The 72,089-nt window shown below is 39.0% G+C and overlaps 2 pseudogenes; both read left to right on the top strand.

Moving 5' to 3' along the window:
- The first annotated feature begins 34,666 nt into the window (after window positions 1-34,666).
- Window positions 34,667-35,039, top strand: LOC105996583 (annotated as a pseudogene).
- A 12,915-nt stretch (window positions 35,040-47,954) lies between these two features.
- On the top strand, window positions 47,955-52,916 carry LOC105996567 (annotated as a pseudogene).
- Window positions 52,917-72,089: the final 19,173 nt, after the last annotated feature.

Genomic DNA, 72,089 nt, shown 5'->3' with positions numbered 1-72,089 from the left:
ACAATTTCAGGCCAGCTGGACTATATAGTAAGACCATATCTCAAAAAGAAAAAAGGAAGAGAGCTAAAGAAGACTGCTCTTTTATCTTAAAGCCTTGTGATGCTAGTTGACTTTTTAAACTATGCTCCTATGGCTTTGACATAACAATTAACTAAAGTGCAAAGCTAATGTGTACTTATCAAAAATATGTGTAGAATAAAATAGAAAGATGATTCAAAATTATATCCAATCTACCAGCAGGTTTAACAACTGTCAGTATTCAAAGATGATCTAGTTGTAAACATGCTTGAAATGATTGTGAAACATTTTAGTCTTGTATGTCCCTTTTATTACCTGACATTTTATTATAACCATAGTTTCATATATTAAAACAAATTTTGTAGCTTAACAATATTAGGAGTTGCATGATTATTTAATAATTAATTTGTTGCATTGTTCCAATCTTCCATCATAATAAACAATGCTATGAAAAATATGTTAATACATAAATTGTTATGGTTTTCATGACTATTTCCTTAGGATAGATCCACAGGAGCACACAAGGACTCTTTCAATCAATATTTTATTGATGGTCAAAATATGGTACATTAGCATAAGGATGCTTCAGATTAATCTAAAAGACCAGTTCATTAATAAAATTAAGTAACTTAGACTTTAATAGAAAACAAGGAAAACACCCTGAGGCTAATCCAAGTTTGCTTTTGTACTTAGGTTTTAAAACTATACTTAAGTATATTTATGGTGATCTGTGAATAAATGCATGAAAATGATAAAGACAGAAAAAAATTACAACTCACTGACCACCAAATTCAGCTCTACAGAGGGCTGCGACTTGAGATGGTCCTCAAGAGAACTCCAGCTTTCTCAAGAATAGTTGAAGGTTTATTCAAAGGAGATACATTGAACTGGCACACTTTTATGTAGTTAAAAATATTCCTGCCCTTATATAGCAGTCTTTAGAGAAATAGAAGATAAATTGTATTAAAGCATGGAAATAAATGCAATATCTACAGTCTTAAGGTGATTTACAAAGTTTATGAAAGACCTTACTGATTTATCACAAAAGCCTTATAAGCCAGTCATTATTATCTTTTAATCTGAAAAGCAGATAAACACTTCAGATGATATACTTCGGACAGTGTCAGTTAAACCCTCAAAGTTCCTCTTGGCTCAGAGTCTGATATTAGAGGAAGGGGAAAAAAAGAAAAAGGACCTGCTTTTGTTCTGTGAATACCTCTTCTGCTCTGTTACCACAGTTTATTTTCTCCCTTTCTGTCTTTCACACTTTTCCTCATCTTTCCCTCTCTCCCTTCTCTTGTTCTTTAATTGTATTCAGAGAAAAAGAAATCACAATGCTTCTTCATGCTCTCCGTGAAGACACAATCCAAATGGAACTCACTCACTACCTTACTCACTGGGTCACATACTTGTTTGCTGCTTCAGTTCATGCATTCACATCTTTCTGGAATGTTTAGTACATTCCTCTCCCTATCCTAAGAGTTGAAAATCCTGCAGGTTCAAGACAAACTCCCTGTTTTCATAGAGCATACATTCTAGTTAGAAGCAGAAAATAACAATTAGGCACATTAACAGAATGAGAAGATCAACCAGAATGATGGGCTAGAAAGTGACTGTGCTTTCAAAGGGTCAGGAAAGGCTTTCTGAGGCCCTTGAGCTGAGGGTGAAAGAGGAAAAAGATCAGGACAACACAGGTGAGACAAGTGTGGACACTACAAAGACAGGAGTGCCAAAACAATAATGTGCAAAGGAGCTGATGGATCCAAGTGACCAGAAAAAAAAAACATGAGAATTATAGTACAGAGTTCAGATGGAAACCAATCAAAGGCTGCCCTGGTACATATTCAAGTTTGCAACTGTATCTCAGAAACAAGGACATGTATTGCCCATCTATTCAGGGCTGCCGATGGGTACATGCCTGGAAGGAACCACTAACTTCATACTGTGTGAATGAGGCTCCCTGCAAGCTGCTATTGTTGAGCACTCTGAGAAACACTTCACATGGATCATCTCATAGCATCTCAGAACAAATCAGGGTGATTTTACCACCATCCCCATTTTAAAAAGAAAGAGAATCTTGATGAGCTTAGGTAACTTACCTAACATTCTCTAATGATTATCCAACAGACAAGCAGTAGAATTACATTTTCCATCCATGTGATCTGACTCCAGAGCCTTAATTATGCTTTATGCCCCATCCCCATACCACTGTGTCACATCCCATCAAACTCAAGTCGTCTCTGCAAAGGCAATAAAGAGCCAGGCAGCAGTAGCTCATTCATATAATCCTAGCTACTTAAGAGTCTGCAATCTGAGGATCATGGTTCAAAGCCAGCCCAGACAAAAGAGTCCATGAGACTCCTATCTCCCTCCATTAGCCAGCAAAAATCCAGAAGTGAAGTTGTGTCTCAAGTGGTACAGTACCAGCCTTGAGCAGAAAAGGCCAAGCAAGAGTGAGAGGTCACAAGTTCAAGCCCCTGTATTGGTACAATAAATAATGAATGAATAAATAAAAATAAAGGCAACAAACAACTATTTTACTTTTGGGTATAGTTCCAACCATCTAACAGTATTTTATTCCAAATATGTGATCAATATTGCTTACTGACTAAATGAAAAACATTTAAATGTCAATTTACTCATGAAGTTTAGTAAACTATGCAAATTCTGGAAGTATGATGGCAAATATAGACCAAGGATCTAAGTGGGGATCTCAGGAAATCCAACTGAAAATCCAGAATACCTTACCAAGTCCTTCTTCAGAGAACAACTCTAGACCTGAAACCCAATCATCTTAAAATGACCATAACTATCCTGACTATGTAGTCTGTCATAAATATCAAGGTCAGTGTTTTGTTTAATTAGGCCAATGATAAGGGAAGAATTTTAGGTTTCAGTGCTGCATGTTAACAGGAAGAAGAAAATGTTTCAGCAAAATCTTTGGTTCAGCCAGGTGTAGTGGTACATGCCTGTAAGGTAGAAATGGGAGGATCACAAATTTAAGACCAACCTGAGCTACATGTGGAATTTCACACCAACCTGGCCAGCATATCAAGACAGTATCATAAAGAAAAAATAAAAAAACAAAAAAAGACTTCGGGCCAAATCTAGAAAGTTCAAGTGTTCAGGTTCAGGGTAAAATTTTCCTCTTCTTATTGATAAATAAGAAGCAACAACAAAAATGGCAGCATTATTTGAACTCAGGGCTTCATGTTTACTAGGTTCATGCTCTACCATATGAGCCACACCTACAGCTCTGCTCTTTGCTGGTTACTTTGGACATGGGATCTGTCAAACTTCTCTACCAAGGCTAGCCTCAAACAGAGATCTGGCAAGTAGTTAGGATTACAGATGGTGATCAACCAGCATCTAGCTAGAAATATACTCTTATGACAACCCGATTCTATGGTGGCATCCTCATTATCTGTGTCTCAACTATTAGTGCCTTACACATGGTCCCCTACACTTGATTGTAAGCAGGACCTACGTATGACTTGCTAGGATGACCTGAGGCAGATCACTAGGTGATTACATCAGATGATAGCACTTGTCTTCCTTGCTCACTCTCCTCTTTCTCTCTCTGATCCTCTTTCTCTTCTTTTACTGCTAGCTTGGTGGAGTCAAGAAGACTTGATGGGGACTCCGTATGGCAAGGACATGTGGGACACCCTGTAGGAGCTGACTGACACCTTAGCTGACAGTTAGAGTCCCCAGTCCTACAACTGCACAGAAATGAACTTAGAAGTGAATCCTTACCCAGTCATGACTCAAATGAGACTATAGTGTCCTCTTTATCCCAGCCAGAACCTAGACTAAATTCTTGTGAAGATGGAGATGAGTCTCTACTCCTGACCCACAAAACCTCAGAGATAATACATATGGGTGATTTCAAGCTTCCAAGTTCCCAGCAACATCACTACACAAAAATAGAAAAGCTTGCTGGGCACTGGTGGCTCACACTTGTAATCCTAGCTACTAAAGGGGCAAAATCTAAGGATCACAGTTTGAAACCAGCCCAGGCAAACAATCTGAGAGACACTTATCTCCAATTAACCAGAGAAGAGCTGAAAGTGAAATGTGGCTCAAGTAGTAGAGCACCAGACTTCCTTGAGGGAAAAAAAAAAGCTAAACAAGAGTTCAGGCCCTGATACCAATGCAAAAAGAGAAAGAAAGAGATAAAAAGAGGGAGAGGGAGAGAGAGCCAGAAGGGAGGAGAGAATGCATTGTACCATGAGAGAAGAAAAAGTTGATGCACATCTTTGGGAACAGACTTTGTATGAGGAGGTATAAAACTGGATCACTCACAGAAATAGCTCATGCTGGAGATAAAGGTCAAGGTAAACCCCATACTAGACAGGGTCAAAAGTCCTGACGTTCCTGAACCAGGATCCTTTCGCTCATACTCTGGAAGTGCTGACATGACAGCTATTTTCACACATGTGAAGGGAACTCACACAGAAAGGTCCAATCTCAGAACATGCATGTGATATTTTGACAGCAAAAGTAATGTTGGTTTGCAGGACCTACAAACAGAATTTTACTAGAGCAGAATGGTCTTGAACAAACCTCCCAATCTAGCCAGCGTGTGTTTTCTTTTCAAATACTGACCAAATTTAATTTCAATCAACAAAAAAGCCAAAGGTGAATAAGGGATGGGCAGAGAATTACATAAGCCCGAGATAACAAAAATAAAAGTAGCCAACAACAAATGTGAATCTGCAGGGGAAAGAATTCAACTAGAATCCTGTTCATCTATCTCCCAGAAATGTAGCTGATTTGCCTGTGTTAGAAGCAGGCCCTTGCTAAGCACCTCATATCTGAAAAGCCATGTATGTCCCTAACACATCAAGCACATACTTATTAATGACTATCATTCTCTTTCTAACATCTGTGGCAAAAGCTGGATGTGCGAGTTAGGAATGGGGAAAAGGCAACAATACTTTAAAAACTAGTTTAAAGGATAGGCTGTCAGAAAAGATGGAAACAACGATGATCCAAAGGGGAGACATTAAAGCAGAAAGGAAATGTTAATGCAAGCTAAAACACATCTGTCTGAGAGGAAAATGAAAAAACAATGAACTAAAATAAAATCCCCAATGAATGATTCAAAAGCAATTTTGCATCTTGGAAAAGTCAGATACCTATTGCTTTAAGCAACAAGAACAATGAAAATAATTCATTAACATGAATTATTGTCCTCTTTGTTAAACTTTCCTTCTTTCAAGTATAATGAGAATAGAGTATTTCTCCATGATCGAAGTTAAGTAATGTTGCTAATTCCTATTTTACAGACAAGGTGACAGAAAGAGGCTGACTGACTTGCCGGAATCACATGGCCACAGAGAGGTGAGTTTTGAAGTCAGAACTCTTATGACCCTGTTTTTCTCCTGAGTAATACAAAGAAGGTCAAGTGCTAGGGAGTAGTGGAAAGGAATGCAGGGCAAGAACTACCTGTCCACAGACACATAAAGTAACAAGATATTACAGGTGGCCAAACATCATGGTTATTGCAGAAAAAAAATGTCCCTGAGAACAAAGATGCCCAAGACAGAGTAGGAAATGCTCTTGGAACAAATGCAATTGTGGAAAATGGTTTCTTACTACATGATTTAAAAGTGACTTTCATAGCCAACCAGGGTGTCATAGAGTGATTCAAAGAGATTTCCCCTCTTCGTTCATGTACTCCAACCCCCGCTTCATGACCCCCTTTTCAAGTATCAGTTCCTGGTATTCATTTTGTTGTGACTATGAGTTAGAAAGTGGGGGGAGAGTTCAGTCATCATGTTTAATGCATATCCTATGAAATTAAGAAAAACTGAGGGAGGGGTTGGGTTGAGAGGGATGGAGGATGATGATGAAAGTGACATGGATCAAGATACACTGTGATCGGCCTGGAAGGTGGCTTAGTGGGAGAGCGCTTGCCTTGCGTGCCTGAGGCCCTGGGTTTGATTCCTCAGCACCACATAAGCAAAAAGAAAAAAAAGCCGGAAGTGGCACTGAGGCTCAAGTGGTAGAGTGCTAGCCTTGAGCTGAAGAGCTGAGGAACAGCGTCCAGGCCCAGAGTTCAGGCCCCACAACCGGACCCAAAAAAAAAAAGATACACTGTGATCATAAATGTGTTTGTCAAATGGTAAATCCTTTGTACAATGACTTAAAGATAATAAAATGTAATAAAAAATTTTAAAGAAGACTTCAGAATCTGCTAAGAATCTTCATAAATGGTAGATCCCTGGGATCAACGTAAGACCATTTTGAACAAGCATCCCTTTGTTCAGATGCACACTAAAGCTAGAGAAGGTTCTGGACCAGAGCAGTAGAAAGAGTACTATTCCCTTCAAAGCAAAGTCTATAATAATCAGAAGATACAACTCACTGGAACTCAAGGACCGTGTGTATTAGCCTAGAAACAGGACATAGCTAGCCAGGGGGAAAAGAAGGAAGAGAGGAAGAAGAGAAGAGTAGGCAACATGGGAGAAGGAAGAGGAAGAAGAGGAGTGGGGGAGCTGGGCACTAGCTACTTAGGAGGCTGAGATCTGAGGATCATGATTCAAAATCAGCCCAAGAAAGTAAGTCTGGGAGACTTCCAAATAGCCACCAAAAAAACAGAAGTGATGCTGTGGCTCAAAGTGGTAGAAAGCTATCCTTGAGCAGAAAAGCTTAGGAACATTACTCAGGCCCTGAATTCAAACCCCAGGACCAACCCCCACCCCCAAAAAGAGAGTAGAGAAAGGAAATAAGTAAAAGGAGGAGGATAGCAATAACTTGATAACAATAACCTGTCTTCACTCCTACCCAACCCAAATGAATGAATGAATAAAGATCTAGTAAAAGAAAACACCATGTGCCTGACTGGTCTCCTGGAGGAAGGTGAAGTAATTGGAACTTGAATAGCTAAAACTGGAAGTAAGAAGTTGGAGCCTGTTCCACAGCCAGACCAAAGGGAAATCTAGATGGATTTTCAATTTGAGGAACACTTGTGAGATACCTGAAATTTGAGAACCCTATAACATAAAAAGATCCATACTATTAGATCTCTACATGTTGGATGTATTCTGGTTCAAATTGTCCTGTGTTCTGTGTGGGGTGTCTGTGCCTCAGACACAATGACACAAAACAGACTGCAGATGACCTAAATGATGACTCTTAAGTGAATCCAATGGAACTTTGCCTTCCTATCATCTCTGTGGAATAGTATTTGAGCTTCACACCTAATACTGACCACTGCCTGAGTCCTTGCAGGAGTCCTCCAACTTCTTTTTCATTTGGTTTTTAATCATCTTTACAGAAGGTGTACAAAGGAGTTGCCATTCAACAAAAAAGTTTATGAAGACAAAACATCTTGATCAATGTCACCTCTTTCTAGATTTTCACCCATCCCTTACAACCCACCTCTTCCCTCAATTTTCTTAATTTTATAGGATATACATTGAATATTTGCCTGCATCTCACTTCCACTCTTATCTTCATTGTCTAAAGGCGTCTTTGTGTCTCTTTACTTATTGCTCTCAACACCACATTAAAGCTGAGCTATTTCTTCCAAGTCTTTCCATTTTGTATTTATAAGGTACCATGCAATTTTTCTGTTGCTTTGTGTATCCTTCCTCCACGGTATAACCCCTGTTTTCAGTGTATTTGATGTTGGTATAATTTGGGGAGGGGAAGGGAAAAAACAAATTGTTTAAATAGGGATACAGGTGGACCCATTGCAACAATGAGATGTACAAGGCGCGATATCGAAAAATGAACTTTACAATTTAAGGGGGGAGGGGAGGAAGTGTAGATGAGGAGGTGGGAAGGAAGGGATAGTAGGGGAAAAACAAAGGAGGAGGCAACAATGCTTGATAAGAAATGTACTCATTACCTTACTCGTGTAACTGTAACCCCTCTGTACAGTATTTGCACAATAAAAAAAGTTATTCAAAAAAAACTGAGCTGTTTCTAAAAAGAAATAAACTTCATGCCCTCAATAGCTATGTCACTCAAATATAGACACCCAGCTGCTGGGAGGCGTGGGGGGACATCATTCATGGAGTCCTTCAGGCCAGACAAGCCACATCCAAATCATCTTAAAAACCCACTCATCAGACTATTCTGAAGACTGGACTGATGGAAAGGCCATTTTTGTTTTAAGGGTTTGGTGGGGAAGCTGGACAACCTGGGCTTTCATTCAGGGCCTTGATCTCTTGCTTGGCATTTTCTGCTCAAGGCTAAGGTTCTGTTGCCTGAGCCACACCTCCATTTCCAACTTTTTGGTGGTTATTTGAAGATAAGAGTCTCACAGACCTTCCTGCCCAGGGCTGGCTTTGAACTGAAATCCTTGGATCTCAGCTTTCTCAGTACCTAGGACTACAGACTTGAGCCCTGGCAACCAATTGGAAAGGCCCATTTAATGATGAACAAATTCAGCTCATTTCTAATGGCTGCAACAGAAGGAGAGGAGTAAAGGGGATCTTGGCAAGCATAGGTGGAGTGTTAGGACTAGAGACAAGTCACTACTAATGAAAAACAGGCTCTAAAGGGTTTTTGCATACAACAAATGCATACAGCATACAGCGTACAGCAGGAGACAAGGAGGCTGCCCTGAAAATGTCTTGCAGCCAGGAAAGGTACTGAGATGCTGACAATTAGTCAGAATTTACATGAAAGTATCCCTGTCCATAGAAATCAACTGGAATTGTCTGGAGTCTGCTTTGCCACTGTGTCTGGGATCACTCCTCTGGGCCATGTAAGTTAGGGCCACTGAGTGCACCTCACAATTACCTCATGTTATTTCCATCTCTAGAGCTCTCTCCATGCTTGCCAGATCAAAGGAATGTGCTCCAGGTGACCACCCAATACTTCTGGCTTAAGGCTTCTCAAAGCCAACATGTTAGCCAGCTTTAGAGCTGGAAAGCCATGCAATGGTTTCCATTAAGTCCTGAATCTTGCCCTGTAGGGATGGAGCTCAAAAATGCATAAATTATTCAATGTAAGGGCTTTACTGATGACTGATAAAATCAAATTAGCTGCTTTGGGCTAAGGATGAATTTGAAACAGAATTTCCTCCTTTGAAGAGACAGTGACAAATCTATTTGATAGGTCTACACATCATGTCTTTGGTAGAATGTTTAACAGAATCTTTTGCTAGCAAAGTAAGTGAGACTGGCTTAGGTTATAAACCAGTGTTTTTATTTCCCCTCCCCAAAATGTTTATTTTTATCAGATTATTAAAGCCATACCTACCCACACAAATTTTATTTTTAAAAGCAGGAAAACAAAAGCCTTGCCCATAATTCTAACAGTCCAGTAAAACTCGAAATTTGGTACAATTCTTTCCAGGCTTTTGTCTTTGTTAGATAGTTTATTTTTACAAAACTAAAGTCCTAGTATATAAATATATGTTTATCTCCTTCTTCCACACACACTCCCACACACATGCCTTAGGCATTCAAGAAACTATGCTTCCAAAGAGGTCATCACTTAGGAAAATGCACACATGCTCAGGATACAGAGTTCAGCACTCTACTGCACGTACTTGATTCAATTTTCCTGTAACACCACCCTTCTTCCCAAAGACATATCACCTTTCAACAAATCTCAGGTTTTCTCTTTGTTACTTAATTTTAAGCACACTTGTTTGTACACACTTGCTTTTTGGGAACTATTTTCTTTTGGAAAGTTGAATTCCCAAAAAATTAAGATCAAGGAAACAATAAATCACAAAATGAGTTAAACAAAATTGACTTCTGAGCCTCTCCACATCAATTCAGCTGCAGAATGTGTGCAGAAGATTCAGTTTTTTTCTTTCTTTCTTTCTTTTTTTGTCAGTCATAGGACTTGAACTCAGGGCCTGCACGCTCTCCATGAGGTTTTTGTTTTTTTGGGGGGGGGGTCCAGTCGTGGGGCCTGAACTCTGGGCCTGGGTGCTGTCCCTCAGCTCTTCAGCTCAAGGCTAGCGCTCTACCACTTGAGCCACAGTGGCACTTCCGGCTTTTTTCTTTTTGCTTACGTGGTGCTGAGGAATCGAACTCAGAGCCTCAGGCATGCAAGGCAAGCGCTCTACCACTGAGCCACCTTCCCAGCCCCTCCATGAGGTCTTTTTGCTCAGGACTAGTGCTCTACCACTTTAAGCCATAGTGCCACTTCCAGTTTTCTGGAAACCAGAAAAACTCAGGCTAGTTTTGAACTACGATCCTCAGATCTTAGCCTCTTAGATAGCTAGGATTGCAGGCATGAGACACCAGCACCCAAAAAGATTTAAAATTTTTGTTTTTGAAATAACTTTTGATTTTTAAATTTTATTATTACTATTGACTTTATGTAATAAATTCAAGTATAAGCTTCCTATGTGTATTTACATGCATTCATACACATACCTGGGTATTTACTTTCTTTAAATTTCCACTGAAGCTTAATTTGAATGAATGTATGACATTCCATGTTCTAGTTCCATTTTTTATTGTGACTTTAGGATAATAATTCCACCAAAAGATACGAATAGTTTTAGATCATTAAAATGGATTGTTTTATAGAAATTCTGATTTGGTTCATAATCACACTAGTTATATAAGTTTTTAAGGTATTTTTGGTTGAGCATTAAAAAACTTGTCACAGACTTTACTTATATATCAATACTTACAAAATGATAGCTAATTTCTTAGATTAAAATACTATACTGCATTTGTAATCAGATAATAAAATGTATTACTTTTTAGGCTTTCAAACTTGCAACTCCTCCTTTTTTTTAAATTTTGGCAGTAGTTGGGTTTGAATTTATAACCTGCCTGTGTAAGATAGGTATTCTATCACTTAAGACATGCTTCCAGATTATCTATCTATTTATTTATTGTATAGGGTCTCCTCATTTATCAATTAGTTGTCCAAGTGGGTTTCCTTTTAACATTTCCATATACACATAAAATGTACTTGATTGACTCATCCTATTGGTCCCAGTCCCTTGTCACCTCTATCTCTTCCCTAATCGATCTCAATAAACTTGATCGTGCCATTTGCACATGTGTACATGAAGCATTTTCATCACACTCACACTCTTTCACCCTCTCGGTTTACCCTCCTCCTTCCCACTAGACCCCACATCCCAGAAAATACTGATCTACTTTCCTATTATTCATTTTTAAATGTTAATTGGTAAAGGGGTTTTACCATGGTATCACCAATGTTCACCCTCTAATCAGACTGACTCCCCCCACTTTCATTTATCCCAGCCCTTCTGCCCGTTTTGTTTAACAGCTATCAGTGAGTTTTGTTGTGACGTCTCCCTTCACTGATGCAGTGTATCTCAGTATCATTTGTCCTGTAAACTCTTTTCCTCTCCCTCCCTCTGATGTCCTCAAATAGTCCCCCAAATACAAACATATTCCATATAATATCTCTATCTATGATCCTGTATGTGTTTACATGTATTTCCATGTATGTTTCTTTTAGGTGTAGCATCCACATAGGAGAGAAACATTCAACTTTTCTTTCTGATTCTAGCTTACTTTGCTTAACTTAATAATGAACTCCAATTCTATCCATTTCCCTGCAAATGACAGTATTTCTTTCTTCTTTATTAATGATATTATACCACATTTTCTTGATCCAGTCATGGATTGTAGGGCATCTGGCATATTTCCATAACTTGAGTATTGTAAATAGTTCTGCAAAAAACCATGCGAAGTGCAGGTGTCTCTATCATAGCCTCACTTGGATTCCTTCAGATATGTGCCTAAGAGTGATATTGCTGGATCATGTGATAGTTCTATTTTTAGTTTATTGAGGAATCCTCCATATTAATTTCCATAATGGTTGCACTATTTGCATTCCCACCAACAGTATGTCAGGGTGCCTTTTCCCCCTCATCCTCACCAGCGTTTGTTGCTGCTTGTGTTCTTGATGACAGTCATTCTGACCATAATGTAATAAAACCTCAATGTCATCATTTGCACTTCTTTTATGTCTAGGGATGTTGAACAGTTATTTATATATTTATTGGCCATTTGTACTTCTCCTCTTAGGAATTTGTCTGTCAACTTCATTTGGCAAATTATTAAATATGTAATTGAGTCCTTGGAAGCTTAAGTTTTGAGCTCTTGTATATTAATCCTTTATCAGATATATATCAAGCAGTTATTCTACTATTCTGTGGGCCATCTCTTCACTCTTGTGACTGTTTCCTTTGCTGTGAAGCTTTTTAGTTTGGTTCCACACCAAGTGTCAAGCCTCAATCTTAGTTGAGCTATTGGCATTCTATTCTAGAAGTTACTGCTTATGCCAATATGTTTCAGTGTTTTCCATGTTCTTTTCTGTAGTAATTTCAAAGGTGTTATATATTAAGATCCTTGATCCATTTCAAATTGTACTATTGGAAAAGTAAGAATCTAGTTTCAGTCATCTGCATGTGGCTATCCAAGAGTCCCAAAAAATTTGCTAAAGAGGCCGTCTTTTCTCCAATGTATGCTTTGGGTTCCTTTATCTAAAATCACATAGCTACAGTCATGTGGATTTGAGTCTTTTTTACTATTCCTCTACTCTTGATGTCTTCATTTGTGCCAGTACCCTGCTGTTGGTGGTAGTGTTTTGTTTTGTTTTCATAGTGGCTCAGTAGTATAATTTGAAATCCAGTATTGAGACCCCTAGCATTGAATTTTTTTTTCTATCCATGAAGAATGGCACTCAGTTTTTAGTAGGGATTACACTGAATCTATTTTGACAGTAAAATCATTTTCAAGATACTAATTCTGCCGAGGCACAAGCATGACCATTTCCTTTTTGCTTGTTTGAAATTAGTTACTGGGGGTACTCAGACCATAGCACACCTACCTATGTCTCCATATAGCTGGGTTTATAAACACTACTTCCATCACCTGGCTTTTTGGTTGAGATGGAACTTCACTTTTTGCCCAGATCCTCCAGGTCCTCAGGAGTTACTGGGATACAATAATACACTAACATGCCCAGCCACTTTCTACTTTTTTTGGGGGGGGAGTTTCCGGTTGTGGGGCCTGAACTCTGGGCCTAGGCGCTGTCCCTCAGCTCTTCAGCTCAAGGCTAGCGCTCTACCACTTGACCACTTGAGCCACAGCGCCACTTCCAGCTTTTTTTCTTTTTGTTTATGTGGTGTTGGGGAATCGAACCCAGGGCCTCATGCATGCAAGGCAAGTGCTCTACCACTGAGCTACCTTCCCAGCCCCACTTTCTACTTTTTAAGTGAAATTCATGCATGAAGGGTCTCACACTACCCTACTTCTCTTTCTCCCTGAATATGTGCTTTCTTAATTTACTAGGTAAGAATTATGGCTGGTATAACTAAGAATATGTCTTGAAGTAAAAATGCATGATTTATTTTAAATTGAATAATTAATTATCTGTTGTATGCAATTTGGTACTAGTGTATTTCTCATTGAAACAAACATGCTTCAGGAATCACAATTAATAACAGTTTTCAAAACATATACTTTTACTTGTCTTTCTTAAGCAACTTGTTTTTAACCAATTAGTAATCCACACTGTTGCTTTTTATTATTCCCCTGGATCTTCTATTCCTTTTTTACTTGTAGCATTCCAAAAACTACTTTCTCTCCACTTTGCATCAAATATCGCATCCAATATATCATATAATCTGCCTTGTATGTTACCCCCTACATCCCAGACCTTCTGTCTTTATTTTCTATGGTCATACCACAAAATTTGATATCACAAAAGTGTATAAATAGGCAGCCAAAGTATGAATCCTGCTTAATAAAATGATAAAGCAGCCACAAGCATCTTTCCTTCATAATGGCTTTTTGAAACCTAGAACTTGTCAGTATGTAAATGAGGCTTTTGACACATCATGACTGCACAACATAGTCCCAACTCAAATTGAGTTGGCACTTGTTAATTTCAAAATAAGTAAGTAATTACCATTTTTAAAAGTTATTAAGTACCTACTATGATCAAGATATTGATACAAAAACTCAAGCAACAGAAAAAATGTTGAAAGGATAAAAATGATCTGTTTCCTGATCTCTCACATTGTAAGTCAGAAAGAAGACCATAAACATACAAAAGAAGATCTCGGATTCTCTACATGTAGTTTTTGTGAAGTTAACACAGTTGTGATAAAACCCAACATGAAAGAAACACTCATTTTATCATGTGTTTATTGAAATGTCTATTTTGTACGAGGCACTGAACATTAACTGGAGATACATGTCTGAATGCAACAGAGATGATCCTTGCTTTCCAGAAGTTTCTAGAAGGTAGATGTTGTGACATAGCCACCATTTTTACATTAATTTTCTTTGTTTCTTTTGCCTACTCATTCTTACTTCTAAGACATTTTTGCATGTTTCTTTGTAAGATACCATAAATTCCTAACAAAAGTGACATCAACAATGAAAGAATGTTTCCAGTCAGTCATGTGCCAACCTTTCTTGCCTTGTACTTGATTAGCAACTTAAAGAGAGGAGTCTGTATCATTTATTAAAATATGGCACTTATCGTTCCATTTCTCTTACTACTCAGCACAGGATGTGGCACAGTTCTTAATAATTATTTGGAGATAAAATTTGTCCCACTAAAATACTTTCTGAGGGTCCTGGCCTTGATTAAAACAACACTTGCAAGGACTCAAGCAAGAGGTGATAAAATATTCCAAACAAAGTATGTGCTTGGGAAAGAATTGAGTTTTTTTTAATCTGCTTGGTAATGACTAGATAAGAAGGACACAAACAAGATAACCTGATGCTCTAGAAAAAAATTGGTCAATAATTCATTAGCATCCCTGAGAAACACACAATGGTTCTCACTTAATAAAGATAGTATACAGACTCTAGCTGAGTCTCAAAAGCAAGATTAAAAATAGGGCTATTATAGAAATAAATTGAATAATTATATCTTTCCATTAGACACTGCAAAGGAAGGAAATTGGAAAAGAAAATGTTTGGTTTTTTGTTGGAAATGATCCTTTAGTAGCTTGACTTAGCAGAGAGCAGTCTGTCCAATGCAATAATTCCAAGTGAAAAATGCAGGCAAATCTGGGCACTGGTGGCTCCCACCTGTGCTTAGGAGGTCAATTTCTAGAGGCTTACAGTTCAAAGCCAGCCTATGCAAAAAAGTCTGTGAAACTCCATCTCAAATTAACCAGCAAAAAGCTGGTCTGGAGGTGTGGCTTAAGTGATAGAGCACTAGCCATGATCAAGAAAGCTGAGTGAGGACCCAAGGCCCTGAGTTCAAACTCCATTACCAACAAAAATAAAAATAAAAAATAAAATCGAGCACTCTTCTCAATACTTGATTTATACATCATGTACTCATTAGTTTTTGTTGTTGTTTGTCAGTCCTGGGGTTTGAACATAAGGCACGGGCCCTGAGTCTCTTTGTGCTCAAGGCTAGCAGTCTACCACTTGAGCCACTTCTGCATTCATTAGTTTTTGTGCTGCTTTGGCATGGTGTTATCGCAGGAAAGATGAAAATGAGAGGAGAGAAAAGAATGTGTAGTAGGCAAAAACGAATAAATACAGAAAAGACAATTCTCACCCTCCTTGGTGAAGAAGAACCTATGAAGATGGTCTTGGTGGATGGGTGAGTCTGACAGCCATGCAGAAATGGAAAGACAGACTTTATTCCAGGAGGAGGAAACCACTAAGACATGAAATCCTAAGCACTAAGTAAGGTAGGAAGAATGTGGCTGAACCATAATGGAGAGGCCAAATTACAATAACATCAAAGTATTTGGAGATATAGAGCTAGCCCAGTTTATATTCTGGATCCCCACAGATGTTTAAAGCCATATTCTAGCTAAGGGATCTCTTGCATTTGGGGAGGGTTGGGGGGAAAGCACATGGAATTTTGCCCCCTACCCTCTACCACACATAACTAAGCCAGATCTGTATCTACATGCCTCCTGGAAAGTTAGAGTCAACAAAATGGTAAGATTTCTTTCGAAATAGGTAAAGGTGGGCTGGGATGGTGGCTCAGTGGTAGAGTGCTTGCCTTGCATGCATGAGGCCCTGGGTTTGGTTCCTCAGCACCACATAAACAGAAAATGCCAGAAGTGGTGCTGTGGCTCAAGTGGCGGAGTGCTCTCCTTGAGCTGAAGAGCGCCCAGGCCTAGAGTTCAGGCCCCACAACCGGCAAAAAAAAAAAAGAAAAGAAATAGCTAAGGGTTCTTCAAAGTAGGGAGGGAGTAAGATCAGGCACACACCTCCCATTTCAAAGAAAGTGGCTCAACATTGGCCTATTTTACATAGTAGTGTTATTATAAAGTCTTCTTTGGAAAATAAAGATTCTATAGCACCAACAAAATCAAGGAAACTTTTTTTTTTTGGGTCCGGTCGTGGGGCTTGAACTCTGGGCCTGGGCACTGTCCCTCAGCTCTTCAGCTCAAGGTTAGCGCTCTACCACTTGAGCCACAGTGCCACTTCCGGTTTTTTTCTTTTTGCTTATGTGGTGCTGAGGAATTGAACCCAGGGCCTTGAGCATGCAAGGCAAGCGCTTTACCACTTAGCCACCTTCTCAGCCCTCAAGGAAACATTATTATACCTGAATATTTTGTAAATCACAGCACAGTTGAAAGGCTCAAGGAAGAGGAAGACAAAAAGGCTCAATAAGTGAGTACAGCAAGGAAGAAATGCCAAGTCAGGCACTGTGATTAATTACAGAATAACTATTTCCATAAAACACTAAGAATGGATTTAAATCTTCATGAGGAGCAGCTCCAAATCCATAGCTAAATATAACGTGGGATTTTACAACTTTTACTATTCTCAAAGAAATGAAAGAATCACCTACATGAAAATAGGGAAGAAAAAAGACACATTTCTCTCAGATTGGGCAAGCTACATGTAGGCAACAATTATATCAATAATTAATAAATAAAGAATAATAGCTAGTTTATTTAGACAGTTCACATTTTAATTTATATTTCTTTTATCTGTGGAACTATATCTCAGAAAGTTGAGTAACTTTCCCCAAATCTCATAGTTAATTAATAATAGGACTGATTAGTTGATATAAGGAAATACAGATAAAATACTTTTACAGTTTGGGCTTTGGGATCCAATATAATGCAACTATATTGGAAAATCCCACAAGAAGAAATGCATTCATCCATCAGAATACTGCAGTCTCCAGATCTTTATGATTCCTTCTGTTACCTGTCTCTTTTCTCCTCATGGTTCATAGTGCAGTTTTTTAAGCAATGAGACAGATGAGATATGTTAAGCTTTTACGAAAATTGTGGTTAATGAAATTATAATTAGTTTGCAATTATTACCAAATATTCTCTCTCTCTCCCTCTCTCTCTTTCTTTCTTTCTCTGAAAACTGCCTTCAAAGTTTTAAATAAAAATGTATGGAAATATTTATCTTTATTTTATTTTTCTGCTGATTCTGGGGCTTGAACCTAGGGCCTGGGCACTAATCCTGAGCTTTTTTGCTCAAAACTAGCACTCTACCACTTGAACCATATTCCCACTTCTGGCTTTTTGGTGGTTAATTGAAGATAAGAGTCTCATGAACTTTCCTGCCCAAACCTTGATAAATATTTAACTTTTTAAGAGGTCTTTATACCTCAATGTAAGATCAGATACCCTAAAAATATTACAGGAAGGGATAGTGGAAACACTCAGGCTCCTTGGCACAGGTCAAATTTTCCTAAATAAAGCTCCAGAAACACAATAAATCAAAGAAAGGCTAGATAAATGTGACTGCGGTGCTTCTGCAGGGCAAAGGACATAGCTAGCAAGATAAATAGAAAGCCCACAAATTGGGAGAAGATCTTTACTAGCTATACAACAGACAAGGGCCTCATATCTACAATATACTTAGAGTTCAAAAAATTAACCCCCCGAAAAAAATAAATCCTCAAAGAAACAACTACCCCATTAGTAAGTGGGCTAAAGACTAAAAGAGAGACTTCTCTGAAGAGGAAATAAGAACAGCCAATAAACATATAAAGAAATGTTCAACATTTCTGGCCATAAAGAAATACAAATCAAAACAAGATTGAGATTCCACATCACTCCCGTTAGAATAGCCATTATCAAGAAAACTAATAATAACAGATGCTGGCAGGAATGTGGCTAAAAGGGAATGCTACGACACTGTTGGTGGTAATGTAAACTTGTTCAGCTTCTCTGGAGAGCAGTATGGAGGTTCCACAAAAAAAACTAAAATTAGAGCTTCTTTATGACCCAGAAATCCACTCCTGGGCACTTACCCAAATGATCACAAACAAGGCCATACTAAAGCTACCACCACAACTATGTTCATTGCAGCATTATTTAACATAGCCAAGACATGGAATCAACCCAGATGCCTCTCAGTGAATGGATGGATCAAGAAAATGTTGGTATATATACATAAGCAAATTCTATGCTTCCATCAGAAGGAATGACATTGCCCCATTCATAAGAAAATGGAAAGACTTGAAAAAGTCTTTCCATATTAAGTGAAGTAAGCCAGACCCAAAGCAACATAGTCTACATGGTTTTCCTTATTTGTAATAACTAGAAAATCTCTAGGATATTCTTAGCAGAGGATCACAATAGCTCAAAAGCTGTGTGCATATGGCCATATAAAATGATGATTATTGAAATGAACTCCAAGGAATGGAAACAAGAGGGTTTTTTAGTGTACTATTTGTAGTTATTTTTTCTTTATTTTTCCTTTGGCTTATTCCCTGTTATCGCTGTTTTTTTATTTTGGTAAACTTTATCTAGTATATAGTTATCAAATTTTGGGGATAGGAAGAGGAATCACATAAATGGTGAGAGAAAAGACAAAGAGTTGAAGTTAAGCAACAGTGATACTCACAAGATACTATGTTAGAAGTGAAAGTGAACTTCACAACTTGGGAGGAAGGTAGTCAGGGGAGGAAGGGTGGGAGAAAATGAGTGGGGATAAAAATGTTTGATGAGAATTGTACTCATTTCCTTACTTATGTAATTGCAACCCCTCTATATGTCACCTTTACAATAAATATATATATATAATAAAAGGTCTTTATTATTAACCAATCACTGCAGATCAGTCAGGGTCAACATCTATTTAGTTACTGCCTATCCCTAGATTCATAACTAAGAAAACTAATTATTAAAATGGACATACAAGTTCTACTCCAAAGAGGTGGCAAAGATATCTGAGAGACATTTCGTTCATGGCCTAGTCCAGAAATGGCACTTGCTATCGTAACTACTGACAAAGATATTAATGCATATATTCCTCAATTTAATTAGAAAGTCCCTAAACAGAAGCATTGTCTCCTTATGTTAATAATTTTCACTGGACTGAAGTTATTCCTTTAAAACTTTCTACCTCTAAATTATTGTAAGATTTCAGTTCATAGCAGTTCCTTAATTGAGAATTAGAAAAGTACAACTTGGGACCTACCAGGAGGCCCACAGCTCCAGTAATGGTAAGGAATAGTGGCCAACAGAGAGAAAGGCGCAATGATGAAGCAAAAAAGATAGGGGAAGGGAGGAGGAAGGGAGGAGGAAGGGAGGGCAAATGTCTGAGAAGAAGTAGGTAAGAGCTTTTCACCGGCAGTACGACCTCTTGTACAAAATGTCTCTTGGGTTTTGTGATCCTCAACCCTCTTCACCTCTAGACTCCAACCATCAATTTCCCAATATCTCTCCTCCAACCTCCTTTTTTATGCTCTGGTGAATCCTGCTCATGACTATGCTCTTCCTTCTCCTTCAGGTGGTATTTGTTAATTTTCTCACATCAGTGTCTGCAAGAAGGTTTGGGGTGAGGGTGCTGAAGATTGCTATGTCTTGGGGATGACCTTGGATCATCCATATTCGGTGTGATTGACAAAACAAACTTTTTGAAATTGTGACATCTCCACCATTACTCAGATCCATTACAAGTGAAGCATAAAGTCATCTTTTTCATTCTGCTTTGTAGGCTCAGGTGTTTTGAATCAGAATCTTGCTACATAATCCCGGATGACTTTGAATTCATGATCCTCCTGCCTCTACCGGCTGCCTATCCCAGCTGCTGGGATAACAGGCATGCGCCACCATACCTTCTTTTTGCCATCTATGAGAGTTGAGTCAGAGTAGAATACAGGCACATATTGTACGTCATCTTAAACAAAGTAAGCTTAAACGCCCCACCCCCCATGTCTCACTAGCCTGCTAAGCCAGGAGCATTGCAAATCAGTGACAGAAAAACCTCTAATAAAATGACTATGTAGCAATGACATGGCACAAGCAGCAAGGAATGGATAGCATTTGCTGGTCAGCCTTTGCAGTGCAGCTAAGGTAACTATTGCTTTCTCTCTCTACCTTACTGCTACATGCCCTAGCTTAGGGAACAGTATTCAGCAGTACCCCTTTACTGCCCACTCTTAAGTGCTCTGTATTATGAGAATGTCTGAAACATCTAATATCTAATCAGCCGCATAGGACAAGAAACATAAAGAAGCTGGCCAGAGCCTACACAGAGCCTGTGTTGTGTGCAAAAGGCCCCGTGTCATCTAGCAACATGGGGAGTTGAAACAAAAAATAAAAATAAAAAAATCTCTCTAAAAGCAGGGTTTCTCAAGCTTTACCCTATTGGAATTTGGAGCCAGATATCTCTTTGTTAAGGGAAGTCTATTGTGTGCTATAAGGTATTTACCATCATCCCTCTATTCTACCTACTAAATGGAGTAGCACCCATACAGCCAAGGGTGCAACCAGAAATATCTACAGGAATCACCAGATGTTCAAAACTGCCCCAGTTGAGAACTACTGGACTAGAGAGTGGAAATTCAACCTGGGCCACCTTGAAGATGCTCAACCTAGTGCTTTCAAAGGACTTGAAAATCAGTTTTATTCTTACCCAGGGTCAGATCATCAAATCCTTCTACACCATTTACAGGGGACCCAGTGAATTCCTGGGGACAATGCTAATATTCATGAGAAAGGCTTTTCCAGGCCCATTTGTTAAATCAATAAATATTTGTCAACAATATAGCAAGTTATAGATTTTTGGAAAGATTAACCTGGAGCTCCTCATGAGGTAAAGACTCCTGTCTCAAGTGGAAGAAAAAAATTGCTTTAATGTTTTTTAACTGTCAACCAATCAGCTCTTCAGCGTTATCTAGGAAATTTAGTCACCTTTCATTCTTGGGCTCAAATCACCCCTCTACCTATAGTCTGCTTCTTTGTCACTGTTTTAATAGGAGCTCAGCTTGATGCTTAGTGGTTATCATCATTGTCAGGTTTTGCCTCCATATCTGGATCCACAGAGTCAGAGAGAGGGGAAAAACCATCAACTGAATGCCTATCATTTGCCAGATGCTCTTCCATGCATATCACACCCATTAATAACAACTCTGATGAAAAGCTGGCATTGGACAACTTCACAGACATGGAAGCTGCAAATGCAATCAGGAAAAATACATACTAGATGAGATTACCACCTGGAAGAGCTGAGGAAAGATGTGAAATAATCAAGAAGGGTCAGCTGATAAAATACTGTGCGCACCTTCCTGTAACTTAAGAGTGGCACAATATTCTGTAATCAAAAGGAAGCTGTCCTTTGCTCTTAAAAGGTACCATCTTCTCTTTGGGTGTCATCCAAGCGTGTGACCTTTATCCATGTTGCGTGACCTTCTTATGAACTTCTTTCATGTATTTTTTCCCTCTTTGAAGCCAGAGTTCCTAGATTCATTGCTCAGGTATCTGAATACCATTGAGCAAGAGCAGTGTTTCATTTGCCAATAAATAAGGTCCTTCATTTTTGTCCTATAGACTTTTGTGACCTCTGCACTGTTCCTGTTGGCCTCTCGGCTCAGCCACCATCCTGTGTAGCATTCCTTCCTCAGACACTCTCTCTGAATTGGTTAACCAGTGTCTGACAGGGAATAATCTGGAATATATAGGTTTCATTGTTATTTCCTAGTTCAGGGACTGTATTACCCCCAACAAGCATTTCATCATACCATTTCTCTAGTAGGAGTCCAAGTTTGTGTGACCAGGAGTCAGAGGGTTCTCAAGAAGTCCTCTGAGAAGAATGATAAATAAAGTGACAGGCAGAAGATAGAAAGCTCACACCTGGCCCGAGCCCTGGTCCGGTTAATATCCTGCCTTGTCTTTCACACCATGCTTTGTACTCCCAATAGAGACATGAAATAGCATATGAGGGAAATACCTTGATTCAAATAAAACAGCATGGATAAAAAGGCCTCCTGTGCATAGACCTACTCTTCTCCGGTCCTTGGCCAAAAATCCACATTAAAACACCTGCATCTCTTCTATGCAAAAGGAAGTTGCGAAGGTCAAGGATAAACTTAAAGAGCTTTGACCTCAGAAAGCAATTGCTACTTTGAGTATTATTATATTACTCATATAGTCAACAGTTATTTTTAGCAGATGTTATTTGTGAGGCATAATTCTACATAAGCACTATGAATGGCACAAAGGTTAGTAAGACCTTGACTGTGACCTTCAGGGCTTATAGAGCTCCTGGATTCGATGCCCTATGTCTGGACTCTGGGTTGTTTAAAGCCCATAACAATAAGTGACCAAGAAAGAAGTAGCAAGTAAGCATTTAGACACTTGCATAGCAAGGAATGTAGTGTCTGTTGAATCTAATAACCAAAATTCACTTTGCATTTTACATTTTATTTGTACTTCATTTTCTACAAATTCAATGTTTTGTGTGCAACGGATTGAAAACTAAAGAAGAAAAGAACTAGTCTTTTACCACAGAAATTTTAGAACATTCATCTAATGTACACGATTAGGCAATAAGGACAAATCTCTATTAAAAAATAGTTGCATGCAAGACAGAGGAGGAATATTGTAGGATGGAGGCAAGGTTATCAGCTGCCTCGGACCTTATGAAACTCTCTTTTCCAAGCTGCATAATGTTTGGTTCTTTTGTTGGTCATGGAGCTTGAACTTAGGGCCTGGGCGCTGGCAAGAGCTCAAGGCTAGCACTCTACCAATTTGAACCACAGCACCACTTCGTTTTTCTGGTGGTTAACTGGAGATGAGAGTCTCATGGACTTTCCTGCCTGGGCTGGCTTTGAACTGCGATGCTCAGATCTCAGCCTCCTGAGTAGCTAGGATTACAGGCGTGAACCACCAGCACCCGGCTCCAAGCCATGCCTAAAATATAACCAAAAGAAAAAGTGAAAACTAATAAAGAAGTTATCACTCATACCAGCTGTAGACTTGGTGCCAATGAGCAGCTGAGGGGAAATTAGGCCTCTCAACTCCATAGTTAGGGACAGAAAACGGCAGCCCAGGACTGGTCCCAACTCGGCAGGGAGGAATGACCCAGCAAGAGCAGTCATGTGCCCGAGGGCTCTGGGTCCCAAACACAAGTGCCTTTTGGGACTGCAGCCCTGTGCTTGTCCCATCCTACCTCACTCCTCCATCCAATCAGGAGTTGGTTCCGTACTTGTGAATGGAGACAAGGGATCCAATCATAGGGGAACTTCTGGTTTGAGCTCCGAGGAACCAATCCCAGGACTGTCATGAATGCACGACCATCCCTCGACCAACTAGACTAGGAGCACTGCTCTTGGGAGGTAAGAAGTATGGAGCCCTCCCTATATGCCATACGCTCTGAGAGACATACTTCCGATCGATCGCTTTGTTGCTGGACTGACACTTTTAAGTAAACCTGTCTGTCTGCTGTAAGCACTTTCTGCCCTTTGATTCTTCAATCCATGGACACACAATCAATGGCATAAATATCTAGGTATATCATTTAAGTATAATGTAAGGACAGATTCTGGACGTCAAACTAGAGATCCCTTCTTTTTTTTCAGTTTTTGTTTTTTTGTGTGTGTGTGAAAATACCATACAGAGGGGCTACAATTACATGGGCGAGATAATGAGTACATTTCTTATCAAGCATTGTTGCCTCCTCCTTTGTTTTCCCTTCCCATCCCTTCCCATTACTCCCCACCCCCCCCCCCCCACCAAAGTTGTAAAGTTTGTTTTTCGACATAACGACTTGTACATCTATTGTTGCAATGGGTCCACCTGTATCCCTATTTAAACAATTTTTTTCCCTTCCCCTCCACAAATTATAACAAAATCAAATACAGTGAAAACAGGGGTTATACCGTGGGGGAGGGACATACAAAGCAACAAAGAAATCATCCTATAAATATGTTAGAAACAATCACATGAAAGAAAAAAAGCTTTGAATACTTATCTTGGGGTTCATTTTCCTAACATCAACTTATCTGATCTTTTCTGCTTGACTCAGACATATACTAGTTATGGCAAATAAGGGAAACCATGGGATCCCTTCTTAAGGGAAAGAGTGGAATAGTTGAAAACAAGCAAGGAAATCCTGAACACCCCCACCCCAAAAAATACCCGCATATATCTCTCAGGAACAAGACACGGCCCCAGGGTACTCCTGTAGATGCCCCTACACACTGTGAACAAGATTCTTAGGCATCAGTGATGGTGCTGTAAGGAGAGAAAAGCTCAGTAATAGTCTATAAGATGGTAGAGGTAATAACATTCTAGCATCAAAGACCTGGCAGGAAAAACAAGGTACGTATATCAAATCAAATAGTTCCCACTTACAGGACAGATGGGAGTAATTGAATCGCCCTCTTTTGAGCTCGAATCCACTCTCTCTCAGCAAGGACATTTTTGGTGCAGGAGTTATAACAAGACCAGACATTAATCACACTCATGGTCACCCAACAGCAGCTGCTGCCTTTCCTGGGAAGTAGAAAGATGACCAAATAACTATCTCCAAATCTCATGTCTTAAGAGAAGTGTTTACACATTTGAAAAGAACATTACTTTTCTGGCAAAAAGGAAGACAGCTTACCTGACTTTTTTAAAGATGTAAAAAAATCCATAAAAGGAAAAGAATTAGAAGGCAAAGGGATCTTGTTTTCTGCCCGTAAGTTTTGTTTCTCCCCATCCACAAAGAGAAAGAATATATCACAAAGAACATAAGAGAGAAGCCAGGCCTGGTGGTACAGGCCTGTAATACCAGAACTGGGAGACAAAGGATTACGAGTTCATGGCCAGCCTAGACTACATAGTGAGACTGTCTCTCAAAACAAAACAACAAAAGAAGCCCCTCCCCCCCAAAAAAACAACAAATAGTACAAATTTTAATGGAGACTACACAACATGGTTGAAGATGGGCTAAAGTACCATCTATGCCACATGGTCTCTTTCTCTGCCATATTTCTTCCCTAATAAACTTTTCTATCACTTTTATTATGTTAAAAAGTAAAATGAAAATGACAAGTAAATTCAAAAATATATAATTAAGCAAATAGGTGAAATAAATGACTAACCTGTGATGAGAAAAAATGGTAATTAGGGATCAGGAAAGAAGCTGAGAAGACTAACCGTTGGTCTGATGTTTTTGTTTTTTGGGTTTTTTTTTTTTGTCAGTTGTGGGGCTTGAAGTCTGGGCCTGGGCACTGTTCCTGAGCTCTTCAGCTCAAGACGAGTGTTCTCCCACTTGAGCAACAGTGCCACTTCCAGTTTTCAGGTGTTTAACTTGAGATAGGAGTCTCACAGATTCCTAGTTTTTTTCCAGCGCTTTCATCATAAAGGGGTGTTAGATCTTGTCAAATGCTTTTTCTGCATCTATTGAGATAATCATGTGGTTTTTATTCTGTTCTTGTTGGTGTGATGAATTATATTAATTATATATATATTTTTAAAAGAGTCTCATGGACTTTCTTGCCTGAGCTGGCTTTGGACAGCAATCCTCAGATCTGACTCCTGAGTAGCTAGGATTACAGGTGTGAGCCACCAGCTCCTGATTAACAATTTAAAAAAAAATCAGTATAAAAGTTGTCTTAAAGTGAAAACACAACTATTCCCACAAATAAAGGTCTGAAAAAATAAATGGAGGGTTAAATGTAAAGACAATTTTTTTTAATTTAAGCAAGGATGGTTAAATGTGGAGGAAAATAAAATACACACATTTTATATATTAGTGATTTGCTACTGTTCTTTTCTATATTAACCTGAGTCTACACATCAAAAGGGATCAGAGTTCCTGAAAAAAATTATAAACATTGAAATAGATTTCTGTGACTATAACAAATATGAAGAACAAAGGTTTGTGTGACTCAGAATTTCAGATGTTCCTGTCCATGGATGGCTGTACCTGCTGCTTTTAGGTCTCTGAGGGAGGGGAAGGAGACGGCATATATCACAGTAGGAATGAATGGTAAGATAAGAGAGAGACGAAGAGCATGAGAATCTACTATACCCTTCAAAAGCACAACAATGACCTAAAGACTTCCTTCTAGGTCTTACCTCTGGAAGGTTCTATCAACTCCCAATGGAACAAATTTTAACACAGGGTCTTTGAGGGAGGTAAGATCTAAACTACAAGTAAAGGTGAACCAAGGCTGGGAAAGATTAATAGGATTATTAGGCTAAATAATGAAATTTGCAGACACATATGCAGAATAGGCAGATTACTTAAGAAAGAAAAAGAGGCAAGACAGATTTTTCAAATAATTAGATACAAGGAATAATGACACCTGAAAGCCAAGAGTACTAGAAAACAACCCATGTGGGCTATTTACTCTTTTGCCCTAGCATCAGTTACATGAATGTATAACTTACACTAATTCCTCATGGATAAGCAGGGATGACACTGGCATAAAATTAGCTACTAGGTACTCTTCTAATTCCAGAAATCTCATGAAGAGGAAAAGGATAGTCAATTAAAATATAGACTTAGAAATTGCCCCACAGCATCAAAGTATGCAACCAAAACCTTTAAAAAAATATGAAACACTCCAAGAGACATCATAGAGAAGTCACTTTCATGATTCTTTCTGGTCTTTGTAAAATAGAAAAAACACCAATACGTAATGGATTGAAATAATTTAACAGACAGGCTACTCCTATGAGATATATATCTATGTGATGTCCCACAACTAAGAATATATAATAGTAAACATAAATCATTTTTAAATATTCCAAAGTATATTTAAAAATTCCAAAAGTTACAAATAGTAGTATACACCCCACTTTTAAGCACATAAAACAAAACACAAAATATATAAGAGAACATACAGTATTAACAACAAACCCTTGCCCACCAAATGGAAATTCAAAAAAAAAAAACCAAAAAGCTACATCTCTAATATGAAAGAGAACATCAAAACCACAAATACAAAACACATGGGAATCAAAATGAGAACTTTTCTACCAAAATTCTATAGGATAAAGCAAAACTTAATAAGGGAAAAACCTTCACACATTTGTTCATAAAATCAAAGTGTGGAAATGTGGAATGAGAATTTTCCCCCAAAATATAGAGAGAATACTATAAAAATAAGTAAGGAAACAGAGTTAATAAAGACAAAAACAAGTTGATATAGTAAGGGGAAAGTAATGTATACCATGTAAGAACCAATTGTAACTCAGTACAACAGATTAACCAGCAACTAACTAGTCACACCAATTACCAAGGAATGACCAAACTTAATGCTTAAAATCAAAAGTGTAACACAAGAATTGATCATAAAAATAAACTATCAAAATTAAAAAATACACAAAAAGACAATCTGAGCACATAAACACTTCATTTGAAAAAGAAATGAATGTATGCTTTTGTTCATGTTTGATTTTCATTTGGGGAATAAACACAGTATTTTGATATTGACATCTGTTTTATGTTTTGATTATTCCCAAATATGTACTTCAATCGATGTGAACTCCTCAACTTTGGGGTGACGTCTGTCATTTTGAGCCACGAAACTGTGGCTTCTCTGAAGCCTGTCAAGGGAGTGATGGGGCTCTGCCTTCCCAGAAGGACATTAGTTTGTCTTCTTTATAAGACTGAAATTAGTGTTACAACACCCTGTAAGTCATCAGAATTTTCTTGGCCTAGGTCAGAGGTTTAGCTCAACAGCCAAGATTCTCATCAGCTCGAATATCTGATCAGAGTAGCCTCTCTTGCTATTTGAGAGCAGACAGATAGCTCTCACCCAGCCCATCTGCCTGCCAAGGCTAGAATAGACTTTCTTCCCATTCAACCTTAGAAATGAAACAGGGCATCCCATAAGTGTATTAGAATCAAATTAGACAAGGATGAAAACTTAAAAAAATGAATGAATTGTGTTCTGTAAAAGTTAAACCTGAGAAAAGGCACATATAAAGGAAGAAATAAAAATAATACCACAGGAAACAAGAAGTTAGACAGTTCAAGCATCTTGAAAATCATGGAACATTCCCATCTACTCCACGATCACTCTGGGAGGACAAGATGCTAAAATTTTACCCTTTTTCTTCAGAATTCCAGGCAGTCAACTAAAAGAAGGAAAGCATACCTTCTCTCCCTTTTCAGAAACCTTCTAAGTTCCACTCCATATTCCTGTCTAAATCTCAACTTTGTTACTTGGTTGCATCTAGTTACAAGGTAGAATACTGAAAACAATTGTGTTGAGTAGTAAGATGTCAGATAAAAATCAGAATCCTTATTAATGAAGAAAAATGGGAGAATAGATATTCAGAGGCCATTGTAGATAGACCCCAGCACATGTTTACATAATATTAGTAATTGTTTCCAAAATTCTTAGAAAAAAGCCTGTCACTACTCCTTTGAGAATAAAAAGAGAGGCCCACCCAGGTCAGGACCTAGAGACAAAGGACAGGTCTAAAGGGGAGCTGACTTTTGAGCAGGAAAAATCCTACTCAAAGAAAAAAGTATGAAGAAAGTAAGGTAAGAAGGGTATTTAAAACATGCAAAGGAGACAGAGAACTGAGAAATGGTATAGTTCATTTTTAAAAAGGCAGAAGACAGGCAGTGAGGGTTCACCATTATAATCCTACTATTTAAGAGGAGATCTGATGATCACCAGGTTTGAATCTCAGCAGAAAGCCCATGAGATTCTAATGTCCAATTAACCACCAACAAGCTAGAATGGTAGAATGTTACCGTTGAACAAACATGTTCAGTGCCCAGGCCCTGAGTTCAAGCCCCAGACCAGCAGAAAGAAAAGAAAAGAAAAAAATGATGAGAAAAGTGGGAGGAAGGGAAGGAAGAAAGGCAGAAGGGAAAGAAGGAAGGAGAAAGGAAGGAATACATAGGTGAATTAAAGAATAGAAAGGAGAGGCTGGGAAGGTGGCTCAGTGGTAGAGCACTTGCCTTGCATGCATGAGGCCCTGGGTTCGATTCCTCAGCACCACATAAGCAGAAAAAGCCAAAAGTGGCACTGTGGCTCAAGTGGTAGAGTGCCAGCCTTGAGCTGAAGAGCTGAGAGACAGCGCCCAGGCCCAGAGTTCAGACTCCACGACAGACCAAAAAAAAAAAAAAGAATAGAAAGGAGGAAGGGGAGGAAAGAATACCTAAATGGTAGTCAATGGACTTCACTATCTAGGAGGGCCAATATGCAAACTACCTCCATCTGATCAAACTGAACTAATTCACAAAGGCTCTGGGGAGTCATGTGTATTAGGGAAGATTATGATTGAAGATAATCCTAGAAAAAAAGGCTAAGAGAGACCTTTAGCTAGGTCAATTTATTCAATTGGGTACAGTAGATTTGAAACGTCATTAAGCAAAAACAGTAATTTTAAGATAAATGTGATTACAAGGCTGAGAGATTGTACAAGAAGTCATGAGGATTTAAAGGACTCTGATGAACAGATGTATCACAGTCATAAAATGGAATCTTGAGCAATGTTCTCTAGGACTTCAAGGGCCTTCAATGAGAGTAAAGTTGTCATTGAGCTTCGAGTTTCCACTCTTCAGTCTCTCTAAGCACATGTGAAGACTGGAGAAATATTTGAGTTTTAATAAAATACCATCTTTATAGTATATGGGAAAAAAACTGATTAACATGAAACTGATTAACATGAGCACCACCAGTGCCAGTCTGTACTACTCATGGCTACCTTCAGTTTGGAAGGAAATACTATTGTAAGATGATCAACTGCAAGAGATAGAAGTGAAGAGTTCACATATCTGATGGAATTGTAGAATGAGTACCTAATTATTTAGTTCTGTCGACTCAGTGCTTCAGATGAAGAATGTCAGCTGATGTATTGATCTGTTGTCCTCTTTAAACATGCTGATTCTCTCATCCCTGAGATGTACAGTAACACCATTAGGTGTCACAAGCCATGTGCTACTTTTACTTACAGTGCCAAAGGAAGGGTAGTTTTCCTCCTGACCCCCAAAATTTTCAATTCTTTGTAGATATAGAAGAAGCACTAAGCAAGCCTCTACCAATAGTTGGAAATATATTCCATAGGCCTGTCTCCCGAGTCAGAGGCTAATCATAAATCTCAGTCCTCCCAAACTTTTGACCAACTAGCTATGAATCTATCCCATGACTGCACTCCTGAGAGTTGACAAATCTATTAACGTGGTTCATAGATCTCAGGAAGCTTCCTCATTTATATTTACTCATTTTTAATAAAGGTTATAAGTCAAGAATGGCCTAATAAATTATTCATGAGGCAAAACATGTCTGGTGGGCATGATGGCACTTCTCTGTCCTCTCTTGGCACCCACGCATTCCAACACTTAAGATGTTCACCCACCCAGATGCAATCATAACCCATCCATTAGGGTTCCATGATGAAATCATTCAAAAATGGTGATTGAACTCTATTTCCACGCCCCTCTACCCAGAAAATGGAAGGGTAAAACTGAAAATTCCAACCATCTAATCACACAGTTTGATCTTTCTAGCACACAAAACCCCATCCTGAAGCCCTCTAAGATGCCCCAGCCACCATTCATCTTACTTGCATCAAAAGGATGCTAGTATCACTTCTGGGATCCCAAGAGTTTGGATGTTAGATGCCAGGAACCCAAGACAAAATCCAAATATATTTTTTATTATACCACAGGCAATAATTGTTTAGACTTGCTAAGAAAAGGAATTTAAAATTTTAAACTGCTTAAGTTTCAGTAAAAATCCTTTCTAAAGTGGGGCACACTATGAGAAGGAAGATAACAGTAGTTTACGTAGTTTAGCACATGATGTGATACTACAGTCTCTTCAAAAACACTGCATTAACTGCAACTATCTGGAACCTGTAACTGAAGGTATGGCTCAAGTGTTACCGTGTCAGCCTTGAGTGAAAAAACCAAGTGAAAGTTTGAGGCCCTAAGTTCAAGCCTCAGTACCAGCATGCTCACGCGCACACACACACACACACACACACACACACACACACACACATGAAGCTATCCTCAGGATTTACTATGGAGCTAGAGTAATTAAAAGAATCTGGTAATGTTAAATAATAGGGGCAAAGCTTCTACTATGTGCTCTTGTCATGTTAAACCCTTCACTGAGCACTACCTTAGCAAATCCTCCCAGAAACCCTAACATACGATGATAAGGCTAATTATCTAGATGTAAAACCTGACATTTGAGGTGAAAAGTCCTACTGGTAGGTGGTGAGGCTGAAACTGCAACAGAAGGCCTCAAACATGGACTCTGCTGGTGACTCATGGCCTCAGTACCTGTAGGAACCCATACCTGGAAGCCACAGAGAGCCTTACAATTCATGGGAATGAGAAGAGGGTTTTTGTTGTTGTTGTTGTTGTTTTTGCATGTGTTCCAGTACTGGGGCTTGAACTTAGACCTCTACTCTCTTACTTTTTCGCCTGCTCAGGGTTGGTGCTCTACCACTTGAGCCATACCTCCACTTGCAATTTTTCTAGTTAGTTGGAGATAAGGACATTCTGCCTAGGCTGGCTTTTAATTATGATCCAGACCTCAGCCTTTCAAGTAGCTAGCATTACAGTTATGAATCACTGGTTCCCAGCTGAGAAGAGATTTTGATTCCATGTCTGAGCCCTCCTCAGGAATTCCATCTGTACCAGAATGAATTAAGATATATAGAAACCAGCAGGAAGTAACATGACCATTCTCCAGTATCTCATTGATTTGAGTCCAATGGAGAAGGAAATTGAATAACTGAAATCCAGGACTAAATTTTCAAAGCTTTTTTTGGTAAGTATTTCTTTCTCCACAGTCTTTTTCCAGTCTGTTGCCCTTAGGCTAGAATTAAAACATAACAAAGATCTCTAAACAAGCAATCTCTGTTTCTTCTCCTCAGAGACAAATTAAGATGTTACTGATGTTTTGTCTCCCCAGAGCCTCAGTCAATGAGCGCCATTTTGTCACTTACATTCTATTGGATGTGGACTAAATGATGGATGGTGACCAATCTGTAAGCCTCAATCAATCATGGAAGCTGACTATATGCTCTCTCAAGGGGAGGCACAAAGTCTCAGGTCCCATCTCTGATTTTGCACACAAAATGTGTGGGGAGATAAGAGGTAACTGCTATCTATTCCTGACCACTATGCATTCATTCATACCCTCCTTTACTCCCTCCTCTAATGTGAGAGGACATATGTTCCAAGCCCCGTTTGAGGCATAAAGGGTCACAGAGGTAAATAGATAAAAAAAAAATAAGCCTTCACTGAGTTTGGAGACCTTCTGTCACACACAGATAATGCACACTGACCAGCATAGTCAACAATAATTTCAGAAGGTGAAATATCCATGCAACAGTTAAGAAGGTTCTCTCTGAGGAGTTCAAAGTACTTCTAATAAAATCTGTAGCCCATCCAGAACAGTCCTCAGAGTAAGCTCCACCATCGTCATGCTAAGTCCATCAATACAGAAAAGACACACCATCTTCCTTTTAAAAAGTAGTTTGAGGCCAGGTACCAGTGACTCACACCTATAATCCTAGCTACTCAGGAGGATGAGATCTGAAGACCATGGTTCTAAGCAACTCCAGGCAGGAAAGTCCGTAAGACTTATCTCTAATAAGTTGTTTTGTTTTGTTTTTTGGTTGGTCGTGGGGCTTGAACTCTGGGCCTGGGCGCTGTCCCTGTGCTCTTCAGCTCAAGGCAAGTGCTCTACTGCTTTAGCCACAGTGCCACTTCCGGTTTTCAAGTGATTTATTGGAGATAAGAGTCTCACAGACTTTCCTGCTTGGGCTGGTTTTGAACTGAGATCCTCAGATCTCAGCCTCCTGAGTAACTAGGATTTCAGGCGCAAGCCACCAGTACCCGGCATAAGTTATTTTTTTTAAGGCACAAGTAGGGCTATGGATCAAGTCATAGGATCCTAGCTTTGAGCAAAAGCAACTCAGTGTTCAGGTCCTGAGTTCAAGCTTCAGGACTGGCACAAAAAAAAAAAATAAATAGCTAAACAAGTAGAAGTTTTGGAGTGAAGGTGTAACTTAGCCCTAATTTAATTTTTAATTAAATTTTAAGGTAAAAATAGTGGTCTTCAGGGTAAAGGATTCAATCTCTTTTCCATCCCCAACCCAGAAGAAAGACAACTTCCATCTGGACCAGCATTTTTTAAAAAAATGATGCAGTCGTAAGAATAGGAAGACAAAAAATAATAAACTCCAGAGCTTGATTGGAGAGCAACATTTTACCTCAGGATGTATAAATACTAAATGGCAAAGAAAGATGTTCCCAGATTTGTCCTTTGTCCTTCGTTAGCCAGACAGATAATGAGTTCCCATCGGGGAATTTTTTTTCATTCAAACTACATATAACTTCCATACTTCTGTGAAAAGAGAACCCATAAATCATGCATTATTGTTTCCTAGAAACTGGGACTGTACAAAGCAGTGCTCAACCAAATCCTTTGTTTCATAAGCTTGCAATGTTTTAATTAAATACCACTTTAAAGTCACACATATATAAAAGCCAAATGCTCCTGATGCGTTCACCTTTGCATAGTGCACAAGCTTCCCTTCCATGAGTGCTGCTGTGAGAAATGAGATGCTTACATTTTCCCCTATTTCTTTCTCTTGTATCAATTTAGGTGGAATTTGAAACACAGCTTGAAAGACAGAGTCACTATGGTAGAGTCATTGTGAGCAAGGTGTAGGCAATATAGACTGATCAGAAACAAAGAGGAGAGGGAGAAATGAAGGGGTTCAGGGAAAGAGGGATGAAGAGAGGGAGAGAATAAGAAGAGAGGAGGCAACAAATGTGGAGGGCGGAAAGGAAGGACAGATGGAGGAAGGAAATGTCTTGGCCAAGCAAACAAAAACCTAAGATAATTGATCTGGTCAGATATACATACCACATAATCTAGTTAGCTCTTCACCAACGTCCATGTTTCCTTGATCTCTGATATGTTTCTAAACTTCATTTCCCAGCCCCTTCACATGTAACTAACATGTATGTTACTGGTTAGTCCTTACAAAATGTGGGCAAAGGAGTCTTAAGTCCCATGTAAGAAAGGTCTCTGCTCTCTTACCATGTTTGTTCCTTCCTTGACTGACTACTGGCTAGATACAACACTAGCTAGGTGGAACATACCCAGTGTCAGTTTCCAAAGCCCTGGAAGATGCTAGAACCATACAATGAAGGACGCTGTGTCCCTGATGATTGCATTGGCGTAGAGTGTTCCTCTGCAACAGTGGACTGTGATATGAGCAAGATGAGAAACTAAGAACTGGGGTAGTTTTCACACAGTTAACTGGCCCTGACCTACATTCTCCATCCATACTAAGTGCCCTAGAAATTTCATGTACAAATCTCTTTTCCACTATTCAGCAACCTGTATATTGTATCTCAGAAATCCCAGTTTCACATTCAGAAAGCTTTATGGAGATCTTTCCCAAGTCCTAAATTTATAGTTTTAGTCAATTTGATATTTAGCTTCATATAATTTCTATTTATAAAAAAATAATGATAACTAAAGGTTTGCAGCCATCATGAATGACACAGTAACTATCTAGACCAGGAAGCTCATGATCAACCAACTTCTTCAGAAGAAATAGATAGTCATTGATATCCTTTATCCTGGGAAGGCAACAGTACTTAAGACAGAAATTTGGGAAAAACTTGCCAAAATGTACAAGACCACACCTGAGGTCATCTTTGTATTTGGAGTCAGGCTTTGGCATGACTTATGATTCCTTGGATTATGCAAAGAAAAATGAGCCCAAACACAGACTTGCAAGACATGGTCTGTCTGAAAAGAAAAAGACTTTGAGGAAACAACAAAAGGAGCTCAAAACCAGAATGAAGAAAGTCAGAGGGTCTGCAAAGGACAACATTGGAGCTAGCAAAAAGCCAAAGGAATAAAGATCCTGCAATGATTTGACCTGCGGTGATGGCAAATTTTTCATGAAAGGATTGATAAAGGGTAAAACCCTTAAAAAAAATAAAAAGGTTTCAAGAATGACACCATGATTTGGGTCAAAATGAGAAAACATTTTGTGAAGAGCAGTACTGGGGATTGAACTCAGCCCTTGAACTTGCCAGGTAAGTGTTCTACCAACCTGAACTACAACCCCAGTCTTTTTGCTTTTAGTTTGCTTTTTAAATAGGCTCTCTCACTTTTTCCTGGCATGACCTGGAACCATAATCTTTCTATCAATGACTCCCAAGGAAGTATTTTAGGCATTATGAGCCTACAGTCTCTGTCTCAACTGATCACCCTGCTCTAGGGGCTTCTTATGCAGCCAGTGACAACACATAAATGAATATGCACAACTCTGGCAAGCTGGGCTTCACAGAAACAAAAAGCAGGTCAGATGTAGCCAAAGGGCCACAGTCTGGACCCATGGGTTGTCAACAGTACTTAAATTTTCTTTCTTCCCCAGCACTGCACTGCATGTGGCACAAAGTAAAACACATTTTACATCCTTTCTCCTTCCCTTCGAGTTTGTTTTTTGAAGGTTTAGGTTTGAAGTCAGAACTGAGTTTAAGTCCTATTTATCAGTTGGTGACTCTAGTTAAGTCACCTTTTGGGAAAGGCTTCATTTCCAAATCAGTAAAATAAAGGTAACAATAAGTAACTCACAGGCTTTTATGGGTGAGGACAGAGAAACATACCAAATGATGCATATATTTTGTAAAATATAAATCCAAGTGCAGAAGTAAAAGACTATTATTGTAAGCTGCCTTTCCCTTCCTGGATACTAAATTTACATTCTTCCCATTAGAAATGTTTTTTTTTCCCTGACAAATCCCAAGGAGGTCCAGTAAATCCCCATTTAGCCTAGTCCAAGAAGCTAGTCTACAGGCTGCCTCCACCTGTGTTCTGATGGGCTGCCAGAAACCCGAGCTCCTTTATAGTCACTAACTGGAACCAGACAAGGCAGCTCCAGTTGCCAAACATATTACTGCTTTAGAGATAAAAGACAATAAAGATAGGTTTGTGATGGTCATTTTCAGTATGGTTTGACCAGCCAGTAACACACAGCAGTTGGCGTTGGACCCAATGCTATCTGAGATGAGCTGGATTTGAGATCCTATTCCCATTGAAAGACTATCACCCCTACAAATCCACGCTAAGGCCTGCAAAGAGAATACTGAGGAATCTTCTAGTCATGTATTAATATGGTGAGAAAAAATGTGGATGTTATGCTTGATTCTATGATTGCAAATTTCCATATCTACCACATTCTACTGAAAGTTACATTAGTAGAAAAATCCAGGATGTCAAGTGAGCCTAAGCCTTACCTTCCATAGATGATTGTAGAAACTGTATACAGTGATTACTTCCTCCTTTAAAAGAAATACATTATTTTTTGGGTTTCACTGATACTTGCATTAAAATGGGAAGGAAAACATTTTAATTACTTTTTTTTAAATGAATTAGTCATTTTTTATATCCTGACAGTGTCTGAGTAGTGCCTGGTAAGAGGTGGGCTTCAACACAAGTCCATTCACAGAGCAAAGTTCCATTCCCAGGCAGTGACCCGTATTGGAGATGGCAAATATGACACAGGTACCCTTAATTCTCCATCTTAAGCTCCTGGAAGGCATCACTAATTACCCAAGATGCCTTTTTCCTGCACAATAACATCTTGGCCAGAGCAATCTTTTAAGATCTCTGCACAGCAACCCATTCAGGATTAGGGTTCCTTTGGCTAGCAATTAGTCCCTCCTTCCAAATATTTCCTCTTGCACTCTTAATTCATTAAAGTTAATTGATTTTCATGCCCACCCAGTACCTTAAACTCAAAGCCTATTGTTATCCTTGACTAATAATCATCCAATATCTAACCAATTCCCAGTCCTCTTTAATATTTCAAATAAATTCTCAATTGCTTCTCCATAGTTTTAGCATAAGAGGTTGGGGAAACTTTGGTCTCAGCTATCTTAACAGCTTCTATGGGGGGAGGTGCCTATAGGGCTTGAATTCAGGTTATTGCACTCTGGCACTTTACCACTTGACCCAGGCCTCCAATTTTTGTACTATTTTTGCTAGTTATAGGATCCTTGAAATGGTCTTCCCAGGCTGGTTACAAACTGTGAGCCTCAGGTTTCAACCTGCTGAGCAGCTAGGATTACAGGGGCACCCAACTCAATAGCTTCTTAAGTGCTACTCTGTTCATAGCCTTACACAGCCAAAAGGGCTGCTATTGAGGTAGAAGATGTCAGTGGCTTGTCATGAGTTAAACCTTCCTTTCCTCTCCAACACCATCACAATCATTGCATTGACTTTGATATTCTTGGAAAACACTCTTTACCCTACTTAAAACACATGCACATTTCTATTGTTCACCTGTGATCTCCTTGGCTAAATTAAGATTCTTCAGTTAACAACTTCAATGTTGTCTTTTCAGATGTATCTTCCTGTATTATTCAGCCAATGGTTCTTCTCTTTCTCTGACACCCCTATTTTCAGTAAGTAAACCCTGGGCTTACCTAAGACACTTACACACACAGAAGCTGCAAGTTTTAGTAGATGAGGAAACATCCATGGAATTAGTACTTGCTCATTCTTATATTTTGCGATGTTATATTTCTCTTCTTTTGCTTTGTTTTGTTTTGGTAGTTTATGTGAATCTGTTTTGAGCTCTATTTGTAATGGGAGAATATCTTAACAGAACATCAGAGAAGAAAGTACCCATCATTTCCTTTCTTAATAAATTCACAGACATTTAGAATATTGTACCCTACATAAAGGGTAGAGTAGATATTCATGTTTGGATCAAGGGCCACTGATCACTCTCATTATCTGAGTTTGTTGGTTTGTTTTGTTTTTTGGTTGGTTGTGGGGCTTGAACTCTGGGCCTGGGCGCTGTCCCTGCGTTCTTCAGCTCAAGGCAAGTGCTCTACCACTTGAGCTACAGTGCCACTTCCGGTTTTCTAGTGGTTTATTGGAGATAAGAGTCTCACGGACTTTCTTGCCCGGGCTGGCTTTGAACCACGCTCCTCAGATCTCAACCTCCTGAGTAGCTAGGATTACAGGTGTGAGCCACCGGTGTCCGGCTGTTACTGTTTTTTGTTTTTTGGTTTTTTTGGTACCCCTTGATAGCAAGAATCCAATCATATTTACCCATTTTTTAAAATCTAGTAATGGAGGCTAACAGCTGCTTTATTAACCATACTTTAAGAATCAGTGAAAAGGCAGAGTTATCTAAGCATTGTCTATTGGGTGGCCTTAGTTGGAATCCAATTCCACTGCTTGGAATCTAATAAAGGGACACCCACAAAGATGAAACCATAGACCCAAATTCCTATTCATTCAATAATTCCATAATAATTTTTAATAAAATTAGAAACAAAGAACAATTGTGAAGATCCTTTGTCTGTCAGTCCCCCTCCTCAGAGAGCCTTCAGGAGATGTTTCCAGAGTGTTGGATGAGGTTTGGCTCATGCAAATCCATTGTTTATGCTTCCATTGGAAGAAGCTGTGTCCTCTCCCAGCCCCCATGCAGTTTTTGAAAATGGCACTCGGTGTAGGGTGTTCCTTGCAGAGGAACTTTGCTCTTGAGGGAAAGTTCCACATGTCGGGTCATAAATTTAGAAAGACCTGGTCTCAAAAGGCACTCTGATTTCAACAAAGGACAGAGGGAGAGGGTAGTTTTAAACCAGTTCTGCTAGAAGGCTCAGAAAGAAGAGAGGTCTGTGTAGAAATATTGGCCAATTTACTTTTTTAAACACCTATATATTTTCTTGTCACTCAAGTCATATACTCCTTTGCATCAATAAAGAACCTATTGTTTACCCACCCACTTGACAGATGGGTGAACTGAGTCTGAGGCTGTTGATTACAGAGTTAAAAGAGTACCTTCAGGGGAGATGCCCAATGGACTAAGTCTCCATCCCAACATGTCTTCTTTCTCTTGACTCTTAAAGAGAGGCTGACCAATGGAAACCTTCTGCCTGTCTTGGATGAAGTAGGCACCTTCAGAATGAAAATAAATGACGTTAAGACCACCAAAGTAGAGACCAGTAGTGAGCTCAGGAAGTTTGGATACTTTGCATGAATCCTGTTCCAGTTCAGAACTAACGGCTAAAATTTGATCTGACTTCCTTTGAGGTTTAGTGGAGAACACAGGGATGACTCAAGTCATCTTATTTGTTGGACTTCCTTCCTCTTTCTGGTCAGGGACTTAGTTTCCTGCTCCCATTTTATTCTCAATATTCAAGACAGGGCCTGCCATGTAGTTAACACTCAATAAATATGTGTTAAGTTACTATTATTATGTATAATCCAGTTACCAATTCATTTTGGCCTTAGACATTCTCTAACTTCCTAGAACTAGGATCACTATTCTACAAGAAGTTATGTTCTTCCTAAGCAGTAAGTGGACCATTATTTCTACCCTCAAAGGAGAACATTATGAGACTATCCTTAATCACATTCATGATATCCTGATTCTCTCTGAGGTACAGTGTATAAAGATGGGGTATCATAAGCTCCCCCCACATCAGGTCTACAGGATGAAGGTACAAACAGCTGAGCATACAATCTATGGACCAAAGCCCAGTGAAGTCACTACATTGGGGGCCCAGTACTGTCATCACTATCCTCACAAGTCCATGCTTCTGGAATCTTTTGTGCTGGACTCCACACACCTGCAGCATCTGGCTTATGGCTGAGCAGTTCGACTATAACAGACCGGATCCAATTCAGCTTGACTCAGACCCATGGGCAGGCAGTGCCTTGAACCTCTCTGGGACTCAGTGTCTTTGATTGTACCTCCCTCCCAATGCAGCAGATGGCAAACCTGATGTACACCTCTATTGTGTGGAGATCTTCTTACACTACATGCTCATAGCCAGCAGGTCTGGGAGAGACCCTGAGACCTTGCTGCTCTATTTAGCTCCCAAATGATGCCTCTAATGTTGTCAAGGTCATTGGATGGTGAATTAGATAATAGGAATAAAGATAATCAGAATAATAAGAAATAGGAATAAAGGCATTCTAAAGAACTGAAATACAAGTTCCATAAATAAGATTATTAATCATGATTACTCAATAATAGTATTTTATCTAAAACACATGAAACACGAATAGTCAAGTTTGGCTTATCCTGCTTCAGGCCTTGAATACTCTAATGCAAACCTTGTGATTTCATCTAAAACCTCCTTCAGACCTGCCCCTGAGCCCTCCTGTAATGACAGAAGTCAAGGGCACAGTGAGAAGATATTTTACTACCCATGTATTTATGTATGGGTTTTGGGGTATTTAAATACTGGCAATTAAAACCTTGTAAATTTGTATTATCAACAAAATAAATGTAGACGGGTTAGTTACTCATTGCTAATAAATTTGATCATTCATTTATAAAGTGAATGCTCACCCAAGAATCACAGAACACTCTATAAATATCACTTCCCTAAGCCACAAACCACCTCAACAAGGAAAGCACACAACACCCTTGAGGGGTTAAACAAACTCTTCCCAGGCCTGCTGGGGAGGGATGGCATTGAATTCCACCTCCTTGGTCCTACTCCCTAGTCAAATTCAGCTTCTGCTCAGGGGCAGACTCTTTGAAGAATGATAACCCTTTGGAAGCATTTCAAATCAGCCTGCCAGTAGGCCCCCAGCATCAACATAGCCCTAGGAACCTGTCTGCAGGAGGGAGGGAAACCATCCTTCTCAGCTGGGGAAGCAGAGTAGTTCTGGCTTCCTCTTCCTTTCTTCTTACCACACTTGGGCAACTCAGTTACTGCAGAAACCACTTCCAAATCCACTTGCCCAGCTATGCAACTCTGGCCTGTAACGAACAGCACACAGCAAAACTGTGAAAGGGTTGTTTTTTCAGCCTTTCCCCTCAATGTAAAGCCTTCTCCCTGGTAAATAAGCACAAGAAAGCCATGTTGCCTTGATGGAGCTGGGCTGGCTGAAGGGCAGGGTTGACGAAGGGGAACGGGTGATAAACAGATAGAAGGAACACTATAATAGATTCTTAAATTGCTTTTGCTGAGAAGCACAGATTCCTTACTTGGACCCATGAATTAACTGAATTAGAGCAGGGAAAAGCATGGGATGGCTGGCCCCTGTTGGTAACTGTCTTTGCTCGAATCAGTTCTCCATGCACTCATATTGGAATCACCTTAGGATCTAGGAAGAACAGAAATTATCTATAATATATTTACAAAATGGGATGGAGAACTTTCCCTAAGGAATGGAGCAGGAGAACCTCCTCAGGAAGTTCACTAGCCAGGCCAGGCACTAATGGCTTATTATCCTGACCAAATTACTCTTCTCCATGATGACAGCAATAAAAACTTCCCCAGAACCTCTCCCCAAACAAGAACGGAGATATTGAGCCACTCAAACACACCTGTGACCAAGGCTGTTTGCTAATTATGCCCCTTTCTACCATTGTCCCAGTTCAGGTCTTTGTCTAGTTAACCTAAAGCTCATGTCGGATCTCTGAAGATGGCTAAAGATAGACTGAAGTGCTTACTTTGCCTCTTCTCTTCTCACAGCTCTCCATGCAGTATAATACATCTCCTTTCTCTGTTCTTCACCACTACTCATCTCTTTATTTGGCATGCATGTTATGGTAAGTGGTGGAACCTGACATGTTTAAAACCTAGAGTTTGGGCTTGGGGCTTAAGTCCCTGGTTTAGGTTAACAAATCTAATGCTCTTTAGTGGTTATACTTTTTACTACAGCCCAAGGTAATACAGTAGTTTCAAGGATGTTCAGAAATGATCTACAAAAGCTCCTGGCATAGGGTGTCTTCATCTATGGAGTCTATCTCTTTGGGCATTAGCAATGCAGTGTGAAGCAAGTCAAAGATGTGAAATCAACACAAAACATCAGACCAGATCATGACACTTAGGAACCTTACACAATATGGTTCTCCTGAAACCTACAAGATCTATATATACATCAACATACATGTGCACATAAACATCTATCACCCATATCCTCAAGCCTACAAGTATAGGTGTAAACACACCTCAATCACCAACACTTTCCTCCTCAACCCATGGTCACACAAACCTGTGAGCACACTTTCCACATGTGTGCACCCACTTGCATACAAAAGAGATCTCTTTTGGGTTTCATTGTATTATTTCTATATGTATATATAATGTACTTTGATTAAATGCAACCCCTCTATTGCTCTTTCTTAGTTCCCTTCCCTTTCGGCTTGAAGAATTTTTAGTGGGTTTTATTATTTTGTTTTCATGCATGTGTATGAAAATACTAGGGTCATAGTCACCACCACCCCATCCTTTCCTTTTACTCTTCACTTCCATTAGCTTAGTCTAAAACAGTCCTCCTGCTCTACACATATACCATTCAAATTTTTTAGGACTGGTTGTACCTCAGAGAGAGAATATATTTGTCATTCTCAATTTGGCTTCTTTATAACTCGATATGATAATTTCCTGTTGCATCCATTTCTCTGCTAAAATATAATTTTACTCTTTATGGCTGATTAATGCTCCATTGTATATATTTATCTTCTTTATCTATCCATCCCTTATTGATGGACACATCATCTGATTCCATAGTTTGATTATTGTGAATAGTGTGCAACTGTGCAATTGTCTATTGTCTATTGACTTCCGTTCCTTTGGATATATGTACAGGAGTGATATAGCTGGAACATACAGTAGATATACTTTTAGTTTGGGAGGAACCTTCATACTTATTTCAATAGTAGTTAAAATAATTTACATAAATAGCACAAAAGCACCCCCTTCAATACACACACACACACATCCTCATCAACATTTGTTGTTGATTTCCTTGATGATCGCCATTCTGACCAGGGAAGAACGCAAACAAGATGTCATTTTCATTTTGCATTTCCTTTATAGCTAAGGGTGTTAAACATTCTTTTCTGTATTTATTGGCTATTTGAACTTCTTCCAAAAATTACCTGTTCAGGTCAATTCTGGTATTTTCTTAACTAGTGGCTTCATCTGTGTTTTTCTCTCGATCTAGCCTCTGTAAGAGCAGTATTCATTTTTACTGAATGGCCTTTAATTGAAATCATATAGAGATAGGAATGTAAAAAGAAATAGACATTGTATTCCTGTACTGTTGCTCCTAGTTGATCAAAAGAGAATCAGAATTTTTGTGCGGAGAACTCCAAGTAGAAAACAAATAGGATGTTACGCTTGCTGAGACATGTCTACAGAGGTAAAGAGACCTTGAAAGCTAGTGTCTTTGTTGGATACTGGTGGCTCAAGCCTGTAATCCTATTTACTCAGGAGCTGAGATCTGAAGATCGCGATTCAAAGCCAGATCAGGCAAGAAAGTTCGTGAGACTCAAATCTCCAATAAACCACTAGAAAACCAGAAGTGGCACTGTGGCTCAAGTGGTAGAGTGATAGCCTTGAGCGGAAGAGCTGAGGAACAGCGTCCAGGCTCAGAGTTCAAGCCCCATGACTGACCAAAAAAAAAAAAAAAAGCTAGCATCTTTCTATAACAGGACTTCTCTTTTGCCTTGAACCCAGATCAGATCATCTCTAATGATTCCTTCAAGACAGTCACTACTCCAGCTACCTGTTACATGAAGGTTTTTTTTTTTTCCTAATAGGACAGATGTTTCTTATAAGAAATACCACAAGCCACTTTATGGTCTGAATTTGGCTTGCTTATGACTACATCCTATCAGCCAAGGAACCAAAGACAGAAACATTTTCTCTTTGATCACATAATTACCAAATCATCTTTTAGATGTATTGGGATTAAATTATTTTCTACTATGTTTTAAGATGTGTTACTAGCAACCCCAGGTCCAATTTTTTATGTGGCCTCACATATGTAGGTAAACCACTCTACCATGAAGTTTCATCCCCAGTTACTATTTTTAACTTAGTAGAAGCCTTTGTTTGGGGGGAAAAGAAAGATTCCCTACCACTTTTTAAACAATCTTTTTATTAAAATTGTTACTCTTTATGTATTTTTCCTTTGACTGCTTGTGTAAAACTATCCAAAAATGATTCATAAACTGATATGTTGAACCAAAACTCCTTTGTAAAACTACTTAAAGATAATACAAACAAATAAAATGAATTATCCAAAAGCTGTTCATGCCCATATTTGTTAAGTAGAGGTTTAATGCGGTGTCTTCTTTGTTTAATTTAATAAATGTTGGGAGAGAAAAGTTCCTCAACATTTTCCATTCATGCCCTTTTGCCTCTGGAGTTTCAGTCACACAGTTTCTTTCATTTAGACACCATCATCTAGACACCAAAGCTGATTTCATTTTGAAAGCTTTCAACATTTAAGGCTCAAATGCCTCATTCTCTGGTCTTCATTGCTTCCCCACAGGAGGTCATCTTCTCGGTTTTACATACTTTCCCACGGGACAAAACAAATTCTAGGTGTTCTTTCACTAAGTTTTCAAAAGCAGGGCATCTTGGCAAGTCAGACTGGCATTCTCTCTTTTTTCTTAAATAGCATTATTGAAATTTAATTCACATGCCGTAAGATTTTCCCAAAAGCAAACAATTCAGTGGTTTTCAGTGTATTCATAGTTGTCCAACCATCACCATAATCTAATTCTAGAACATTTATTTCCATTACCCCACAGAGAAACCCCACACAGAGCACACATTAGCAGTGACTGTCATCCAGGGCAACAACCAATGTATTGCCAATGAATGTATTGTCTATTCTGGACAACTCATATAAACCATACAATATGTATGGCTTCTTTTACTTTGTGTATCTGTGCTCTAGTCCTTCTCATCCCTGTATGGATTTACCAAGTTCTATTTGTATTTGTGTGCACTTTTGACTATCAATACTACGGAAAACATATATGCACACGTCTCTGCATCTATACATGCTTTCAGTTCTCTTAGGTAGATACACTGGAGTGGGGTTGCTAGGTCACATAAAAAGTCTACTTTGAGGAATGGCCAAGCTAATTTTTCAAAGTGGCTGTACCAATGTTTCAATCCCACCAGCAAAGTAAGAAGATTTTAGTTCTATAATTCTTGCCAGCACTTGCCACTGTCTGCCTTTTTAATCATCAAACAAGAATCTGAAGCTTTCTTTTAAGAAGCAAGGTTAAGGAAAGTAAATAGGGATAAACCAAAACAAAAAAAAAACTAAAACAAAAAAATAAAGAAAAAAGAAAGAACTTTACACAATACATTTAAAAAAAAAAAGAAGCAAAAAGAAAAAAAACCCTTCTTGTTTTTGTATCTTGGAGTTCATTTTGATTAGCCTCATTTTATATGGTCATATATACATAACTATTGTGCTCCTCTGCTAGGACTATCCTAGACATATACAGTTTATTACAAATGAGGGAAAATCACACAGCCTATTTCTTGGGGTCTGGCTTACTTCACTTAATATGATTTTTCCTAAGTCTTTTCATTTCCTTATGAATGGGGCAATATCATTCCTTCTGATGGAAGCATAGAATTCCATTGTATATATGTATATATATATATATCACATTTTCTTGATTCATTCATCTACTGAGAGGTATCTTGGTTGGCTCCATATCTTAGCTATATGATAAATAATACTACAATGAATATAGTTGTGCTGGTAGCTTTAGTGTGGCCTTGTTTGTGATCATTTTGGTAAATTCCCAGGAGTGGGATTGCTGGATCACAGGGAAGCTCTATGTTTAGGTTTTTTGTTGTTGTTTGTTGTTGATCATGGGGCTTGAACTCTGGGCCTGGGCACTTTCCCTCAGCTCTTCAGCTCAAAGCGAGTGCTCTACCACTTGAGCCACAGTGCCACTTCTGGTTTTTTGGTGGTTAACTGGAGATAAGAGTCTCACAGAGTTTCCTGCCCAGGCTGGCTTTGAACCACGATCCTCAGATCTCAGGCTCCTGAGTAGATAAGATTATAGGCGTGAACCACCAGCACCTGTCTCTATGTTTAGTTTTTTGAGGATCCTCCATACTGCTTTCTAGAGTAGTTGAACCAGTTTACATGTTGTCACTGTTTTTGATTTTGGTACCCTGGGTCTTGTATATATGCTTATCTAATTTGGGGAAGGGAAGGGGAATAACAAAATGGTGAGACAAAGGACAAAGGGTAAACCAATGCAATGGTGATACTCACAAGACACTATGTTGGTAATGAACTTTACAACTTGGGGAAGAGGAGTCAGGAGAGAGAGAAAATGGGAGAAAACAAGGGAGGGGGTAACAATGTTTGACAAGAAATGTACTCATTACCTTACTTATTACTCTTTGATATCACCCTTACAAGAAAATAAAATCTAATTTAAAAACCAGAAGGTGGGACTGGGAATGTGTTTTAGTGGTAGAGTGCTTGCCTAGCATGCATAAAGCCCTGGGTTTGATTCCTCAGTACCAGATAAACAGAAAAAGCCAGAAGTGGCATTGTGGCACAAGTGGTAGAGTGCTAGACTTGAGTAAAAGAAGCTCAGGGACAGTGCCCAAGCCCTGAGTTCAAGCCCCAGGACTGGTAAAATAAAAGAAGCAAATGGTGTTTGCAAACTTTACTTCAAGGCACCTTTTGTCTCTAAAACTTACGTTGCACTCCTGACCCTAGAGAAAGCAAAGAACATGGAAAGGAAAGAGTTGCTGAGCCACAGGACAAGGGGTCCCTATAGTTCCCTTCTTAGTGCCATGCTTTGCTAGTGGGGCACCTTTGGTAGGTTGCGGTCCAACTCTGAGTGGCCTCCGAGGGAAAAATGATGACGGCATTTCCACTGTTCATTACCATAAAATGGGAAAAGTGTATAAATATTTCTATATCAGAGAACAACTTTAGGTATTCTAGAAAGTTCTTTCTGATTTCCCTGTCCTCCTGGAGTTCTATGGCAGTCACTCTAGGTGCATCATCAGATGAAAGGGATATTATAGTTAACTTTAACTCATTTTACATAGTTGATGATAATGAATACTCTGTTGAGTACACACATCAAGTGTGTTGTGTAAGTTAAATCCAGTGATTTTTATTTTCTTTGATAATTTTGGTTGGTTGGTTGGTTTCTGAGAAAGTTGTGAACAGTTCCTCATGTGATAATTTGTTCATCCATTTCTCCTCATGTTTGTATAATCTTTTTTTTTGGGGGGGGGTCGGTCGTGGACATTGAACTCTGGGCCTGAGCATTGTCCCTCAGCTCTTCAGCTCAAGGCAAGCGCTCTACCACTTCAGCTACAGCGCCACTTCCGGTTTTCTGGTGGCTTTTTGGATATAAGAGTTTCTTGGACTTTCTTGCCTAGGCTGGCTTTGAACTGCAATCCTCAGATCTCAGTCTCCTGAGTAGCTAGGACTACAGGTGTGAGCCACTGGCGCCTGGCTTGTATAATCTTTACATTAGTGCTTCCTTACTAGTCCTCTTCTAAGTGCTTTGATCTGCTCCTCAGTCCTCTACACCTCCTAGTGTTTTCCCAACATTTTGAGAGAAAAACTGTGTGGGCACTGACAACCAGGAAGCTACAGAGCATGGTTTGATAAGCAGGTGCTGGAGAGACATAAAGACCTGAATCTGAATCTCAGCACTGGTGTTTGCCAGTTCATGAACTTGGGAGAGGTTAAGTGAACCTTTCTGAGCCTCAGCTGGGAAGATTCAGAGTAAATCCACAATGGACAGGCTGTGTTGAGACAAGGAGAATTCCAGGGCTAGAGGTGTGGCTCAAGTGGTAATACACCAGTCGAACAAGCAAGTTGAACAAGTGTGATACCTTGAGTTCAAACCCTAGTGCCCTCAAAGAAATAATGCTTTTAAAGCACTTCTCAAAGAGTTACGAATGGGAGACTGGTAAGGGTTTAATAAATGACAGATTTTCCTTGATCAAAACAGAAAGTGCCGATAACAGCAACTGAGCCAAACAATGGATTCTTACTGGGCTCTAAGTGCTAAGCTTCAGTGTATCTGCTCATTTAATCCTTACATCCAGACATGCCTGGAACATGGCAGCTATTATCATTCTGGTGAGGCCACGGAGACACGGAGGAATAAGGCAGCTCACCCACGGTCTCTGCTGAGTAGTGGTTCTTGAAGTCTACCTCCGCCACAGGAGTCTTGGTTCATCTTCTAATGACAAAGTGGGCCATGGAACTCACAACAGGACCTACCACGAAAGGGACTCCTTGTCCCATATCCCTTCCTGTGACCTCCCAGAAGGGCCCCAAGGCTTCGGAGTCAAGCTCTCTGGGTGGCTACTGTGGTTCTTCTTTTGTTTCTGGGAAAGAAAAGTGTCCTGTAGGATCCAGCTGCTGGTCTCCTGCAAGTCCTACTGGGAGCCTATCCAGAGCAGTTCCTGGATCTGTGACAACACAGCTCTCCCTTGTCTCAAACACAGGCAGGACCATCTGAACTAAATCTGAGAAAGAAGCCTAGGCAGACATTTAGAACCCATACAAGGATGAGGCATTGAAGAGTCAGATTCATGAACACCATGGAACACTTTTGAGCATGGTTAGATTTGAGCCCCTCCTTCCTTATTCCAGCTCTTTTTAGAAGAAAAAAATATATCAGACATAAACACGTTCCTTGTAAAACAAATAAGAAATAAAGTATAATGACTAGGAGGAGAAAGCTGCCCATTACACATCACCTCTACCCTAAACCCACAGCTCCTTGCAAGGGTACTCACATTGAAGGTACAGATGTGTCTCTTCACAAGGTCTTCCATTTGTGTTTAAATTTGTATATGTTGGCATAAACATAATTTATTGGGGAAAATATTGTGTTTTCACAAAATAGTATCCCAATATGTGCAGTGTCTGCAAAAAAATAGTGCTTGCTTTCTTAATTCACTGATCAATAGATTTTGAAAATCTGCCCAAGTCCATGAATACATTGACAACACTGTTTTGTAACCACTGAAGTGTTGCTCTCTATGGTGCTACTGTGATTCATTTAAACTCATTTTTTGATAGACACTTGCTTTTCCTGGAGGACAGATTGTAAGATACTTACTGGTGTTCCTTACTTCTTGGTGTTTCTGTACATATGTAATCCCTTCTCCTTGAGTGGGCTGGTTGGTGACTTGGTTCTTAATTCTTAGAATAAAGTGACAAGATGTCACTTTGAGACTATTGCCCTGTAGAAGGGAGAAAAGAGAAGAGAGTCAGGGAAGGGAAGGGAAGGAAAGAGGGTGAAGAGAGGAGAGGAAGAGGAAGCAAGAGAGAAGAGGACTGAGAAGAGGAGGGGGGGTCAGAGAAAAGGGGAAGGAGAAAAAGAAAGGAGGAGGAGAAGCGGGTACAGGGAAGGAGAACGGCAAAGGAAAGGGGAAGAGGGTGGAAAGGAAAGGAAAGAATTCTCACTTTAGATAGTTCAACAAGAAATATACTCAGTACCTTATGTATGAACTGTAACCTAGCTCTGTATATCACCTTGACACTAAAATTAAATTTTAAAAAATCCTTCTAGCAGACATTCCCTTGCTGGTTTATAGAAAGCTTCACATAGCAAGAAGCAAAGACCAGCCCCTGGAAGATAGTCCAAAGTACCCAAATGCTTTCAACAAGCATGTGAGTCTGAAAGCAGATCCTTCACCTCTCCAATGAGTCCTCGGCCCCAGCCAACACCTTAGGACAGCCTTTGAAAGACCCTAAAACTCAGATAAACTGTGACTGGATTCCCAGCCCAGGGATACTGAGATAATAAATGCATGTCTTTTAAGCTGCTAAGCTTGTAGAAGTTTGATATGCAACAACAGATGATAGAACTGCTCATTTCAGTGACAATCTGCCCTTCTTTGTGTGATCAGTGCAATACTCTAGGATCAATTCTAAGACTTGAGGCTGCCACATCTACTTAATAGATGAATACTTAATATTGGCAAGGAACATTAAATTCCCCTCTAAAACTATTACAATTGTGCAACAGTATGAATGTTTCCATGTCTCTCCATGCCCTTGCTAGAGGAGATTCCATTGATCATTTAAATAATATCAGTCAAAGGAAAATCTATATCAGATTGCTTTGATCAAGTTCTCCTGGTTAGCTGGCTAAACATGCTTTTATAAAATAAATAAACCCATTTGCCACCTTTGTCCTTTTCTTCAAGGACCTGACTCCTGTTTGGTTTAATCTCATTTCAAATCAAGAACTGTCGTGAAAAGCATGAGTATTACCTCCAAGAGACCAAAATGTGGGACCAGATGGACTCATTAAAATGAACCCATTTAATGGCACTTTGGGTAAACAACTGTTACCACAATCAAAAACCAGTCTTCTAAGCTTGTCCTGGTGGCTCACACCTGTAATCTTAGCTATTTAGGAGGCTGAGATCTGAGGATAGCAGTTCAAAGACAGCCAAGACACGAAAGTCCTTGAGACCTTATCTCTAATTAATCACCAGGAAGTAAAAAGTGGAGCTGTGGCTCAGGTGACAGAGTACCAGAGTCGAGCAAAAAAGCACAAGGACAGTGCCCTTGCTGTGAGTTCAAGACCTAGTACTGGTACACACATGCAAAAAGACAATTTTCCATTGACCCCTCAAAGTCTACTGATCTTGCTTACTTTTTTGCAATTTTCTCTTCCAAAGAGCTTCTCTTTATTGCTACCCTCCCTGTAATTCTGAAAAACTCAATGAAATATTGTTCCATTTAGAGTAATTTTCCATTTCCTCTACAAAGGTTCAAGTTCTCTTCTTTTGTTTTCTCAGCAGGTGAAAGTGTTTCCTCAGTGGTAAAGGGCTCTAATGAAGACTGTTTCACTTAATCAGCCTCCTGGCCTTGGAAGAGTTCATCTACCTCTCTGCTCCCTGATTTTATTTTTCCTATTTGTAAAATGTTCCATTTCCACCACATGCAAATTTGTTAGTTTAGCTGCCCAACAACCTCTCAGATGTTTGCTCCTTAGGATGTCTCCATAGCCAACACTCTTCAGAACTCTCTAATCTCCCAGACTTCACCTTAGGATCCCTTACAACCCACAACTAGAATGCCAACAACGTTATCTCAGTGTTATCTCAAATATGCCAGTCTGCTCCACCCTATCAGCTACTATACAGTCAGGAACCTCTTGAGCTAAAGTGAAGATGTCCCTCCTTACCTCCCCACAGGGCTTGGAAAGAAGGACTTCGTGGGTCCCTCAGGACACCCTGCACTGGGGACTCATTTTCAGTGAGCCCTTCTAATTCTACATCCGCTATGCTATAATTTTGTGGTAATGCTTTTCTATCTCACCCACTTAATCCCTCGTTCTTCTGCACATCCTTATAGTCTCCAAAGTTTCCATGGTGAGTCCTCATTCCCCACAGAATACTCTACAAACTCTGGGTCACATTTTTTCAGTAGTACATACAACAGTTGGACCATTTCATTGTCATTTTGTGATGTTTTGGGTGAATTTTCATCTTCCTGACTAGGATCGACTCCTATAGCTACAGGTGTATTGCATCTTTGAGGACTGAAACTCAAGGGATAGCAATTAAAATACTAGGGCTTGTGTCAGGATGAACTGAGATAATGTTTAGTATTGCTGTGGTACAGCACCACAGACGTAACAGTGCTCGTGGTTCATGGAAGAAGGGATATGTTCTAAGACACCCTGAGGATGTTTGAATATCGATCCCTGTGTGTGTGTGTAAATATACACCTAAGATACAGCTTAATTTATAAAGTCATCCAAGTGATTAAAAATAATAATAAGATAGAATAACCATATTAACTACAAAATTGTATGAATATCGCTCCTTTTTCAATATTTATTGTACTGTAGACTTTTAGCAACTTCAGCAATCTTTCTTTCTTCCCTCCCTCCACTCCCCTCTCTCTTTCTTTCTTCTATCTTTTCTTTTTTGGGGTGCCAGCACTGTAGCTACAACTCAGGACTTTGCATTCTCATTTTGTGTTTCTTATTCAAGGCTGCCACTCTATCACTTGAGTCACACCTCCACTTTGGCACTTTGCTGATTAACTAGAGGTAACAGTCTCCCCACTTTGTCTGCCTAGATGGCTTTGAACCGCAGTCTTCAGATCTCAGTATCTAGCTGGGCTTTGGTGGCTCATGACTGTAATCCTAGCTACTCAGGAAGCTGAGATCTGAGGATTTCAAAGCCAGCCCAGGCAGAAAAGTCTGTGAGAGTCCTATCTCCAATTAACCAGCAGAAAGCTGGATGAGGAGGTGTGGCTCCAATGGTAGAGTGCCAGCCTTGAGCAGAAGAAGTCAAGTGAGAATGTGAGGCCCTGAGTTCAAGCCCCAGTACTGAAACATATATACAAAAAAAAGTTCATCTCCACCACCTGAAGCACTGTGGCTGCTGGCCTCTCAGGGAGCTGCAGCTCTGGGCACCTGGGGCTCTTTTCCCACGTCTGGGCCAGAGAGGGAAAGCATGAGTACAGCAAGAACGCTGAAGGGTCATGAAAGTGGCAGGTGGTGGAGCAGGAACATTGAGATGGTAGGATCAGGGCCTGATTTTAAGCTGAACCCGGATGTAGTGGGTCTTTCAGTGTAAAATTTCTGATTTCACTGGGTCTTCCCGTAGGAGCTGTGATCAGCTGTGCTGATAACACCAGCGCCAAAAACCTGTCTTATGATCTCTGTGAAGGGGATCAAGGAACCACTGAACAGACTTCCTGCTGCTGGTGTAGGTGACATGGTGATGACTACAGTCAAGAAAGGCAAACCAGAGCCAAGAAAGAAGGTACCTGTGACAGTACGACAACGAAAGTCATACAGGAGAAAAGATGGTGTGTTCCTTTATTCTGAAGCTAATGCAGGTGTCATAGTAAACGATAAAGGGGAGATGAAAGGTTCTGCCATCACAGGACCTGTTGCAAAGCAATGTGCGGACTTGTGGCCCAGGAGTGCATCTAATGCAGGCAGCATCGCATGATCCTTCAGTATATTTGTGAAAAACCAATACCCCATTATTCTCAAAACAAAACCAAAACAAAAAAATCATTATCCATGGACAGTAAACTGCCCATTTTCTGACTTCTAATGAAATTTTCTGACAAGTGCCATATTAACCCAACAAACCCAGTGACTGGCATTGGAGTAATTTAATCACATTGGTCATTCAGCAACACGACAATCAAGGCATCTGATTTCTTGCTTTTAAGTGGCTTGCCAGTAAAGGTGTGTTGCTTGTTAATGAACCAGGTACAGAAAAGTGACTTTCTGCTAGAGTCATCCTTCCAGTGCTGAATGAGAAATTAAAAGATGGAAGCTGTCTAGTATTCAGCTTACAGCTATAAAACCAGTCTGTTTGTCAATTCACTTTTATTAGTGTGAATCTTGTCTAGGAAATCAAACCATGCTTTTAGTTCCTTACATCCTAGGACATAATCCTTTTTCTTCTAAAGTAAATAGGGCAGTGTCTTGAGCTTTTTTGGAATGTTTCATCAAATCCAAACAACCTTTTCTTTAGCCTAGCATTCATTATTTGTGCTTGTCTGTGACTGAAAAAATCAAAATGATCCAACCTTTCAATTGACTATTCTCTGGTTGTCTTAATTCATGGGAAGCCAAAAAGGAAAAAAATTGGTAGGTTCAACACTGTTGGACAAGGATAAACAGAATCATATCACATTAACTATAATTTACAGCATTTCAACACATCTCAGCTTCTGCCAAAGCTGGCAAAGATCAGTTCCCATTGGAAAAAGGGGAGAACAGGGTGGAGCTGGAGGCTCAAATACAATATATGAATTTCTCTTTTCTAAGTTGGAGTTTGAGAATTAGAGTCCCATCAGCACTTTCTTTAATGTTTTGCTCATTCATGCTATAAAAATAAATATCACAAAAATATTTTCTGGACTCAGCCTCCTCTGTTGCTAAAACCAGAGCCAGCCAGTTTCCAAACAGAGTCACTGAGGCTTGCTTCATGAACACAGACATTTTCAGGCTGGCAGGCAGCCACTGGAGTAGTTATTGAAATTCAGTTCAAAATGATGGACTCTGCGTGAAAATGCCCATTTATGAACATTCAAAAGGACCAAACGTTTCCCAGGAAGATGACAGCAATGACAACTTCTAGGCCCAACCATGGTTGCCTAGAGATGATTACCCCAAACACATTCTGAGAGTTTGTTGGAAAGTCTTCTAAAGGCTGGGCTGTTTGTATTCAGATGGAGTCTTGTACATGAAGCTATTTATTACAACCTTAGAAAATAAATATATGCAACGGGGCAGGGAGTGTTGGTGGAATTTGTAGCTGAAATACCCATAGCAAGGTCTGCATCCTGGGCCTAAACAACCACCCTCAGATCTGAGCCCAAGACTAAAAGAACCATATCTAGGCTAGGGACCCTTCAACATACTCAGGGATGAAACATCTGGAAGTCATGTTCTTTCTCTAGAACCCCAGGAAATACCGATAACATTTTTTCTATCATTTCACCTAAGAACAATTTTTATAGCTAAATCCATGACTATGTTTTGGGCATGCAAGTCAGTAACTCAATCATAGCTACTATACCATCTGTAATGATCTTTCTCACAAGAATGAAAGCTGGTGGCTCACACCTGAAATCCTAGCTGCTTAAGAGGCTGAGATCTGAGAATTGTGGTTCAAAGCCATCCCAGGCAGACAAATCTGAAAGAATCGTATCTCTAGTTAACCAGCTAAAAACAAGATGTAGAGCTATGGCTCAAGTGGTAGAGCGCTAGCCTTGAGCAAAAGAAGCTCAGGAACAGAGTTCAAGCCTCAGGACCAGAAGAAAAAATTAAAAATGAATATGTGGACAGGCGCTTGATCTTATTTACTGCTGCTTTCCAAAAGCCTCATTGGGCATCCCCAGAAGCAAAACATGATCAAAGTATATGTGCCTATTCATTTCAGGTTTCTTTCAGAAAATTCATTTGCTGTTATTCAATGTTAGTGAGGCAAGCAGTACCACAGATTTTTAACAGTAATTTGTGGACAAGGGGAATGCCAAGTAGTTAAAAAATATTTACTTAATATTATTATTTCACTATAAAATTTTAGAAGTGGTAATTTCTAAAGCACATCTAAGTTCCACTTGTACTGAATACTAGTAATTGGTAGAAACAAAGTTTGTGGATCAAAGTTTGAGCATCAATGTCCTAATCTGTATTGACATTACTGAGAATTTATTCTTGCAATACAAATCAAATTAGGAGACCTTGTTCTCAACTTGACCCACAATTCTGAATTATGGCCACAGAATAGAGAACACAGGAAGTGATTCTATATCATGTGCAATGGCCAAAATTAAGAAGGTCCAGTTTCCACTTCCACGTTAGTCAGTGTAGCTTCTTTGCATGTGGGATTGAGTACATCATTCATATATTCATTTGACAAACATTCACTCATGGTCTTCTTATTTGCTTAGGCACTGTCCTAGACCCTATGGAGACAGTAAGGAATGTAACCAAATTCCTATTTCACAGAGATTATTTTATTATTGTAAAGGAGAAAAACCATCTTTTCATTTTAAGTATGCTATAGGGTCAGTTAGTGATAAGAGCTATGAAGAAAAATAAAATCAGGTAAAGAGGTGAAGGGGCAGGCAATGAAGGTAAAGTATTCTGGTTGGCTTCTCTACAAAGAGAACATTTGAACAGATACTTGAGGAGCTTCCTATGAGTTAATAGGAGCCATTCACTTCTGACAGGGCTTTTAACTTTCTGGTTTAAAGCAGCACCACACAATGACAAAAAAAAATTAGACAAGAACATTTACTGCACACTATTTAAGTGCTGAAAAGTAAAAACATCTTGTTACTCCAGCAAGGATGGAAACATTAAACATGAACTCAAAAAAGGAACAGACAATAGGAACATGTAAGTAGTGGACATTCTAAAATATCTATGTCTGCGTGGTTGTCACCAAGAAGTTTAAATAAGTTACTACATGAGAACTAAATGTATATTTACAAGAAGTCTTTACCTTTAATTCAGTCTGTTTAGGCTGTTATAACAGAAATGCTTGAAAGGATGACTTACAAACAACAGAAATTTATTTCTCACAATTCTGTAGCCAGAAAGTTTAAGACCAAGGCTCTGGAAGATTTTAGCATCTGAAAACAGCCTGATCCACAAATGGCTGGCCTCTCACATGGAAGAAAGGATTGTCACCTGAGAATGAATGAGGATTTCCCTTTTCTACACAAGAGCACATATTTTGGGGATCCATTTGTAAAAAGCATTCAGGATGTCTCACAAAAAGGCATGTTTCACAAGGTGAAAGTCTTATCAAGGACTTATTTTATTATAACAAGGTTAAAGTAGGAAGAAACAGAAAAAAGAGGAATGTTTCCTTGTTTCCCACACAGAATATGGGAGATAGATTCAAAATGGCAGGTGTTATCTGCTGCCTTTATTCTCTCTGAGCTGAGAAAATATATGTGGTCATTCCTTCTAAGAACTCCCAACTATTAGACAATGGTTTTGGCGGGGGCGGGGGGGGGAGGTTACTCATTATTCTAAAACACTAAGATGTTTGTGGGCCTGCTGAAAATGGTCAATATGTGAGATTTGGGGCTTTCTTTTCCAGATAAACTTCTCATCTTACTTTCTCTACCCATTTATAATTGCCAAGATTTTTGCCATTTCAAAGTAGAGCACAAATTTAGATAGCCTTCTCCTTTTTAGGTCTCCAAGTCCTTGTAACATTGCACTTATTTTTTAATATATATATATTTATTGTAAAGATACTGTACAGAGGGGTTACAGTTACGTGAGCAAGGTAATGAGTCCATTTCCTATGGAACATTGTTACACCCTCCTTTATTTTTCCCCTACTTGGGAGCTTAACTCTATTTTCAATTGCTCTTCAATTTCAATTTACTCTTTAGTTTGGTTCTTTTTATATTTATTAAAAATAATATCACTATCCTTCCTGCACCAATATGAGGGATGACTGTGGGGTTCTTATGGGAGGGCACAAATCCCATCCATGAGTGCTCTACCCCTATGACCTGAGGGCTTCCCAAAGGCCCATTTCTAAAGATCATGACATTGGATTTCAATATATGAATTCCAAGAAGAAACATTCACTATGTGTCAGCTCCTACATATTAGTTATACAATTATTTTCTAAGTCAATATTACCAGTGATATGTTTTATAGCAGAAAGAGCACCAACCTGAGGAAAAAGAGTTGACAGGCAAAGGTCTTGTTTTTACAATACACAGCCACACATCCGTAGTTTTGTCTATATGTCAGTCTTCACATTTGGAAAATGGAATGACTATGACCAATTTGGAAGATTATGGCAAGAATTATTCATGATAATGTTTATAAAGATCTAATCTATGCTACTGGTGATAAGAGATGTGGTTATATATACAATGTCTTACAAATAACTTAGAAAGAAAAAATATTTCCCCTTTAAAAAAAATAGCCCTTAACAATCATTCTTTTAACTTTTCTATAGTTATTGTTGTTCATTATATACTGTTATTCTAAACTGATATGTATTACAACTATTTTAGGAGGATATATTTTACATAAGCTTCTGTTTCAAATATAAATATTTGTACATACAGTCCCTTGAATCTGTGGTTTGTACACTGGTGAAGAAAAGCAACTCACACTGGGCATCTGTGGCTACTCAGGACACTGAGATCTGAGGATTGAATCAAAGCCGATGTAGGAGCAAAAAAGTCCTCAAGCTAGAATAGAGGCATAACTATATCCCAGTGTCAGCTATGAGCGAAAAAGTCAGGTGGGGGGGGGCGGGGAGGATTGGGTGGGGGGACAGGGGGAGGATGGGAAGGGATGGGAAGGGGAAACAAAGGAGGAGGCTACAATGCTTGATAAGAAATGTACTCATTATCTTGCCCATGTAATTGTAACTCCTCTGTACAGTAATTTCACAATAAAAAAAAAGAAAAAGTCAAGTAAGAGCATAAGGCTTTGAGTTCAAGCTCAAGAAGCTGTATAAAAGCCGGGCGCTGATGGCTCACGCCTGTAATCCTAGCTACTCAGGAGGCTGAGATCTGAGGATCGCGGTTCAAAGCCAGCCCAGGCAGCAGAGACCGTGAGACTCCTATCTGCAATAAACCACCAGAAAACCGGAAGTGGCGCTGTAGCTCAAGTAGTAGAGCGCTCGCCTTGAGCTGACGAGCTGAGGGACAGCGCCCAGGCCCAGAGTTCAGGACCCACGACCGACAAAAAAAAAAAAAGAAGAAGCTGTATAAATAAATAAATAAGAAAGATGTTAAACTCTAACCTAAATTAATTGTAGTGCTTATCACATATAAATAATAGAATGACCTAGAACTACCTAGAGGAATTAATTGGTACATCTAGATGAATGCGAACAATTATTTTTCCTGAACATTCATTCTCCATGTATCCATCTATACAATTCTCCAATGAACCAACATTGTTTGAGTGCTAGGCACTGATGGCAACATTTGAACTTTGGACTAAAACATTGCTGGTGACCTCATGTACATATATTCTAGTTCAGAAAACAGGTAAACACACATAAGCAAATGTAGGTATAGATAACTTGAGGTTCGCAAGTGCTTTCAGGAAATTTTCTTCAGGCTAAGTGTAGAAGTGATAGCTAGAGAGGCAGAGAGTAAGTCGTACTAGTATGGTCAAGAGGGCCTCCCTGAAGGGCTGACAGGTGTGTCCGAGATGTACGAAAGCGGATTGTGTAAAAAACTCTGGGGTAAGGACATGCCTGGTAGGGGAAGCAGCAAGCGTGAGAGCTCTGAGGTGAGATGCGAGTGAGGTAGACAGTCCCCAGGCATTAAAGAGGGCTTTCAGAGCTGGAAGAGTAGGCAAGCGAGTGTATGGGCAAGGAGGCTGCAGAAGGAGGCAGGGCCGAGTCACCCAGGGCTTCACAAACCATAGTGAGAATGTGCTGGTTTATTATAAAACTCCTTTGGGAAGGAGGCTGCAATGCTTGATAAGAAATGTACTCACTATCTTGCCCATGTAATTGTAACCCCTCTGTACAGTATTTTCACAGTAAAAAAATTAAAGCAAAAAAACTCCTTTGGTTTTCATATATTTGTTTCTTTTGTAGTAAGGAAATAATTTGATCTGATTTCCTTTGTCTGCTTGTCTGTTTGCAGTGCTGGAGACTAAGCCTAGGGTCTCATGCAAATGGTCTGGTTTTCTTTTCTTCTTTTTTTTAAAATGTTTCTAATTGCTATGGGAAAAACAGAACTATGTATGCCATTTTAAGAGATAGCAGTGTCTAGAGATGGGGGAGAGAGAGAGAGAGAGGGAGACCAGAGAGACCTACTAAGAAGACATTAACTAAAAGAGTAACTCTAACAGAACCTACAGGAGTGGTAATAAGGTTGTGAGAGGCAGAAAGATTAGGATATCTTTTACAGCAGAAGGGAAGAGACCTCTTGAAGATGTGGTCATGAAGGGAAAAGAGATGGGGATATTGCTACTGCTCTGAGCATCTGTTGTACACATACTGAGAAGGGCATACCAATTTGAAAAAGAAATGAGAGGCTCTTCTGGGCCTGATTATTTGAAACGCTCACTATACATCCAGAGAGGGAGAGAGAGAGATCAAGAGAGAGAGAGAGAGAGAGAGAGAGAGTCTGGGAATTCCTGTGGAAGTGAAATAAATATCCACAGTTTGCTGTTAAAGAACTCACTTATTGTCAAAATTCTAGAAGTAAGTTATCAGAAACATAGTTTTATTACCCCTTACGACTTTGGGAAGTACTGCTTTTCTCTCAACTTACCGACCTAAATATATTTAGAATTCTACAGTCCATGAATACTGAATATACATTTTTAAGTACATATAGATCATTCACTAAAATAAATCATATGCTGGAACAACTGGTAAGTCTCAGCAAATTTCAAAGACATATGTTTCTCACATCAGTGAATTAAGATGGAAATCAATTATAGAGAGACCACTCAAAAAATTTCTAAATGCTTAGAAATTAAGCAAACTGGGGCTGGGAATGTGGCTTAGTGGTAGAGTGCTTGCCTCACATGCATGAAGCCCTGGGTTTGACTCCTCGGTACCACATAAACAGAAAAGGCCAGAAGTGGTGCTGTGGCTCAAGTGGTAGAATGCTAGACTTGAGCACAGAAAGGCTCAAGGACAGAGCCCAGGCCCTGAGTTCAAGTTCCAGGACTGGCAGAAAAAAAAAAGAAATTAAGCAAACTAACCTATATAAGGTTCTATGGAACCTATATAACTTCTATATAACCTATACAACTTCTACATAAATTAAAGGAATAAAAAATGGAAAATTGAAAGCATTTTGAATGGAATAATAAAAAATGGCATATCAAAATACATGGGAGATGGCTTAAGCAGTATTTACAGGCAATTTTGTAGCTTTTCTTTCTTTTTTGGTCTGTTGTGGGGCCTGGGCACTGTCCCTGAGCTCTTCAGCTCAAGGCTAGTACACTACCATTTAAGCCACAGTGCCACTTCTGATTCTGTAGTGGTTAATTGGAGATAAGAGTCCCATGGACTTTCCTTCCCCAGCTGGCTTTGAACCGTAATCCTCAGATGTCAGCCTCTGAGTAGCTAGGATTACAGGTGTGAGCCACTGGTGCTTGTCAAATTTGTAACTTTAAACACATGGATTCTCAAAGGAAAAACTGAAAATAAATTATCTAAGCTCCATTCAATAGAAAACAAAAGACTGACAAATTGAACTCCATGAGGTGGAGGATATGATACAGAGCAGAGAAGAAACAAAGAAGAAAAAAGAGAGATTCAGTGGGGAAAACAAATGAAGCTAAGAGTTGGATGAATCTTTGGAAAGATAAATAAGTCAATGAACTCCTAACCAAGGAAAAAGAAGCAGGGTGGCAATGGAAGTATATAGCATTAAAGATATAAAACAATCACACTACTACAGTTCATATAGACATGAAAAGATTAGAATAAGCTATTTTGAATACTTTCTTGCAAATAAGTCCAGCAACTTAAAAAACTGGTAAATACCTTGTAAACTACAATTTATCAAAACTGTCAGAAAAAAAATCTATGAAAGAAATTGAAATTTTAATTGAAAACATTTCCATGTGGAAGACTTTTGATAAGCATTCATAACCCTTAAGGTAGGCTATATACCCAGACAGATTAAACTCAGAGTGTAAAGGAAAAGAAGCATTGTTTATCTTGTTTTAAAAGAGTAATCTAATAGCATAATCCTGAAACCAAACAACTGTAAGCCAATCTCTTTCACAAAGAAAATATAATAAAATGGTAATAGGAACAAAGCAAATTTTTCTTGAGCTAGTTTCCTCAGTTTACTTTAATCAATTAACTTGTAATTAGTCTGAGATATACTTGATTGCTCTAAGAAACACTGTAGGAAAAAAGGTTTTTCAAGATGAAATACTTTCATTAAAGACAAATTGTCTATAGTTTGTATGATGCTCATAGAGAGTATATTTATGTCCCTAGAACAAAGATAATTATAGTTCTTTTTCTGAATCAAATTCATCTTTTATACACTTAAAGACAATAATCAAAACTAAAACAGTAAAATGAACTTATCCTGATAATCTTCAACTCATTTTCATGACAACTATCTGCTAATAAAATTTCTGATAGTATCTCTATCATTTCTTACTGTATTCTTTTTTGGGTGCTCTATTTTTTAAATTTTTATTGTAAAGATACTGTACAGAGGTGTTACAGTTACATGAGTAAGATAATGAGTACATTTCCTGTCTAGCATTGTTACCCCCTCTTTTGATTTTCCCCTACTATCCCTTCCTTCCCTTTAAATATAGGAAACTCCCCTTTAAATATAGGAACTCTTCACTTAGGATTCTTGACTTGGATCACAGAATTTCTGGACAAGTCATGATGGTAAAAAAACTTAGCAGAGCTTTATTAAGTAAACACACAGACAAAAAAAGCAAACAGAAGGGCAGGAGCACACAGAGTATGGGTGCTCTCATAGGGACACAAAGACACAGATACACAGACACAGACATACACACACACACACACACACACACACACACACACACACACGGTTTAAGTTTTGCAAAGCTAAGTGCTTTGTGTTTGCTTTAACTACACCTGGTATTATTCTGCGTTTCCAGGTAAGAATACATCCTGCCATAAAACAGATGGGGCATCCTGTCAGGCAGTTGTGAATTTGGGTGAGAAATGTATCCCTTAGGAAAGGATGCATTTAGTTGCCTCTCTTTAATTAGCATTTCTAAGTTTCTAGATAACAGATTTCTGAGTTGCCTACACCAGGCCTCAGTTTCCATAAGTTATCCTGCTTCACCCGCCCCCCGAAGTTGTAAAATCTCACTGTTACAATGGGTCAGCCTGTATAGTTGTTTCTGCATTTTGTTATGTTTGTTCCCCTCCCCAAATTAGAAAAATGTGTATACAAGGTGCAGGGAATCAGAATCAAATACAGTGACAACAAGGGTTATAGCATGGGGGAAGAACATACGAAAGAAACAAAAAAATTCATATAGTATATTAAAAACAAGAGCACCAAAGAAAAGGACCTATTGTGTCCATATATTGGGGTTCATTCTGCTTAACATCATCTTTTATGGTCATTTGTACATAGCTTTTGACTTTTTCTGCTTGTCTGGTAAGATTATCCTAGACATATACTAGTTCTTACTGTATTCTCATGAGGAGTTTCAAATAAAAACATGCAAATAAAAATAAGGTCCTTGTAACCACCCAGTACTAAATCTTAAGGCTAAAAATACAGTGAGTTATCCCAACATCAGCCTTCAAGGAAATAGAAGAAGCAATCCAAAAATTCATATGGAACAATAAAAGACCCCAAATAGCCAAAACAATCCTTAGCAGAAAGAACAGTGCTGGAGGAATATCAATAGCAAATTTCAAACTATACTACAAAGCCATAGTAAGCAAAACAGCTTGGTACTGGCACAAGAAGAAATCTCAGGACCAATGGAATAGAACTGAAAACCCAGAAATGAACCTACAGACCTATAGCCACCTAATCTTCGATAAGGGAGCTAAAAAATAGAATGGAAGAAAGACAGCCTCTTCAGTAAATGGTGCTGGCAAAATTGGTTAATCACCTGTAGAAAACTAAAGCTAGATCTCCATATATCACCCTGCACCAGAATAACTCCAAATGGATCAAAGACCTCGAAGTCAAAGTAGACACCTTGAAAACATTACAGGATGGAATAGGAGAACCCCTAGGCCTCCTTGGGCACAGGCAAAAATTTTCTTAATAGAGACCCAGAAACACAACAAATCAAAGAAAGGTTGGACAAATGGAATTGCATGAAACTGCAGAGCTTCTGCATGGCAAAGGACATAGCTAGCAAGATCAATAGAAAGCCCACGGATTGGGAGAAGATCTTCACTAGCCATACAATGGACAAGGGTCTCATATCTAAAATATTATTGGAACTCAGAAAATTAAATCCCCCCAACAACAAATCCTCAAGGAAACAACTGCCCAATTAATAAGTAGACTAAAGACTTAAAGAGAAAGTTCTCTGAAGAGGAAATAAGAATGGCCAATAGTCACATGAAGAAATGCTCAACCTCTCTAGCCATAAAAGAAATGCAAGTTAAAACAACATTGAGATTCCACCTCACCCCAGTTAGAATGGCTATAATCAAGAACTCTAATAACAACAGATGCTGGAGAAGATGTGGCCAAAAGGGAACCTTACTGCATTGTTGGTGAAGAGTATAAACTTTGGAAAGCAGTATGCAGGTTCCTCAAAAGACTCCACATAGAGCTCCCTTATGACCCAGCAATCCCACTTTTAGGCATTTACCCAAATGATCACAAACAAGACCATACTAAAGCTACCAGCACAATTATATTTATGGCAACATTATTCACTATAGCTAAGATATGGAACTAACCCAGATGCCCATATATACAATGGAATTCCATGCCTCCATCAGAAAGAATGACATTGCCCCATTTGTTAGGAAATAGAAAGACTTGGAAAAAATTATATTAAGTGAAGTAAGCCAGGCCCAAAGAAACATAGGTCCCATGGTTTCCCTTATCTGCAATAACTAGTATATGTCTAGGACAAGCAGACGACATCAAAAGCTATGTACATATGTCCATATAAGATGATGGTAAGCCAAATGAACCCCAAGATAGGGACACAAGAGGTTTTATCTTTGTTGCTGTTCTTTTTAATGTACTTATAATGTACTATGTGATTTTTGTTGTTTCTTTGTATGTTCTTCCCCCATGGTACAATCCCTGTTGTCACTGTATTTGATTCCAGTGTCCTGCAACTTGTATATACATTTTTCTAATTTGGGGAGGGGAAGGGAAATAACAGAATGCTGAAATAAGGATACAGGATGACCCATTGTAACAATGAGATATACAAGACAGTATGGTGATAATGAACTTTACAACTTTGTTGGGGGAGGGAGGGAGGAGAGGGAGGAGTTGGAGAGGTTGGGAGGAAAGGGATCATAGGGGAAAAATAAAGGAGGGTGTAACAATGCTCTTTAGGAAATGGACTCATTACCTTGCTCATGTAACTGTAACCCCTCTGTAAAGTATCTTTACAATAAAAAAATTAAGAATGAAAAAAACAGTTTATTAGACCACAAAGAGCAATTCATCTCAAGTTATTTTTAGATAATAAACTATGATATTAACATTGTGGTTTAACATTTTGTTTTTATTTTAAAACTTAAGTATCTTCATATCCCATTGTTTTGGCATCAGTATTCCTGAAATAGATCCGCCTGATCTGGCTATTTGGGAATATACCAATTAGCCAAAATTAATGGGAAAATAGCTAGATAATCAAGTTATCTGATTTATTTTCTTGAATTGACCAAATGCACTTACAAACCATTAACTTCAGTTAGTTGCCATAGAAAAATGATTCTCAAAGTGTGACACCCTGTTTCGTCAGCATGAACTTTATTTGATAACTTATTTGAAATATAGTTGTTTAAATCCAGTTCAAACTAAACAAGAATCACAGCAATCAGTGCTTTAACTGTTCTTCAAGAAGGTTCTGGTGCTCTTTCAAGTCTGACAAACATTTGAGAATCAATTCTATTTCTCTCTCCACCTATCTTCCCACCTACCCATCCATCTATTTACCTACCTATCTTTGTGTAACACATATGGCATAGGTTGTTCGTATTCATAATATTTAATTCTAAGTCATGCTTGCCAAAGAAACAAAAAGAAAATGTTGGGAGACAATTAAAGGTTAAAAATTAATTCTTTATTGCGGAAGGTCAAAAACCATTACTCACTTCAGTCTATGACATATATAAAATTGTTATGGACTTAGATCTAATTTTTGGATGCATTAGTGCTAGCTCAAGCCCTTCTTCATTGGAGCCATTGACTAGAATTTCAAGTGGATGGTAGTGATATATTATCCTCTCCTTGATCAGTACATGGGCAGTAGAGGATTGCATTAAACAATGAGCTCTGCAGCCTTAGTTTGAAGTCTACCTCTTCTCTATGAGGTATAAGACTTTGGGCAGTCTCTTCATTTTTTTCTGCCTCAATCACCTCATATTTGCTCATGGGATTATGAAGCTTAAACAAAAGGTAGTATATGAATATCATATATATCCTTTATACACATATATATCCATATATATGCATTATATGTGTTTTTCAAATATCTCTTTTTATATATGAAAGGAATGAGATACACAAAATGCCAATAAAACATTCTTAGGACTGGGCTTGTATAGGTAGAGCTTAGCATGGTATAAATCCTCCATAAGTATTAGCAATTATTATGATTAGCTTTTATACTATCATATCAACAAATGACATTCATAAATGTCATTTTCTCACTGAAGTCTCAGAATGAGCCCCTTTGATAGCAAGAGATAGAAACCTCAGAGATAGATTAGGCCAAAATGGATCATTCACTGTGCTGTTTAACCAAATTGTCAAAATAATGTGTGAACTGTCCTTATGGGTGATGGGAGATTGGCAGTCAAGTCTCAGAATGAGCCCCTTTGATAGCAAGAGATAGAAACCTCAGAGATAGATTAGGCCAAAATGGATCATTCACTGTGCTGTTTAACCAAATTGTCAAAATAATGTGTGAACTGTCCTTATGGGTGATGGGAGATTGGCAGTCAAGAATAACCAGGACCTTTTTTGTCTCTCTCCTCTCTGCTTCTCTTTGTATCATCTCTATTCTCTTAGATAACACAATTAGTTCCTTTCTCAGAGTGGGAAAATTGTTGCCAAGTATTTCTAGCTTAACAGCCTTAACTATTTCTGACCAGAGAAGATGATCTAATAAAATATTCCAGGGATATCTTGGCTCCTCCTGGGTCATTGCTATCAGAGGACCAATGTCTCTGGGCATGGAAGAACTCCTTTCTACTTCGTCCATTGGCTGAGGCAGCAACAATTTATCCTGACTCTTGCTTACATTCATAACCCTTAAGGTAGGCCCTGTGCAGTGTTTAGGAGCCATCTGGCCTGAGGAAAGTAACCAACCATTTTATTCCTTCTTCCTGTTGTTACTGTCACTCTGACCATTTCACAATCTGGTTCCTGATGAGTGTTCCATCTTTCATGGCTTTTGTTGAGTTTGACCTCAGGCTGGAAACAGGACATGTGTTTATTTTACCTGACAAAGTACCCATGGCTGAAAAACTTAGAGCACTTGAGTACAGTACTTTCTCCCCCTCCAGATGGGGCTATAATTATAATTTAACTGTCTAGGTACAACTTAAGGTGAAGAAAAGATATATTAAGTTTGCACACATGTTCTTTGCCTACCCCCATCCACATCCCTTTGGCTTTCCACATTTTATATGCAACCACCTTTGGTGGGAGGGGCGTGTGTGTGTGTGTGTGTGTGTGTGTATGTGTGTGTTTGTGTGTGTGTGTGTGTGTGTGGTGGACACACAGTTGTATTACAATTCTCATTTCACAACGTTTATGCAAAAAACAAACACCTGGATTCAGAGTTTCCTAAAGGAGTCATCTGAAGTAGGTACTTTATGCCAAAATGTCACAAAGATTTATGTGCTTTCATTTGTGCATTAAATTGAGGACAGGTGGGAGAATGCTCAAGCCTGAGAAAAACTGATAGCTCATTTCTCCATCAGAAGAGAGATGGTTGTTATGACTGCTGCTGGTTCAGATAAAATAGATACAGACCTTTTTTTTGAAAAAAGTCATACATTCATAAATGTATGACTTAAAAAAAGAAGGTTTGTGTTTGAAAAGTAATATTTCAGCAGTCAAATAATTACCTCTGCGATCAAGTTTCTTGCAAATGGGAACCCTGGACTGGGATCCCAAGGTGAAACTTGTCCACAATTCAAACAGAACATGGAAAATGATGCTCAAACAGCCAAGAATATAGCCAGGCCTCTATTCACGCTCAGAGGAGAGAGTCTTTGGAACTGAGGCAAATGGCGGCCTCAACACATTCCATTATAATGGTTTGCAACAGAGTCCCTTACACATATGTAACCACTCATTTTTTAATTTGATTCTTGTTTCAAACACCTTTTCAGGACCCAATACATCTAAAAATTGTCATCACTTGATAGGTCGCTACTCTATGTCTGGCCTTGAAATAAGCCATTCGATGTGCTGAGTCTTCACCTGGATTTGAAATAAGACTGTGAATTTGCATTTCAGAAAATCAATACTTTATGGAAAATATAGGCAGGCCAGAATTTTTTTTACCAAGGAAAATGAGAGCTGAATTTGGAAAGACTGGTGGTCAGCCTCCACTGTTTGTCCCTTCAGTGACCTGGAACTGCATTGAATAAATCAAAATTATTCTGTACATTTTATACCTTTGAAGTTCAAACTGAGCTTCTGAATAAAATATTTACTAAATCACTGGATGACTTTTGAAGCAAGAATTCTGTATTTGGAAATAAGAGACTTATAGTGAGGGACAAAGGACATCCAATTTTTGTATAGTAAATACATAATGAGATTTGGAGCCTTCTAATTGTTGTGCAAGTAGTGACTACAATTCCAGTGATCTGTCATTTATTTATTTATTTGTTCATTAGTCTGTTTATAGCAGTAATGGGGCTTGAACTCAGAGCCATGGTACTTGCCCTTAGCTTTCTCTCTGAGCATTTTTACTCAAGGCTGGTGTTCTACCACTTGACCCATACATCCCCTTCTGTATTTTTGTTAATTAGAGATCAAAAATCTCAGGGATATTCATGCACAGGTTGCCTCTGAACAAAGATCCTCAGATCTCAATCTCTTCAGTAGCTAGGATTACAGCTGTGAGCCACTGGTGCCTGGCTCTGTCTATCATTTAAAACAGCCCCTAAATAGAACCATCAAATGATAAGAAATGCTCTATTAGCAATGGGGAAAGTGTTCCGATAAAATGCCCATAGTTCCAAGGTACTTTTTGGATGAGTTTATGTAGCAGTACAGCTTGAGATGTGTGTGGAGGTGATGACTGTGACTGTTGAAGGGAGGTTGACCAAAGGACACTTTGTAGATTGGTGATAAATGGTGCTAATAGTTCAGTAAGGTAAATGCTTGCCTTTTAAAGATGAATTCCAGCTGGGCACCAGTAATTCTAACCACTTAGGAGGCTGAGATGTGAGGATCACAGTTCAAAGCTGGCCCAGCCAGAAAAAAAATCCCTCTGATACTCTTATCTCCAAGTAATCACTCCAAAACTGAACGTGGTACTGTGTCTTTTGCCTTGAGCAAAAAGAAGCTCAGGGATAGTGTCCAGGCCCTGAGTTCAAGCCCCATAACTGACAGACAAAAAAAAATTAAAGATGAATTCCACAAGAACTTGCAACACAGGAACTGAGAAAATACTTTTCTTTCTATTTCAGAAAAACTGCCTTGTACCTCATTTGAAGCGTGGTGTGCTCTAAACTGATCAACATAGTGGCTTGGTTCTAAAGCGCTCTATTCCCATAACATATACTTTTTAAAAAATTTTATTTCCATGTAAAGATGCTGTACAGAGGGGTTAAAGTTACATGAATAAGGTAATGAGTGCATTTCTTTCTTTTTATTTTTTTATTTTTTATTGTGAAAATACCATACAGAGATTACATGGGCAAGGTAATGAGTACATTTCTTATCAAGCATTGTTGCCTCCTCATTTGTTTCTCCTTCCCATCCCTATGAGTACATTTCTTATCTGGCATTGTTATCCCCTCCTTTGTTTTTCTCCCACTATCCCTTCCCTCCCCCACCTCTTCCACTCCCCCTTTCACACACCCCCTACAAAATTGTAAGGTTCATTTCCAGCATAGTGCCTTGTGAGTATCATTGTTGCAATGGGTCATCCTATGTCCTTGTTTCGGCATTTTGTTATTCCCCTTCCCCTCTCCAAATTAGAAAAATGTATATACAAGATTCAGGGTACCAAAATCGAGTACAGTGACAACAGGGCATATACCATAGGAGAAAGAACATACAAAGGAAACAAAAAAGAATCACATAGTACATTCAAAACAACAACAACAAAGACAGACCTCTTGTGTCCATATCTTGGGGTTCATTTCACTTAGTTTCATCTTTTTTAATTGTTTTTATTGTGAAAATACTGTACAGAGGGGTTACATTACATGAGCAAGGTAATGACTACATTTCTTACCCAGCATTGTTGCTTCCTCCTTTGTTTTCCCCCTACCATTTCTTCCCTCCCACCTCCTCTTCCCCCCCCCTAAATTGTAAAGTTCGTTTTTCAATTTAGCATCTTGTACATCTCATTCTTGCAATGGGTCAACCTGTATCCCTATTTAAACATTTTGTTTTTTTCCCTTCCCCTCCCCAAATCATACCAACATCAAATACAGTGAAAACAGGGGTAATACCATGGGGGAGGGCATACAAAGCAACAACAAAACCACATGGCACATTAGAAACAATAGCAAGGAAGATAAAATCTCTTGTGTCCCTATCTTGGGGATCATCTGGCTTAAACATCACCTTATCTGACATTTTCTAATTGTCTCAGACATATACTAGTTATTGCAGATAAGGGAAACCATGGGACCTATGTTTCTTTGGGCCTGGCTTACTTCACTTAATATAATTTTTTCCAAGTCTTTCCATTTCCTAACAAATGGGGCAATGTCATTCTTTCTGATGGAGGCATAGATTTCCATTGTGTATATATACCACATTTTCTTGATCCATTCATCTACTGAGGGCATCTGGGTTGCTTCCATATCTTAGCTATGGTAAATAATGCTGCAATAAACAGAGTTGTGCTGGTAGCTTTAGTATGGTCTTGTTTGTGATCATTTGGGTAAATGCCCAAAAGTGAGATTGCTGAGTCATAGGGGAGCTCTATGTGGAGTCTTTTGAGGAACCTCCATACTACTTTCCAAAGTGGTTGAACAAGTTTACACTCCCACCAACAATGCAGTAGGTTCCCTTCTGTCCACATCCCCTCCAGTATCTGTTGTTATTAGAGTTCTTGATTTTAGCCATTCTAACTGGGGTGAGGTGGTATCTCAATGTTGTTTTGATTTGCATTTCTTTTATGGGTTGAGCATTTCTTCATGTGTCTATTGGCCATTCTTATTTCCTCTTCAGAGAAGTTTCTCTTTAAGCCTTTAGCCCACTTATTTATCAGGAAGTTGTTTCTTGAGGATTTGTTGTTGGAGGACTTATTTATTTTAATTTTTTATTGTGAAAATACCATACAGAAAGGTTACAATTACATGGGCAAGGTAATGAGTCCATTTCTTATCAAGCATTGTTGCCTCCTCCTTTGTTTCCCCTTCCCATCCCTTCCTATCTCCCCGCCCCTCCCCCCCCCATTTAAAGTCATTAAGTTGGAGGATTTAATTTTCTGAGTTCCAAATATATTTTAGATATGAGATCCTTGTCTGTTGCATGGCTAGTGAAGATCTTCTCCCAATCTGTGGGCTTTCTATTGATCTTGCTTGCTATGTCCTTTGCCATGCAGAAGTTCTGCAACTTCATGCAATCCCATTTGTCCAACCTTTCTTTGATTTGTTGTGATTCTGGGTCTCTATTAAGAAAATTTAGGCCTGAGCCAAGGAGACCTAGGGTTTCTCCTCGTCTGTCCTGTAATGTTTTCAGGGTATCTACTTTGACTTCAAGGTCTTTGATCCATTTGAAGTTGATTATGGTGCGGGGTGATATATAAGGATCTAGTTTTAGTTTTCTACAGGTGATTAACCAATTTTGCCAGCACCATTTACTGAAGAGGCTGTCTTTCTTCCATTCTATTTTTTAGCTCCCTTATCGAGGATTAGGTGGCTATAGGTCTGTGGGTTCATTTCTGAGTTTTTAATTCTATTCCACTGGTCCTGAGATTTCTTCTTGTGTCAGTACCAAGCTGTTTTGCTTACTATAGCTTTGTAGTAGAGTTTGAAATTTGGTATTGATATTTCTCCAGCATTGTTGTTTCTGTTAAGGATCGTTTTTGCTGTTTGGTTTCTTTTGTTGTTTTGTATGAATTTTTGGATTGCAGCTTCCATTTTCTTGAAGAATGAGGCTGGAATATTGATAGGTATTGCATTGAATTTGTAGACAGCCTTGTGAAGTATTGCCATTTTCATGATGTTGATCCTTCCAATCCAGGAGCATGGGAGTTTTTGCCACTTTCTAAGTTCTGTTTTGATTTCCTTTTTCAAGTTTTCAAAGTTTTCATCATAGAGGTCCTTCACTTCTTTGGTTAATTCCTAGGTATTTTAATTTTTGTGGGCTATTACAAATGGAGTTGCTTTCCTGATTTGATTTCAGCCACACTCTTCTCATTGTTGGTATACAGAAAAGCCATTGATTTTTGAGGATTAATTTTATACCCTGCTACTTTGCCAAAGTTTTGGATCAGCTTGAGAAATTTTGGAGTGGAGTCCGTGGGATTCTTTAAATACAAGATCATGATCTGCAAAGAGGGAGAGTTTTACTTCATCTTTCCCTGTTTGGATCCCCTTTATGTTTGCATTTTATCTTATTGCTATAGCTAGGCATTCTAATACTAAATTGAAGAGAAGAAGAGAGAGTGGACAACCTTGTTTCATTCTTGAGTTTAGTGGAAATGGCTTTAGTTTTCCACCATTACGTATAATGCTGGCTGTAGGTTTGTCATATACAGGCTTTAGATCCGAAGACATTAATTATTGGGGCTTTAACACACCACTTTCCCC

Source organism: Dipodomys ordii, unplaced genomic scaffold (genome assembly GCF_000151885.1).
Source record: "Dipodomys ordii isolate 6190 unplaced genomic scaffold, Dord_2.0 Scaffold132, whole genome shotgun sequence".
Taxonomy (NCBI): domain Eukaryota; kingdom Metazoa; phylum Chordata; class Mammalia; order Rodentia; family Heteromyidae; genus Dipodomys; species Dipodomys ordii.
Note: the sequence above shows the minus strand (reverse complement) of the source record. Positions and strands in the feature narration are given on the sequence as shown.